This window comes from Vigna unguiculata, chromosome 1, assembly GCF_037176805.1.
Source record: "Vigna unguiculata cultivar grain cowpea cultivar isolate G323 ecotype 2 chromosome 1, ASM3717680v1, whole genome shotgun sequence".
Taxonomy (NCBI): Eukaryota; Viridiplantae; Streptophyta; class Magnoliopsida; order Fabales; family Fabaceae; genus Vigna; species Vigna unguiculata.
This window is the reverse complement of record NC_140792.1, coordinates 30,918,005-30,988,489: the sequence shown is the minus strand read 5'-3', so window position 1 is coordinate 30,988,489 and position 70,485 is coordinate 30,918,005. Positions and strand designations below refer to the sequence as shown.

At 31.3% G+C, this 70,485-nt stretch overlaps 8 protein-coding genes and 1 non-coding gene across 13 annotated transcripts; 5 read left to right on the top strand and 4 right to left on the bottom strand.

Annotated features, from left to right (window-relative positions):
* Positions 1-3,269: 3,269 nt before the first annotated feature.
* Positions 3,270-6,863, bottom strand: LOC114176113 (14 kDa zinc-binding protein-like). Its single transcript, XM_028061080.2, has 5 exons — positions 6,741-6,863; positions 6,105-6,162; positions 5,132-5,221; positions 4,114-4,231; positions 3,270-3,679 (listed from the first exon to the last, which is right to left on the bottom strand). The coding sequence occupies exons 1-5, from the start codon at positions 6,794-6,796 to the stop codon at positions 3,612-3,614; spliced, it is 390 nt and encodes a 129-aa protein (XP_027916881.1). The 5' UTR covers positions 6,797-6,863; the 3' UTR covers positions 3,270-3,611.
* Positions 6,864-8,342: 1,479 nt separating this feature from the next.
* On the bottom strand, positions 8,343-10,460 carry LOC114190432 (uncharacterized). Its single transcript, XM_085670067.1, has 7 exons — positions 10,310-10,460; positions 9,987-10,225; positions 9,516-9,728; positions 9,348-9,440; positions 9,176-9,271; positions 8,512-8,883; positions 8,343-8,417 (listed from the first exon to the last, which is right to left on the bottom strand). The coding sequence occupies exons 3-7, from the start codon at positions 9,669-9,671 to the stop codon at positions 8,343-8,345; spliced, it is 792 nt and encodes a 263-aa protein (XP_085526193.1). The 5' UTR covers positions 9,672-9,728; positions 9,987-10,225; positions 10,310-10,460.
* Positions 10,461-14,787: 4,327 nt separating this feature from the next.
* Positions 14,788-20,553, top strand: UBA2A (UBP1-associated protein 2A). 2 transcript variants are annotated; one of them, XM_028084894.2, is made up of 2 exons: positions 14,788-16,348; positions 20,171-20,553. In XM_028084894.2, the coding sequence occupies exon 1, from the start codon at positions 14,951-14,953 to the stop codon at positions 16,346-16,348; it is 1,398 nt and encodes a 465-aa protein (XP_027940695.1). In that variant the 5' UTR covers positions 14,788-14,950; the 3' UTR covers positions 20,171-20,553. The 2 variants fall into 2 exon arrangements, with proteins under 2 accessions (XP_027940695.1, XP_027940686.1); XM_028084885.2 differs by lacking the exon at positions 20,171-20,553 and adding an exon at positions 19,544-19,836 and having other exon boundaries at positions 14,798-16,348.
* A 15,744-nt stretch (positions 20,554-36,297) lies between these two features.
* Positions 36,298-40,744, top strand: LOC114193672 (ABSCISIC ACID-INSENSITIVE 5-like protein 2). Its single transcript, XM_028083560.2, has 3 exons — positions 36,298-37,878; positions 37,973-38,044; positions 40,228-40,744. Exons 1-3 carry the CDS (start codon positions 37,069-37,071, stop codon positions 40,306-40,308), a joined length of 963 nt encoding a protein of 320 aa, XP_027939361.2. The 5' UTR covers positions 36,298-37,068; the 3' UTR covers positions 40,309-40,744.
* A 1,994-nt stretch (positions 40,745-42,738) lies between these two features.
* On the bottom strand, positions 42,739-46,645 carry LOC114195979 (myb family transcription factor PHL7-like). 3 transcript variants are annotated; one of them, XM_028086443.2, is made up of 7 exons: positions 46,318-46,645; positions 45,628-45,852; positions 44,783-44,859; positions 44,627-44,675; positions 44,481-44,538; positions 44,320-44,389; positions 42,739-43,482 (listed from the first exon to the last, which is right to left on the bottom strand). In XM_028086443.2, exons 2-7 carry the CDS (start codon positions 45,836-45,838, stop codon positions 43,120-43,122), a joined length of 828 nt encoding a protein of 275 aa, XP_027942244.2. In that variant the 5' UTR covers positions 45,839-45,852; positions 46,318-46,645; the 3' UTR covers positions 42,739-43,119. The 3 variants fall into 3 exon arrangements, with proteins under 3 accessions (XP_027942244.2, XP_027942252.2, XP_027942259.1); XM_028086451.2 differs by having other exon boundaries at positions 44,633-44,675; XM_028086458.2 differs by having other exon boundaries at positions 45,624-45,852; positions 46,318-46,600.
* Positions 46,646-47,630: 985 nt separating this feature from the next.
* TOC34 (translocon at the outer envelope membrane of chloroplasts 34) lies at positions 47,631-53,506 on the bottom strand. 2 transcript variants are annotated; one of them, XM_028073022.2, is made up of 8 exons: positions 53,379-53,506; positions 52,888-52,996; positions 52,656-52,763; positions 52,438-52,562; positions 52,041-52,305; positions 48,390-48,458; positions 48,120-48,281; positions 47,631-48,028 (listed from the first exon to the last, which is right to left on the bottom strand). In XM_028073022.2, exons 2-8 carry the CDS (start codon positions 52,984-52,986, stop codon positions 47,915-47,917), a joined length of 942 nt encoding a protein of 313 aa, XP_027928823.1. In that variant the 5' UTR covers positions 52,987-52,996; positions 53,379-53,506; the 3' UTR covers positions 47,631-47,914. The 2 variants fall into 2 exon arrangements, with proteins under 2 accessions (XP_027928823.1, XP_027928831.1); XM_028073030.2 differs by lacking the exon at positions 53,379-53,506 and adding an exon at positions 53,218-53,352.
* Positions 53,507-53,922: 416 nt separating this feature from the next.
* Positions 53,923-55,717, top strand: LOC114178172 (RmlC-type cupin). Its single transcript, XM_028063928.2, has 3 exons — positions 53,923-54,346; positions 54,480-54,604; positions 55,434-55,717. The coding sequence occupies exons 1-3, from the start codon at positions 54,046-54,048 to the stop codon at positions 55,635-55,637; spliced, it is 630 nt and encodes a 209-aa protein (XP_027919729.1). The 5' UTR covers positions 53,923-54,045; the 3' UTR covers positions 55,638-55,717.
* Positions 55,718-57,669: 1,952 nt separating this feature from the next.
* Positions 57,670-58,965, top strand: MC9 (metacaspase 9). Its single transcript, XM_028061471.2, has 2 exons — positions 57,670-58,111; positions 58,265-58,965. Exons 1-2 carry the CDS (start codon positions 57,757-57,759, stop codon positions 58,858-58,860), a joined length of 951 nt encoding a protein of 316 aa, XP_027917272.2. The 5' UTR covers positions 57,670-57,756; the 3' UTR covers positions 58,861-58,965.
* Positions 58,966-64,395: 5,430 nt separating this feature from the next.
* TRNAS-GCU (transfer RNA serine (anticodon GCU)) lies at positions 64,396-64,477 on the top strand. The gene has a single exon. It is a non-coding gene; the product is annotated as a tRNA-Ser (tRNA).
* Positions 64,478-70,485: the final 6,008 nt, after the last annotated feature.

The following is a 70,485-nucleotide window of genomic DNA, read 5'->3' as shown; positions in this document are numbered from 1 at the left end:
TACCAACACTGTTACTGCTTCCGCCACACCGCTGCTTGCAGAGGAAGAAGAACAGAGGGAGAATACTCCTCAAGAAGAAAGAGAAAGAAAATGTAGAAAAAAACTTGTTTCAGTTTTCTGGAACATATTTCATGTATTTCTGAAAATTCTTTTTGGAACACATTTCGTATGTGGATGCTCTCAAAAACTCATTCTCAAAGGTATTTTACGAGTTTCTTATAATTTTTTTCAAAAATCTCGTTATGAAAAAATTATTCTTATTCTGAAAACATTTCATACATTTCAAAAGTTCTATTTCGAAAATCACTTTCTGTAAAATTTATTCCAAAAATTCTATTCCAAAAAGATTTTGTTTTGGAAATATTGTTCTAGAAACTTAAAAAAGTTTGTCTCCCAAAATATGTAATCCAGAAGTTACTTTTCCGGAAAGCAAAATTTCCATTTGGAAAGTTTATGGAGTGCATAAAATATTTGTGGGAGTACAGTAAGTAAAAAACTAACAAGAAAATGTGATATTGCAGTTGCAAATTCCAATCAGTAACGAGAAGAGAACCCTAGTGTATGTATTAACAAAGAATGACACGTTGAAGTGAAAAAAGTATAATACATTCCAAAAATTTAATACCAATAAATCATAATTGTTTTATACAAAAATTGTGATATTATTTTCGATCAAAATATTAAAACAATATATTTATAAGTTTTCTTGAGATGTTGTTTAATTTTTATTTTTATTTTTATTTAACATGGCGGAAATTGGAATCATATAAAGATCAACTTGAAAAATTAGTGAAATTTTTTTAAGATTTTACTTAAATTGAAGTAAATTTTGAAAATATTATTTATAAAAGGATATTTTCGATATAAAAGTAAAACAAAACAAAAACGTTAAGGAGGATAAACTTCACAACTATCTACCTGTAACATGTTTTGAAAATATTTACGGATTATTTTATACTCATAGATATTTATCATAAACGTGTAATTTGATTAATAGTATCATAAACGTGTAATTTGATATTAACAGGTAATTCAATAGCACGTGGAATAATTAATAACAAATTTTATTGAGATAGGGTTCGATTCATGATTTTAATATTTTATTAAGAAATGAACTTTAAGATTGATTCAATCTTATAATAAAATAAAATTATAAGATAAATTTTATATCCAATTATTTATAACAATATATAAAAAAAATATTTTTTTATGTTCATATTTCGTTATTCTAATTTTATCTTTTATTATTATTTTAAAAATTAATTATTTTATAAATAATTTATCTGTAATCATTATTCTAAAAACTTTTTTTTCTTGAACATTTTGTTTTAAAAATTTATTTTGTATACATATTTTATTTTTCTTACATTTAATAATTATTTTAAAAATTAATTATATATTTTTTATTGATTTTAACTTAAATAAATTTATAAGAAAATTAAAAAGAACAGTAAACAAACGCATGACAACGTCTGTATTTTTGCAAATATACAATAAATTGATTTTTTATTTCTTATCGATGAGACTTCCGACCATTACAACTAGAAAGAGTAGACAATAAAAAAAAAAAAAACATAATTTATTTGTATAGGATGGTAATTGGTGAATCTCCGCCTAAATCAAATGGATACTAACTTTCGGCTCTTGCAGAATCTCCTCCAACCCAATTTCTACATCATTTTCTGTTTGTTTTTTCCTTCCAACTTCCCAACCTGATTTATCTGGGTTATTATCTGAAGAGGAAGCAGCAAGAGTGGAAACTTGGCTTCTGTTCTTGGTACGCACAAACAAAGAGAGAAGAAGTACAATAGAAGCCATGGCATGGAGAATGAAACCCTAGTTTATGTTTCATTTAACATACCAACTAACATCTGTGAAACCATGTGTTTATAAGTAGAGAGATGTTTCTGATGACTCACCAAGAATTGATGCAAAGTTTGATTTTTTATCACAACAAAATTGCATTTGGAAATGGAGCTACACAAATTGGTTGGGAGTTGTTGTTTTGTGGGTGCTCTTTTCAACACCTGTTTTTTTGTACTAATTATGGGTCTCATGAAATCACCACCACCCTTTCAACCACATGGTTTTTGTAATTGTTTTTCAATTTTTTTATTTAGTCACAGTATTTATTAAAAGAAAATAATATTACTTTTTCGTTAAATCAATATTAATATCGTTAAAAAAAATTCAATTTCATTCCTCTAAATTGAGGCCAAATTTAATTTTTATATGATGTTTATAATGATATTTTTATTTTAAGAAATGATACAAAAAAATTTAGATAAAGCCTTTGGGATAAAAAGAAAAAGAAAAAGTTTCTATTTGCATTCAACCATCTTATTGGAGTCTCTTCGGCACCAAAGATAACAAGGAAAAAATTTAATTGTATATTCACATAGAGAATTTCACAATTTAGAAAAAAAAATGTAAATACTTTCCATAGATAAATAATTAAAATTTATATAATTTTATTTTTCTTATTCAAATAGAGCATTTCAGTTATAATCAAACACAAAATTTACATTCATATTACACTATATTTAAAAATTTAAAAATATAGCTGTTGATATTTTTCGAACAATTTAGTAAAAAATATTTTTCAACCAAAATTTATCAAATTATTCTAATGAATAAAAGTTGTGTATCTTGATGCCAATAGTTGAAGTATTTATTTTTTCTAACTTTCTTTTCAATTAATTAAAAAAAATTGACTGGTATCATTGGAAAATAATCTAGGTTATCATTTAAAAAACATTAACAAATAAATATAGAAAAAAGAAACAACTTCAACAATAGCGCCCAAAATTAACCACAATACGATTACACAGTATCAAACCAGCAGTCTTTCAATCAAGTCAAAATAAGGAGGAAAAACATACTCGTAAAACTAGAAAAAATATAAAAATTTTAAATTCTTACTCTTTCATTTTATATGAAATTTGAAATTCTATATTTTTTAGACAATCAAATTACTCTCATAGATATGAAGAATTTTAATTTCTTTTAAAATACTCTATTCAAGTATGTTTTTATGGTAAAACACTTTAAATTTTCTGTTAAAATGAATTATCTTCTGGAAATTCATCTAATAACACTATAAGGCCTCTTTAATCTCATGAATTTTATTGAGATCAAATTGTGTCTATTGAGGAAACAAAAAGGATTACGTGTTTTAGTGTCTCTATTTTTTCGAATAAAACTGCGAAACTAAATTGAGATTTATAATTAATAATTTCAAGTTTGTATCATATTGAACACCTTCCATATACTCAAATTCCCTACCACGCTTCTTCATTCAATTAAAAGACAGAACAGAACCACATGACAACAGTATCTGACCATTGACAAACAAGATGTTGCTGATGTTGGTGCATAAATTGTAATAAAGCATAAATCATCAACAACCATAAACTATAAACATCTTTGCCATATAATTTTAGAATAAACATAACTAATATAGTTCATCTAACTCATAAGTTTCTTGGTGCAACAAGACTCTTAGTCATTTAAAACCACTATTTGTAGATTGCAGATGCAGTGTAGAACTGCAGGTTTGAGCAGAGGCATAATATGATATACATGGCTCATACTACAAATCTTTTCATATTCTAGAATGGGGGCCAGCCCATCTGTCGTCCCCCAATGAGGTGCACATGAATGTGAAAAACTGTTTGACCTGCCAAAATCCAGTCTTCACATTAATAAATTGACGAAACACTCCCAAGCTATATATCACGGAGCACGGATACTGACACGGACACAAGTTATGAACACAAGTTATGTAGCACGGATACTCACACAGACACCGGACATGACATGGACACTTCAATACGTTTAGTCTCTAAAATGAAGGATAATATTGTGTTTGAGTCACGTCAAAGAAAAGAAAATGTCTTTTGAATTGTACACTTCACGGATATGTCAAAACTATGTCAAAGAAAATGTCTTTTGAATTGGACACTTCACAAAAATACATGTCATACGAGTGTCATACGTGTATCAATGTATATTACGTGTCGGATACTTGGACACTGAGACACCATTTGAAAGGCGTGTCCGAGTTTCATATGATTAATCATGTTCCTGCAATGACATGAAAAGAACACTTACCCCCATCTTGCCCGTCATTAATTACGATTCTAAAGCCATCATCAAGACCCTCTTGCTTTGCAACCAGCTTAGCGGTGTGCAGAAGGCGACCAAGAATCTCACAGTGCCTCTCCTCAGCCTAGGAACAATACCATAGATAGTTGTAGATGGTCATCTAAGGCATAGAAAGGTTCTACATTCAATTTGATTTGCCAATTTAAATAAATAAACAAAAGTTTCTTAAAAATAATTTTGACTAATGACTATCATCACCGTTGAGTTACGATATATTATAAATTATTGTAATTACTACATTAAAGATGAACCTACATGTTCTTCTCTACTGCCTACACATTTGGAATGCTCTTGGAAATACTTGCCATATGAGACAAGATGTATCTCTCTGTATGGAATGAAAAGTTATATAGACTTCGAAAACCATACATATGTATGTATCATAGAATCCTTGTAAAAGCCTAACTTCAAATACAAGTCAAACCATATTTTATAGCAAACTAAATCACAGTACCTTAGTAAGGCACTAGACTATGTCCTAATGAGGATCTGTTAGACAATAGCACAATCAAAGATTTAGTATTAACATAAATAATTTAACAAAATAATACTAAAACAATAGTTTGGATAAAAAAATCATACATCCCATTTTATCAAATAGTAAATGATATCAGTGTTAAGTGGGCACGTTAGGATAAACTTTGAAGGATTCAACGAAAGGAAATGTTGCCAAGTCAGAGTCCTCAAAAGCAACTTCAAAGCAATATTACTAGATACGTATACAAGTTGCACAGCTTTTTACACCAAAAAGTGTAAACATTCCATGCTATTAGTATGTTGATGCTGAAGAAGAACTATCTAAAATATGAATTTTATAATATCATTTTCATAAATATAAAAATATTTGTTAATATATACAAAAATAATGTATTGAGCATACTTAGTACACGTATATATGTAGATGATTTAAAAATGAACATCTGAGATAACATAATTAGGACAAGAAAAAGTTAGTAACAAATACCTTTGATAGACCAGTTAACCCATCCCTAACTTTAGGAATGATTAGAATGTGGGTAGGAGCTTGTGGAGCTATATCCCTAAAGGCCAGAACCTGTCAAAAAGACAATAAAAGTTGACAGAATTATAATTGCTATATTGTGATTCTAAATCAAATAAAATAACTTGACTACAATATCGGCTAATGTTGAAAACTATGCTAGCCAAAACATACTTCTAAGTCGGTTCAAGTTCCTGTTAACAAAAACTAACATATTAACAACTAACATCTGTCCATCCAAAAACAAGAGTTCTAAGAAATTTGTTAACATTTTAACAGGAGATGCGATTAGAAAAACTGCCTCAGGTTTATTTTTGCAACTTATAGCAATACTTGTTTTACCTTAAACCATCTCAAACTAGATCATAATATACTCAAAGATTCCAAAGAAAAGTACGGCCATACTCCTTTGTCTACTATTGATAAGCAGAAAACTAAGTGCGCATACGAATTGATTCGTCACCTTTTTCAACTTTAAACATGAACCCTATGCAAGAATCCAAAGTCCAGGAAGAAAACTAAACTAGTTTCCTTTTAAGTCCTTCAATTCAAATAAAGCATCCCAATTTTCGGTTTCTCTTAATATGGAAAACTCGTTAAACCATTGTTTATCTGGTCAACAAGAAGTATAAACTCAAGACAATAGTGAACATTAACAAAATTCAAAAACAATGAGGGTAGGAAGTTTCACTGACACTTCGTAAGACAACATATGAAATTCAACACGAGTATAAGTGTACTTTTGTATAGCAAACTACTTTTTTCTTTAGATATCAAACTTCTCTATGTTATCATACTTGTAGGAGTGGCATTTGAAACATTATTTTGTATATAATATACCCTCAACCTAGATCAGTTGCATCCCTAAACATTGGGAAAAGAGAAAAGGACAATAACAAAAAGGTAGTGAAGGTTTTCATCAAGCATCAGAAAACACCTTATCATCCTCATATACCACAGTAGAAGGAATTTCCTTATTAATGATCTGGTCAAATCTGTTCATCACATAATACAAGAGAAAGGATATGAATACTTAGAACTGTAAACAAATAAATATAAAATCACATAAGAAAAACACTGTATCATGTCCTGCTCCTGCCTCAATAATTAAAAAGATAAAGTGTCTAATTATTAAAAAGACGATTAAGGATGCAGGAAAAGCCAGCTAAAACCCCACAGAATCCATGAAATTTTATCATATGCTCAAACACAGAGTTATTAAGAGATTATATAAAAGTAGCTAACTTTAACGTTCAAACGAGCATATGTCTTCATACAATCATCTGTAAATGAAGCTTACGAACAACGTTGTGTAATTTTTTATGGTGGTATGATTTCATATTTCATTACGCTAAAAACAAGCTAACATATATTTACAACCTTTAAAACCTAATTAGATGAAAAATATATATGAGCTTTTCAGGGTTTTAGCATAATTTCTGAGAAAAATCAGAACATATAATAAGCAAATCACAAGGGGGTTTTGCAATTGCAGAAAAAGAAGATTGGAGGATAAAAATGTGCAAAGGAAAAAGAGGGAAGAGGAGAAAGAAAGGTGAAAGGGAGAACTCACACGGTGGGAGCCTCAGAGGGAGTGCTTATAAGAGTAGCTTCTATCTCTGCAGCCATGGAAATGGAAAGCCACTAAACCAGGATACCAAAAGAAATTTAATATACAATGATAACTCTCTTCCCTAACTAAAAAAATAAATAATATATATATATATATATACATATATAAAAAATTCATTGTATTTATCTTTATATATTATTATAATTATTTCATAAAAATCAATTAACTATGTAATATAAACTTTATTTATTATATTTAAAATTAAATTTACAATTTCATTACATTAACAATAATATTTATAATAATATAACATAATTTTTATGATATTTATTATTATTATTATTATTATTATTATTATTATTATCTCCAACTATAATTATTTCTTATTATTAATTATAATGGTTGTTATCGACAATTATTATGGTCAGTATCATTATCAATATAATTATTATTATTAACTACCATTATTTATATTATTAACTATCATTATTTATATTATTATATTATTATTATTATTATTAATTAGAACTATAATTATTATTATAATAGTTATTATTATTATTATTGCTTTTATTATTATGTTCAATTTTGAAGGATTTGTCTATTATTATTGAATTATGTCAATCTTTCACAAAAACAAACAAATTAAAAATATTTTACTTTATTGATTCACTGCAAAAAAAGTGAACATTTGTGACGGTTAAAATTACAAGTTTTAGCGATTAAAAATCGCCACAAATGAAATTTTTGACGATTTAAAAAATCATCAGAATTACGCATGTCAAAAACAGTTTTTGACAAAAAAAAAGTAACCGCTAGTATTGATGTCAAAAAAGAAAAAAGAAATTTCTAGTAGTTAAAGACCGCTACAAAATTTACTTTTAATTTATGATATTTTATTATATTTTGACAGTTAAAAATCACCACAAAATATATCATATTTTGACGGTCAAACCCCGCTATAAAATGTATCATATCTTGACGGTTAAAACCGCCACAAAATATAACATATTTTGACAGTTAAAAACTATCACAAAATATATTGTATTTTGACGGCTAAAAATCGTTACAAAATATATCATATTTTGACAATTAAAAACCATAATTTTTTTTTAAAATATTTTTAAAATTTTTAATATTCTAAAAGTATTTAGTAATTGTTTTTCATTCATATGTTAACCAATATTTCATTTATCTATTTTATTTTTAAAAAATTATTTACTCATTTATTACAGAAAATACTATTCTCTATTTACTTATTTATTAAATTATTAAATATATGTGAAAGAATTTCAACATGGGTAGGGTCAATGAAAGAAGCTTGGACAACATGCTCTTTACAAAGATTTACCTGCCTAATCAAAATTATGTTCTCTTTTCTCCATAAAAAAGTGATCAAGATTTTTCATTAACTTTACCATTAATTACACCAAACAACACTACAAAATCCCATATACCTATGGCCAGTAAGCAAGGAAATAGTATGTTGCAAAGCAAATTACAAATTATAAAGTGCAGAGTGAAGGATTGAAAAAATCCTAACACATGTAAGAGATATGTCAGATTAATCTAACTAAGTCTTGGAATATCATAACATATAGTTCAAACTCCATGAAAGTTACTATCAAGTGATGATCCTCTGCGCGATGTTGGCACTTCTTGGTCACTCTCTTCATCCTGTGAAATTAAAATTTAAAATCATATCATGTTAGCATATTTAAAAAGAATACACATGATATTAAATTATACACACAAACTATAAAGCACTTACAATTACATTAGTCTCATTATCAAACATGACTCCCAACTCATGAGGAGTATGCCCTTCCTTCATTTGGATGTATGCAAGCATGACACTTTTTAATGTCTTTAAATTTTCTTCAGAAGTTGCTAACTTTTCCCTCAGACTAATAACTTCCTCTTTCAATTGAGAACTTTCAGTTGAACCAAAATTTGAGAAATTGTGCCCTGCATTACTAAATCTAGTCGTGGATTGAAATGCAACACTATGAAGACCTCCTAGTCCTAAGCAACGTACACGTCCAGAATGATCCTTTCCCAACACTTTACTAACACAATCATCAACTGAGATTTCATTAGAATTAACACTTTGACTCATTTCTTGTGTCATTTTCTCCAGTAAGTATAAAAGTACACATGAATATTGATTTCTTCTACATTTCATTCACAAACTATAATAAAAGACAACTGCCATTATAATCCAACACATAAATATTTTATATAAACCAGCTTGTGATCTAACCATTGAATATTTTATCAAAAAAAGAGGTTTGTTGCACTTAAATTTATCTAATTCCATACCATAAAATACAATTGAAAAAATTAGAATATTATAGTAGTATGTAAAAATTAGAGTGAAAACATATTGCAAAATTATACGAATTTATAAATACTTTAACTAAACTTACTGCAATAGACTTTGCCTCTTCATTGACATAAGATCCATTTTTTTTCTTATGAGTCTCAATATACAACTTTCTTCTACCCACAACATGTCCAAGGTTTACTTCCTATAAATATGAGCATATAAGAACAATAAAACACTCCATGAATTTTAATTAAACTCAACAATGAACAAATAATTACCATCTCATGTTGTTTTGTAGACAAAAGCTTTGCACCACCAGTATGAGGAATTTTTTGCACTTTTCTAACTTCAATATTTCTCTTGCTTAATTTCTGAGACAAAAAAGTTATTAATTAAAATAAAAGACAAAAAAATAGTTATTCATAACAATCATTTGTGAAAACTACCTTATACTCTTCACTCATATGATAATCAACAAATGAAGACCACTGATCTTTTTGAATACCATTAGGGACATTAACAATTAATTGTTCTCTTGATAATGAACTATCATAAACACGGTTCCACAAATTCATCTTTTCATTTCTATACTTATTTGACATGCAAAGGGAACAATAACGTTCAATAGACCTTTCTGATGCCTGGAAATGAAATAAATTCTAAAAAAGAAAAAAGAAGTTAGTATATAAAATTGTAGAAAAAAAGAAGAAATGATGAATCTACAAACATGATAAGCAATAACAACCGAAATGAAAAAAGAACAAATGTCAATTTACATTCTAATCCGTGCAAATTGTTTCAAGGAAAATTGTAATTGGTAAAAAGCATAGAAGAACTAAAATCAATCATAGAAATGCATTAAAGCTAAAAACACATTCAAGAATAGCAAAGTTAACTACATTATACTCAACATCTACCTTTAAAATGTTAAAACAATCATCGTTGTATGACTTTGGAACCTTTGGCCAACTATCAAAGTTAATAGGAACATTGTTTGAATATGTAGCAATACAACCACATGTTGAAGAAAGAAGTGAAGCTGCTTCTCCATAGGCTCATAACTGTCTATCAAATGGCACAATTATACGTTCACCACGAGGCATCTCAAATACACCTGCATTCGTCAACTGATTTTTTTTTATATTTCCTTGTTGATCTATCAAATGGTGACATAATTAGCAAGAAATTTAAAAAAAAAATATAAATTCTTATTTATAAGTAGAATAAAACTTAAAATTACCTATAATATGTACAGTCCATACTCTACTCGACTCACATCCTGCATGTGGTTGTCGAGTAGTATCCACTAGAGGTGGAACATGTGGATGTGAGGTAGGAGCCATAGGAGGAGGAATATATGGATGTGGAGTAGGAGCCATAAGAGGAGGAACATGTGGATGGGTCGACATAGAAGGAATATGTGGTTGTTGAGTAGGAGGTATAGGTTGTGGAGGTATAGGACACACAAGAGGAGGAACATGTGGTTCTTGAGTAGATGCAGTTTTTTTAAGACGTTTGGTTTTAGGAGCCATGATTATTTAAACTAGAGTACAATTATAAAGTACTGCAAATGAAGATGAACAAGAGAAATTATAATAAAGTAGCAAAGGATTTCTGTCATTTTGTTCAAACAGAGTCAATCAGTATAGCTTGTTTGTAGTTTGGTTAGTTTAACATGATCAGATTAAGCAACAATACACGATTCTATGAAAGAAAAATCTATTTTTCAACATATGCCATGTCATAATATTCAATCACAACCACCAATAAAAGAAAAAAAGGCTTTCTATAAAGTGCCCAACCAACTTAGAAATTCATCAAATATTCATGACAAGTTAAATAAACCATCTTTCAAATTTCAGTAGCATCAATAAAAAACAAAAGTAATATATTTCATAGTCACTACTGTATAACAAATATCCTAGACCCTTTCAAATTCCCAAAATTATAGTTGATTAAAATATATAATAAAAAGAAAAAAGAAAGAAAGAAAAGGTACCAATCTAAGAACCTAAACAACAAAAGAAGAGAAATATCTTACCATGATACTTTTACTAATTATTCAAACATACTTGTATCTCCTTGAAGGAAGGTTTCAACATGATTTGTAATAACAAATTCATTATCTATATCATCCCTTGCCAATGTTATTGCCTCAGTTTCACTTGTAAATAAATTGTTCAAATCTTGCTCATGGTATGACTCACTTTCAAATATAATATCTTCACCAACTTCTCCCATATCATACAAATCCCTTGGCATCATGTGGACTACAACACTCCATCCCTTATTTACCTCATCATCAACATAATACACCATTTGTGCTTGTGAAGCTTCAATATATGGGTCATGCTCTTCAAGTTCACATGTATGAATAGATTGAGAAAAGTTTACCAAAGTGAATTTCCAAGCATCCTTTCTAAATCCTCTAAAACGTGTAGTATCAGCCCACTTGCATTTAAAAAGGACAACTCTAAGAGAACCATAATAGTTAAGCTCAATTATGTCTTCTAACTTCCCATAGTATGGCAAATTCGCTAGCCTCAATTTTTCATCATTATTGCTTGTAACACATGATGTGTTTGAAGTTAGAAAAACTCTTCTATTTTGTGTTTGTAAACCTTCATCCTCCCTTACTGTTCTAAACTCGTACCCATTGATATTATATGCAGAATATCTTTTTGCAATTGGCATTGGGCCTCTTGCTAGATACTTTAATTCATCTAGAATTACATCTGTATTGTCTGGATTTGTGACCTATATCATAAATCATATTAGTCATAAAAATAAATCATAAATTACACTAGTATATTTTTAAACTTACCCTTTGATGAAACCAATTTGCAAATTCTTTACTAACTATCTTTTATAACTCTGCATTTGAAAGTCTTCGATTTCTTGTCTTTCTCTTAGTGAATATTTTGAATTCACTGCCATAAGAGAATATCATGTTAAATTGAATTCATGGAAACTAATCACCACATACAAGATATCTAAATACTTACTCAACATAGGGTTGACTTTTTGAACAATTTAGTAACAAATATAGATGTGCTTGTATTTTCTCTAATGGTGTAAGAGTGAAAGTCGATGAACTTCCCATTGATCTGCCTATTTGAGGATAAATAATTTGAAGATGTTCACTTTCATTAGGACGATCATCAACACGTCGACTTCTATTCAACCTTGATTCAACTTCTTCATACAATGAGTAAAAAGTGAGAGTCTCTTCAGCTAAATAACTTTCACTTATAGATGCTTCAGGTTATGCTCTATTTCGTACAAATGGCTTCAAATGTCCTAACATTCTATAAAAAAAAACAATAATTTAACCAATATTTTAATCAAAATAAATATGTTAAACATAACTACATGTATTTATCTTTCAATTGGATACATCCAACAGTAATAGACTGGTCTTCCTAATTTCACTTCTTCTACAAGATGACAAGTTAAATGGACCATCACAGTGAAGAATGATGGAGGTAAAAGAATTTCCAAATGGCAAAGAGTAAGCATAATTCGATGTTGTAACTTGTCAAGATCTGAGATATTCAATCTTTTACAACATAACTCCTTGAAAAATGAGGAAAACTCTACCAACACTGTAGTCACATGGTGAGGCAAAACATTTTGAATAACTATTGGAAGTAAATGTTGCATGAGGATGTGAGAATTGTGACTCTTAAGGCCAAATATCCTATAGTTTTCATCATCAACACAACGAGATATGTTACTTGAATAATCACCTGACATCTTCACATTCTTTAATGTATTGAGAAATATCTTTCTTTGTTCTCTTGTCATTGTAAATAACAAAGGAATGTATTTTCCATTTTCATCCGGCCAAAGTTCTTCTTTTATCCTCATATCTTTTAGATCTTGACGGGCTTGAAGATGATCTTTTGATTTTTCATCTTTGAGCATTGTATACAACACATTATCACACACATTCTTCTCAATATACATAACATCAAGGTAATTCATTCTATTTTAACTTTTCATGTTTCATTTTTTACAACCAAAATTATAAAAAAAAATGGAATAAGATGAATTATGAATTTCTTGAACACAATATGGTTATTTACATTCAAAAAGGAATAACTGGAAATTTTTATTCCGAATAAATTATTGATGAGTTCAAAATTTTTTACTATAAATTATTTTGACTCCTCTAAAATTATTGGTCAAGATCCGTCACGGGTTATTATTATCAACTATAATTAATAATCATTGTTACTATCAACTATAAATATTATTATCATTATTATTAATTATAATTATTTCTATTATTATATTACTAATATTATTATATTACTATTATTATTATTATTATTAAAAAATATAATTATTATAATAGTTATTATTATTATTATTATTGTTAGATACAAAATTTACTTTTACTTACTAGGAATCATATTTCAATTACTTGTCATTTTTATTTGTTTTGTTGTTTACCTGTCTTTACATTTCAACAATTATTTCAATTTAAAAAAATAGTTACTAAAATTAGTAAAATAATAAATCTAAAAATTAATTTTTTTATTATAAATAATTGTTTAAATTTAAAATATAATAATTAAGAGGATAAAATTGAAAAAATAAAAAGGACACCAAAGATGTTTACACAATATTTGAATATGAAGGTATTCAAATTATTTAAATTATTTTATTTTTTACAAGTGTAAAAAAATATGAAGGTAAAAATGTAAAAAATAAAATAATTTGAATATTTAGGTGAAATGATTTGATGTATATATTAACAAAATTATTGTAACATGTATAAATGAACAAATTCTTTTTTATGTTCACAATTATTTATTTCTAATTTACCCATTGTAGTATATTTATTTATTTTTGTTTTAAAATTAGTAATTATTTTTAATTATTTTTATTAAATTATTTTAACCGTAATTTCCTTTTTATTTATTTATTAACAACTATTTTTTCTTAATTTTATTCTAATTAATATAACTTTATTTTATATAATAATTTAATGATATTATAATATTACTATGTATTAATATACTATTATATATATATATATATATATATATATATATATTTAAAAAATGCATTCGAATATAAATAAATAAGTTGGTGAAGAAAAGAGTATGAACTAGACGATTATTTTTTAGTGAGGAGTTATACCATTCTTTCCTTTTTTTGGTTTTTTGTTTTGCGTGATATAATTAAAAAGCTATCAAATAATTTTGATAGTTAATCGAGTTCAAAATATATTTATAAAAAAATAAAAATAAAAACAATAAAATAAAATACGTTAATAAAAAATAAAAATAGTTAAAAATCATATATAAAGTTATGCGGTTATAACTGTAAATTAAAAAGATATTTATAAAAACTTAAAAGATAAAATAATAAAACGAAATACATTACTAAAGAATAAAATTATCTAAAAGTTGTCTGAATTAAATCAGCAGTTACGAAAGAAAATCTACTAGGAACTGCACTATTATTATCTATGATCGTTATTTAAGTACAATATAGGTAAAATTATCTCTCTCTATATATATTATTGATACTTGTGGAAAATGTAATTCAAAATTCTTTTGTTATATATATCGTATAAAAAAAGTATAAAAACATTATTTTCTCTGTGGAGGAAAGAATTATGGAAATAGAAAACCAAAGTTTTTGAAAATAGGAGGAAACCTGAGTCCATACCATCCCTTCAAAATTTCTTATCCTGGAGAGCAAAATAGGAAAAGAATTGTGGCGGCTAAAAAAGAGGATATAGAAAAAAATAAAATAAAATAAATATATACAAGAGTATCATGTCAGAGTGAATGCGATTGATTCCTAAATCCTAATCAGAAAAAACCCTAGTGCCACCCTCTGCACTGCACTTGAGAAATCGCCGATGGGGAAGAAGCGAAAGGTAGCACCCAAATCTTCTCAATCCGTTGAACCTCCGCTCAAGCATCACCAACCTGAACCCCAAATTGCGCCACCCGAGTACGAGGAAGTCGAGGAGGAAGAAGAGGAGGAAGAAGAAGTAGAAGAGGAAGTAGAGGAGGAGGAGGAGGAGGAAGAAGAAGAAGAAGAGGACGATGAAGAGCAACAACAGCAACAAGACGAGGACGACGACCCGATCGAGAAGCTTCTGGAACCTCTAAGCAAGGATCAGATCTTAAATCTTCTGTGCGAGGCGGCGGCGAATCACCGCGACGTGGCGGACCGGATCCGCAAGGCGGCTGACGAGGATCCCGTGCACCGGAAGATCTTTGTGCACGGGTTGGGGTGGGACACTACCGCGGGAACCCTAATCAGCGCGTTCCGGCAGTACGGAGAGATCGAGGACTGCAAGGCCGTCACCGACAAGGTTTCCGGCAAGTCCAAAGGTTACGGCTTCATCCTCTTCAAGACGCGGCGCGGCGCGCGCAACGCGCTAAAGCAGCCCCAGAAGAAGATCGGCAATCGCATGACAGCGTGCCAGCTGGCGTCCATCGGCCCCGTCAGTAGCAGCCAGAGCCTGCCGCAGGCATTGCCTTCCTCGGTGCCGACGCTGTCATCATCGGCTTCGGAGTACACGCAGAGGAAGATCTACGTGAGCAACGTCGGTGCGGAACTCGATCCGCAGAAGCTTCTGGCGTTCTTTTCACGGTTCGGGGAAATTGAGGAGGGGCCTTTGGGACTGGATAAGCTAACCGGTAAACCGAAAGGGTTTTGTTTGTTTGTTTACAGGAGTCCGGAGAGTGCAAAGAGAGCCTTGGAAGAGCCTCATAAGGACTTTGAGGGGCATATTTTGCATTGCCAGAAGGCGATTGATGGGCCCAAGCCTGGGAAGTTGCAACAACAGCAACACGGGAACGTGAATGCTCAGGTCCAGCGGACCCAGTTCCAGAGGAATGATACTGCCAATGCAGGTGGTGCGTATGTTGGTAGTGCTGCAGCAGCGCAGCCGGGACACTTGATGGCTCCAGCTGGGCCAGGGATTGGGTTTAACCAAGCGGCGTTGAATCCGGCGTTGGGGCAGGCGTTGACGGCCCTCCTGGCGTCGCAAGGGACGTTGGGGCTGACGAATTTGCTGGGGAGCATTGGAACGAGTGCTGCGGTGAACCCTGGTGTGCCTGCTGCAGGGGCTGGAGTACAGAGTGGTTACAGTGCTCAGTCAAATATTAGTCCGGGTGTTATCGGAGGATATGGGACCCAGGTGGGATTGCAGGCTGCATATCCGAATCCGAATCAGCAGATAGGGCAGGGTGGTTCTGGAAGAGGGCAATATGGTGGTGGTGGTGCGCCTTACATGGGGCATTAGGTATGGTTTTGGTGTTTGTGCTTGATTTGTATCTTTGATGTTTGATTTGTTTTCCTGCTTGGCATTAGTTTTATCAGTTAGGTAGTGTATTACCATAATGGAATTGTCACAGGGAATGTGGGGTAGATTTTGGAGAAATTGAAAGCATTGTAGTGGTTTTTCAATTTTTTGGTATCTTATACGGTGTTTGGCAGAGAGGAAGAAAGTAGGCTGGTGAAAAAGATAAGAAGAGAAATATATGAGGAATAGAGTAGAAATATAGGTTGTTTGATTTAGGAAGAGGGTAGAAATATTTACACTTGCGATTTTTTTCTTTTTTATTTCACCTTGTTTAATATACATTCCTTATAATTGATTATGATATATGTCATAATCGATTATATGGGATCCAAGGAGTCTAAAGCATCAACAGAGCATTAACGCTTACATTGTCAAATTTTCCAGTGTGCCAAATATGATTTATATTGGTTGCATAGCATGAACTCAAATTGCTTATTCTTTCAGATGAAAATAGTAGCCTCTTGTGGTCTAGATTTATATGCTGGAGCACGATCTTATAGTGTTCATTCTCATTTGTTGATTGGATTATGGCTGTTTATATCTATGTCACTGGACATGGAGGATGAAACAATTAATTTAGACAATGTAGATGGAGATCTTCGGAGTTTGAATGAGGAGTGTAGTTATTGAAATCTTTTTAGAAAGCAAAAGTAGATAAAAAAGGTGCATGAGGAATTGAAAGTAACTAACTGAGAATAAAGAACGATGGTGAACTAGGGATAGGCCAGATGTTCGTAGTTGGACATATAGATGATTTCTATAATTTTTCATTCATGGTCATTGTTGTTTATTCCTTGCTTTTTCTTTTGGATTCTCTTTTTCTTGTTCACAATTCCTTTGTTCTTGACCTTTTCACATCTTCTGTTGAGTGTACTCCTTTGTGGAGCTGTTATAGTCATGTTAATATTTTGTATGCTGAAGTTCCAATATTTGATAGGGAGATTACATCTTTTCTCTTTCACCTCTAGTCCTCAAATATAGCTTATGTGTAAGTGTTTTCTATTCTTTTTTAAAGTTGGATTAAGAATGACCACTTAATGGTTGGGCAGCTCTTACACGGTGTGTTCTACAGCATATTGTATAATACTTTATCTCCTGGTCTATTTGTAGGAGAGCTTAAAATGTAATTTTTGTGTGTTTAGTAATATAATATAATTTTTGTCAGTGTTTTGATTAAAGTATATATCTTTATTACCTTGGATCAACTATGGAATGGACATATAATAATATATAGATAATGAAAGAAATGTGACTTCCTTATAATTTGATTAAGAATTTTTAATTATAAGCAATAAAAAGCAGCAGGTAAATTTTTTGGTATGTTATGAATATTTCCAAGGAAAATAGAATTGTTGATTTTATGTATATAATTGTCATAAACTGATTCATGCTGTTGCCCCTTGGATGTGGAATAGTAGGGCCCTACATGAGAGGCTTGTGTCTAACACTCTTTGAGTTGTGTTCGACAATTTCTTGAGAACAGATGGTATTTGGGTCTCTAATTTATTACCTGAAAAGTTCTGGTTGGAAGTGAAACAACAAATTTTCAAGGCTATTGCATGTGTCCTATTTGTTTAAGCAAGCTAATAGAAGTTAATTCTGTGATACATCTTTTGTTTATATTTTTTTTCCAGATGTGATGTGATACATCACTGAAGCAACTTTTTGAGTCCACCACGAAAAACTTACATATGTATTGTAATTTTCTGATACATCTTTTGTTTATATCTTCCATAAACTATTTATTTTCTCTTCTTGATAAAAACTCTGAAGCAACTTTTGAGCCCGGAATAGCATACAAAGTACTATAATTTTTTTAACGTATCTTTCAGTCTTAAAAACATCTTTCCTTGTAAAAGCAAATGGAGCCTTAAAGATATGCTTTTGGGAGTCTAATATATAATCTGTTAAAACTTTAAATGTTCCTCGGAGTTTCTGTTGGATTCTGTAGAACAGCATAAGATTTACTGTTCATACTCTTTTTTTTTTCTGCTTTTCTCTCTTTGCATTTGCATCAGTGATGTCTATTATATTCATACATGCATGCGGATTGAGGATAGGGTCATATTTTACTAATTTGTTGAATGCGTTCTATTTAAAATTGAGATTTTCCCTAGGAGTGGGGCACAATTGTCAATACAATGTGAACCAGGCATCCTGCCTAAATAAAATAAAAAATTGTTTTTAAACTTGAACGATTTGTGTTTTAGATTATAGCATAGATAATAAAAATTATCAATAAGTTACTGTTAATATTCAGTGAAGCTTTAAAAAAAAAAGGCCCTACGCCAAAAGTGTCAACTTAAGTTAAAGTTACAAGTTAACGACCTGTAATATAATAGATTAATTTCTCCGCACCATGTGAAATAATACATTGAAAGAAAACAGCCTAACTATTAGACTTATATGTACAATTGGAGAGCTAAAAGAGGAACAAAGAAATTGAAGTAGTGTGTAGAATAGGAACAGCAAAGCTGCGGTTGAATTGTGCATGTGAAGTCTGCTATACATGAATGTGAAGTCACAACGAGGAACAAAGGCATGTAGTTGAGAGTGCCAGTGTGAGAGACGACAATGAAGATAAGATGATGGATTAAGAGAAGATTTAGTTGAGAGTGGGCGATGAGCTCATTCATGTTAGGTGCTTCCATCTAGGCCTTGGGTTGGAGTAGGGAGCCACCCAGGTTTAATGTTAGTGTCATGCATTGGTGTCCAATATGTGGACTTTTACTGATTCCAGTTTCATGTATCCCCAGACATTCCATGCTGTCTGACCAGATAGATAACAATGTCTGGATGAGGTCTGACGGCAGCAAGAGATCCCTAGTCTTTTTGAATGCGTTTTCCATGTCTACGTAAAAGAAAATAGTCTTGGTTTTTCCTCACCGTTTCGTACTTTTTTTTCTGTCCTATATTTCCTTGGTAAGTGATTTTCTCTATATTTGCAACACAGTTTTTTGTTTTTTTAAAACTTTTACAAATATGATATTCTCATCACCTTGAGATGTCGAAATTTAGATCTTGGAGTTTGATTTTCAATAGTTCTCAGCCAATTTAGCTAAAAGCGTGGTTTTTGGACCCTTCCATTTTTTTTCCACTTAAATTGTTTTTCATGGTTTTTATTCATTTTTGCAGATTCCTCATAAGTGCATCAGTATTTTATTACTGGCCTGGTGATTCTTCTGAAGTTTAAGGAGCTGATGCAATTGGCGTGTTTATAATGAAATGTTACTTACCACAATTATCAGAACATTTAAAATATCAAATGGAGTTATGTTTTCGCCACCTACGTTTTCTTGTTTTCTTCCGTTTCAAAATATTGTAGTATTTTGACTTAGTTTAACTTTAAAAAAACCCTATGGAACTGTTTTTGTATTGCGAGTTAACGTTTTATCTCAATTATGGAGGAGCTTGGTTTGCTGAACAAACTATATTTTGAAATTTATGTTTGTGTTGACTGTTGCGCTTCAACTTGGTATTCACAAGTAGCTTCAAGTGTTTTATATGATGAAATGATACGGTTTCCCTTTGTTTTTTATTATTTTATTTATTTCTTACCTTACCTTTTCATTCTTCTTTAACCTGTGATCACAAAAAATAAAATGTCATTATATATCAAGTGCTTTAGGATATCAATATCATCATCCCCGTGAGAAGATAGGTTAAAGCCAACATGTCAAGTTCTTTTTTTTTTTTTTCATTTTGTTTTTATTTTACTTCTGTTAACAGTGTGTGCACCTAATCTTTGCAGTTATTTTGCAGGTTTGATGGCCATGCTTTAAGTATTCACCAATAATGTAATTTGATTAGCTAAAAAAAAAACAAAATAAACATGATTTTAATTTTTTAGAAATGTTTGTATTTTTTTGGTTTTCTTTTCTACCTCTTTACAACCGAAAAATATACAGGGTCCCTCTGTTTACTCATTCAACTTGGAAATGCCAATCTTGCTTTGTCATTGCCAACCTTGTTTAGAATTGTCCTTTGAAGTTGTCAATGCTGTGGATTTTGTTGTTGATCACTTTGGGGTTTTTCTCTTCTCCCAGTGATATGTCTGGGAAATTATTTTGTAGTTTATTTCTCAGCCATATATGAATGTTTTTTCCCGTCACTATCAGAAATGTGAACTGATTTTATGAGGCTGACGATTATATATGGTACTTCCCCTAAGCAGTTTTCAAATTTTTCTGCCAATATGGGCTTTATATACTCGTGATACTCTTCAATTCTAGCAAAATGCTTTTAAACATGTCTTTATATAGGGAAAACCAAAATTTCCCAATGTTTCTTTAGGCTTAACTCTGCTTTCTGAAGTAGGAGATGAAGTCAACTTTGTTATAATGATTGATTGATTTGATTGATGTCCTGCTTACAGTCATGGAATAGGTGGCTTTCATGGACTGGAAGGTATGATACAGTGTTTTATGTCTAATTCCTTTTATTTTAGTTGAATGTCAACTTTGTTGGCATTCTTTAAGTTTGTTTGGATAAACTTATAAGTATATCTAGAAGGATCATATAAAGAAAGGAAATTGAAATATTTTTTATTATAAGTAAAAATAGTTTAGGTATAAAATCTGATGTTGAAACTTTGTTATTGGTTGTCGAAATGTGATTTTTTTGTTTGTTTTATATAGATATTTTTTTTTTTCTAAAATTGTTGGTGAAAAAGTTTATGTAGACATATTTGTTGCTCTACTTACTGGATATTTGCAATCATTGTGTATTTAAATGGGAATTTAAAGAGGGCTGTTGTTCAGTTTCCCAATCTTTGCTTCTTTTGTCTGAGTGTCCTTGTATTGGACAACTTTGGTCGGAGAAAAATAAATTCTCGTGATCCTATAACTGTTCTTCTTTTTTGAATGAAAAATAAGAAAAAAATGAAACTAATTTCTTGAGTTAAAATTAATTTTATGTGCAGGTTAAAATAAAATTCTTAGCAAAAGTATTGGAAAATGTGTAGATTATTTTTAGCTTATAGAGAAGTTAATATTATTTTATTTTTCTTTTATCTTTAGAGTTTATTTTAGAAACTTTTTCAAATAGAATTTACATCACCACTGAAGTTTGTAGGACATGCCCATTTCATTCTTTGTAAATTTGTGATGCTATTGCATTCTTGCTTTTTTAATCTGATGTGGACTTGGGTAGCTGTTTCAAATTGGACTATGAGTCTATTTTGATTTTTAACCATAATCTTAGTAAAAGATTACTACAATCTATTTTTATAATAATCTATAAAATCTGGCAAGAACGATAATGTAAGCTGTTGATCATACCCACGGTATATCAAATCATCTTTCACATTTTTTTTTAATCCCTTTAAAAAACTCAGAATGGATCGTAATTTAGTCATTTGTGCTTTTGTCTTAAGTGAAATTCTAGTGAATTGTCATTTATGTTGGATTGAGGTGTGAATTTGAGTTGATTTGTATGTAAAGATGGAGTTATTTAGATTAAGAAAAAAATATATAATTTGAGTGGATATGAGTATAACATTTATGAAAATTTGTATATGATGTAGTTGATAAAATTTAATAAATTATAACTTTTAATAGAGTAAATCGTACCATTATCATTATTATCATTTTATCCTTGATACAAATAGGAGAATAGAGAACTGATGTTAAAATAAAATTAAAAAATATTATTTATTGATATTATTTATTATTATTTTAGAATAAATTATTATTATTCTAAATAATAATAGTAAAATAATTTATAATATAGATTATTTAATTTATAGCTTTACATTTATTTAAATTTATTTTATTTTATATAACTAATTCATTACAAAAGAGAACAATAATAATATTATTATATGATACGAACTATTATATATATATATATATATTATATATATATATATATTACATAATATTAATTATTATAATATTTATAATTATAGTATTCATTGATATATAGTATATTTATTATAAATATAAAAGAAAGTAATAAATACAAATAAAATAAATTATTAAACATAGAGATAATGAATTATTTTAACGTGATTAGTTCGTTTTTCTGTATTTTTAAAATCTATAATTTATATGTAAATTCGTTCTCTCAATACAAATAAGTGAAAGCAAATACATATGTAATTTATTTTTATTTGTATAAACAATACTCATATAGATTTATTTATGATTAGTGTGGATCCAAAGATAACATTAGTGTATAATTGATCTCTTCAAATAATTGAATGAATTGGTAGTAAGATTCAGTTGACTATTGACACTGTGAGAAACTTTAGGCAGTACTGTGTTACCTCATCATGGGTGGTTGAAGAGTCTATCTTTTTTTTTTTGGATTTTATTCTAGTATATTATTTTTATGGTGCTATTTGTTCGCTATCTTATATAAATTAATTTTTTATTCTTATATTTCAATGGGATCTACTCGCAATGAAAGCGTTCTGAGTCGACATTTTTTTTAGATTTTAAGTCATAAAAGTTTGAACTAATTTCTAGGTTGTTTAGTTAATTTAGATCATTTTAATTATTTGTTAAATTGTACATTTCATACAGTTTTCTTTTGTCGGATAAATGCATAAAATTTAAATCTACTGAATTCTATTTTCTTAATTTATAGAGTATTTTTATTTAATACCTTGATATATTATATATATATATATATATATATATATATATATATATATATATATATATATATATATATAATATGCTCTAAAGAAAAAATGGGTGACCAGTCATGTAATTGAAAGCCTACATTTCACCCACAAATTCAATAGATTAATCTTCTTTATCGATAGATTAGTAGTATGCTTGCATTAGTGATACAGTAACGAAATAGAGAATCATCCTATCGCCACCTTACTAATGGTTAAGAAAGACGAACACCGTTCTCACATTATTAAATAAATATCGTTTAAAAGATTTCAACTTAAAAGTTTTTGTCAAGCTTAACCTTGATAGGGTGTTATGGGCATTTCTTTCTGTACCCCAATAATTTGATGTGCACTTGATAGGGTGGTTAAATGACGAACACCATTAATGTATAATATAATGGGTGTATTTGTAAAAGGAGTTGGAGTTGATATGTTGTTAAATCTCTTATGGTAAGCTATGTTGATAAATCATTAACTCTAATTATTGTCACTGTACAACATCAATTGTAAGAAAGACAATGAAAAATGGGTTGTTCTCGGCCTTCGTGGATAGGTGGCACTGCGATGCCAGTAGTATATAAAATGAATGAATTAAAACAATAAAATTTGGTTTTAGGTGTTAAGAAACTAAACTTGATAGTAGACTTATAGTATCTTAAAGTATCAAGGCTCTTTCTCTTTCTTAAGTCTCAACTTTATCATAAACCTGTAGAGTTTATTTTAAGATTAACTATTAATAAAAATAATTAAAAATATATATTATTCTTCTCAACTCGATACTAAGTGGACAAGATATATGAAAAAATAAACTCTTGAAACTTGTAAATCGAAAAATACCGAAAAAGAAAATTGGACATAATAAATGCATTTATAATTCTAATACAAATCCAAAACAAAATAAAAATAACAACACAAATAGAAAGAAAAAATATACTAACTAGAAATGATGATGAAAAAATTGATATACATGAACCACATGAGATTCAAGGAATATAATATGGTAAAACCCCAAAAAAAGTGACTCTTAGAACGGAAGAAAGTAAGGAGAGGTAAGAGAAGTCACAAAAAAATAAAAGAAGAAAATAAAATACAGAATGATTATAAGAGAATAAAGATATCTAATCATTCTCTTTTTCATAAACAAAATTATAATTTACTAAAAAAAGTTTTAACTCATTATAACTCATTTTAATACCAATAAAAATTATTAGACAATAATAATTTAATTAAATTTAATTTCAAACATAAACTTATAATTAATTTAATAGAGTTATATTAGTAATAAAATATTTTTTTGGGACTATTTTTTTAAACATAATTTTATAATTAATTTAATAGAGATATATTAGTAATAAAAATAAAATTTTTTGAGGCCTTTTTTCTTAAACATAATTTTATAATTAATTTAATAGAGAAACATTAGTAGTAAAAGATATTTTTTTGAGACCTTCTTTTGCTGGAGGCCTAAAACAAATGTTTTACTCGCTTTATCCTTGAGCCGGCCCTGTGTTAAATACATTCAACAATTTCACTAAATCAGGGTGTGTCCAAAACTTGTGAGGAATCATAAAACCTACTCCAATAAATTACATGTGACTCTTTAGCAATATCATTAATTATTGCATTTCAATTCTCAATCTTCTTTATGATCTCTTATATGCATAGGTGACATTATACACTTGCTTTATTATGGTCATATTCTCCTAATTGTTCTCCTTAAAAGTAAATAAAGTATTTGTCGGTTTTACTAAATTTTAGTTAAATCAACATCCAAGAAATGTTCATTAAGGTTGAATATATTAGCACATGGGTTACCTATAAATGTATAACCAATACTTGATTATGAATCACACATATTACCTTCAAAATTTACCAACCTCAATTGTGAACTGATTTATCCCATAATTTAATCATATTTCCTTGTTATAGTTACAATAACTTGTAAATCCCTTTTACATCTCTTATATTTATCTCCTCTTCTACATTTTGAGAACACCTAGATCTCTCTCTATCTCTCTCTCATGTTGTTCATTTGCTATACTAGACCTCAATATAACAATTACAAAATCAAGTTAAAATTTACCCTCCTCACCCATTCAACTCGTTACAAAATATCTACACAAAATACATTACAACATAAGCATATGTCTTGTGTCACACTTTATACACAAATAATAACAATTTTGACTTATTTCATATGTTGTAAATGTTTGAATGTAATCCTTCGATTAATTCATCTTATGTTATCTCAAATCACACAACATTAGGCTATTCACCCTTAACTTATCAATTTAATATGATAGTTTGCTACAAAATTCAAATTTCATTTCTATATTCTACAATCATTATTTATGTACTTGCAAGAGTGATCACAAAGGATATAACTTGTAACATTGTGATACGATTAAATTAGGAGTGTCAAAGCGGGTCTGGCCAGCCAACTCCCCAGCCAACTCCCCAAGAAAAGGGCAGGTCGGGTTGTAATTTTCAATCCGCCAACCTATTTTGGCTCGATCTGCTTAGTCCGTCAAACTAGCGAACCAAAGGTGGGCCAACCCGCTCCAAACCTCCTGACTTGTTTTTATTTTTATTTTTAATTTTTTTAATTTAAAAATAAAAAATAATTAAATAAATTAAATTTTCTATATTATATTTTTGTATAAATATAAATAGGCAATACTATTACATTTTAAATCATTGAAATTTACAAATTAAATTTCAATTATTATTTGTATTAGAGTAATTTAACATGTAAATATAATAATTATTTTAGTTTATTCAATTAAAAATATTAATTAATCAATTAAAAGCATAGAAAATATTTATGCGACTAAATATGCTCTAAATAAAAAAAAAAAAAGCTGTGAGCCAGCAGTCTGCCCTATGGCAAGGGGAGGGGATTATAACTTCTAACCCATTTTTCACTGACGACCGACATATCCCGACCTAAAATCGGGATAAATCAAAATAGGTCGAATTTGTCCGTTTTGTCATCCTAAATTAAATGACTTAGGTAAAGTCTAAAAAATAGCACAAGTTTAACTTATGGATTACATATCTGAAAGTCCAAATTATCGTGGATTTGCAATTCAAAATACATTCAAACTTTTAGATTGTATTCTCTCGACTGTGAAATTCAAGCTGTCTCCAAATTGCACAATCTAGAAGTAAAATTCAAAATAGTGACAAGAGAAAATCTTCAAAACGAAATGAGCAACTCACATATCCAAGTTTCCCTTCCTTCATTATTTTCTCTTCACCATAATTCTCTACTAATATCCTTTTTACAATTCAATCATCACCACCCTATGAAGGTTGTAAAATCATTCAAAGAACCCACAACAACACAACAACAAAACCCACAATCTCTACCATCCAGTGCCATTTAATACTTTAAAGCCATTTTAAAAAGTATGGGAATACATATGAAAATGACGGGGATAAAGAAATACCCCGAGTTTTTGCACATAACAATGCATACATATCTGTACCTTAGAAAATATGTAGAGGTAGCTGTTAAGTGTATCAGTTAAATTTGTTCCCGACTATTTTGATGACTTATTTAATAGACTTATGTTGGTTGGACTAATATTATAAATAGAAAACATTCTTTTTTATATATAAAATAAAAATAAAAATAAAATATTTTTAAAATTTAAATCATATTAACAAAATCATTTAAATTTTAAATATAATAATATAATACATAAATTATAATACATGAATATTATGAAGTAAATTATAACACTTTTATTTTTAAATATAATAGATGTTTTATAAATTGAACTAATCCATACATTTACAGGCTTGTTAAACTTAAGTTCATTTCAGGCAATGGTTTAAATGGATTTTTTAGTTTAACCTGATCCGTTTTATTATAAACCTCTTAGTTTAACTTGATATGTTTTGCAGGTTTTTTGGACCAGTCCACTGGACTAAGCTCATTTTCAAATCTCTATGACATGGTTTACTAATAAATACAAATTTATTTATATAATTGTTTTGTGTAAGACTTTTGTAGTGGATCTCATTCCAATATATGCTCGTGAATTTGATTGATTCTTCCCATGCATGTGTTGGAAGGTAATTTAGAATTTAAATATTCTTCTAAAGTTTAAAATTTTGCAGCGAGGTCTTCCTATTGCAATGACTTCTTCTGACCACTTACTTATCACTATCAGTTTCTACACTCTGCATTGAGTTAGGAATTTAGAATGCCATTGAATCAATTCAGAATCATATTAAAAAAAATACTTCAGAGTTCTTCACATGCTTAATTCTAATCACTATTGCCTCCACTATCTGGTGCATATATATGGAAGAGAAGAAAACAGAACTATTTATATATTTTATGTTTATCAAGAGAGAATGTTTTTATGTTATGTCGTTTTAGGGGAGATCATCTAGCCTTAACAAGGATTCACCGAAGAAACTCAACAACAATAAAAACGTGAATTCAACTTATACAAAAGATTGATATATATCACCTCTTATCTAAAATTTTAACACAATTGTTTCTAAGTATTCTTTCTTATTATATCTTCAATTCCCAACCTAATAATCTTTTGAGTTGTTGCATTTGATAATGGTAGCAGTTGATGCGTAGTTTGAAAGTAAATGAAAATATGGATGGCACATAGAAGAATATGATAGTGTGACATTTCAAGGTTGATTGAAATGGTGAGATCAGAATCTGGTTCTGAATTCTGACACAGGAGTGGCCTCCAACTTCCTCGAGAAGCTGAAGGAAGTGGACACATAGACAATATCTTCTGAAATATATTATATATATTTATAGGCTTCAAACACAAACTTAGTAATAATTATATTATTTGTGTGACTGTGATCGAAGCAATGCTATGTCTGTCTCTTTATGCAGAAAATAGCAGACATTGTTTGGCACATCCATGGGAAGAGAAAGAGGTTAATTTAATGATGCAGTTGATAGAGAATTAAGAATGTTATAGAATATTGAAAGGGTTTGAAATGGGTAATTATCTAAGAATGGAAAAAAGGTAAACTAAAGTGCAGAACTAGGTTAGTTGTTGATATGTGGAAAGAAAACATGTGCACGTGGAATTGGTCCTCGGTGGAATGCGCACGCGCATTCTTATGCATACATTACATGTGCCTTTGAATCACTTTGTCCTTTCTTTAACATCATCTTTTCAAAACTGCTAACTCTATGCTTTTTTATATCTCTTCTGTAAAAACAATACTTGCAAATGCTGCCTTCTATGTCTCAAATACACAAAATATATTATAAACATACTTGCAATTCAATGTCTTAAAATACTTTTTTGTTTTTCTTAAATACTCTATCGTTTGGATTTTGTCATCAATGGCATGACACAATTATTATTTTTGTTTTCCATCTCTTACTCATTTATTTACTTTTGGTTAAATGTACTTTTAGTTTATAAATTTTGATATATTTTGATCTCAAACTTTAAAAATAAATGAATATAATCTTTTTTAAGTTAAAGACCTTTAATTTTGTGGGCTTGTTAAACAATGTTTTAGGCTGATATTTGAGCTTAAACTTGTCAAAACGATGTACACAACTCAAATATTATCCTGAAACGTGTTTAACACGTAAAACAATTTAGCGCAGTTGGGATGAAATGACTGTATTTATTCATTTTTAAACTTTAGGGATCCAATTATATCAAAGTTTGGAACATAGATGAATTTCAATTTCGAGTCAAAATATAAGGACTAACAACATTTTAACCCAATTTTTTTCTTTTTAAATATCTCTCAACTCACTTGTCAACCTGTTTCTTCTTTTTTTACGAATAGTTGATTAGCTAGTTAGAAGAGAGGAAAAAAATTATAAGTTCATCCATAAGTTAGAAACAAAAAAATGAAAACAACTATTATAGTATTTTATATATTATGACAAAATCAAATCGTAAACTACTTAGCCAGACAACTTATCCTACATTATTTTTCTTTTGCATCCTTCTTTGAGCCTTAATCTTTGACTTTTGAGGAGCTTTGGAAACTGTTTGGGAAATTATTGAGAAGTTCAAGTGTGGGGAGGTGTTGTGTTCATCTAAAACGTGAAAAGTTCGGAGAAGTAGTGTGAAAAATTGAAAGATCACAAACAAAGAAAAATCTGAAAAACAAAATTGAATGCATATGGATGAGAAGAGAAAAGAAATAAAAAGGGTGAGAATTGAGAAATGAAAAGAAAGATAGGAGTTTGTTGTTAAGTAGCAACCTTCATGAGGATGGATTGCTTGTGTTTATTATATTTTCAATTCTTTCCCATTGTTCCTCATTTTTGAATGATTGTTAACCATAAACCATTTCTTATCCTACCTTCACCTTAACCGCATTACAAGTCGTATGAAAGCCCTTTTAATCTAGAGTGCATTCTATTTTAAGTAGTGAATATAAGAGGCTTTTCAAGCCTATGGTAGTACTTGTCTGTATGATGTGTTGAATGTAAATACAAATCAGAAACACATGAGAATTTGAGTGAAACATTGGCCTTGAGAGGATTTCCAGTTTTGATCTTAATCTAATTTGAGTGAGATCTCCATTTCCTTAATGCCTTATACATGTTCTTGATCGGTTTAAATGTTTCTAACTTTTGTGGATAAAAATTTTCTTCATCACATCTATGCTTAAAATTTTGAACAAGTGCCAACAATGTGTAGAGTTTTCTTGGATTAAGCTTAACTAGCATAATTTTCTCTTGTTCTTATTATTTCTTTCATCTGATGTCCTTCTTCTAGTCTCTTGTTTTTGCTAAGGAGTGCAAAATTTTAAGTGTGAGAATATTTGTTGACTCAATTTTTAGGCCTCTATCTTATAACTTATTGTACTTCCTTAGGATTCTCACTTTCTTTATTCCTCAAGCTTAGTTCAATTTTGTAATAATTATTTGGAATTTTAGGAATTGTTGTAATAATAGGTTAAGACACAAGTTTTATAGCTGATAATGTGAACTAAAAATGCTCTAACTCTTGTTGAATGTTTTGCTCATAACTTTTTCTACAAAAAGTCTAATTGATTTATAATTTTTCGCGTTGGAGCTTTAATTCAAATACAAGATTATAATTTTTGAAGCTCTGAGATAAATGCAGTTCAAGTTGAAAGATCGCAACAATTTGTAAGAAGCAGAACATGATGTAGTCAAAAAATGTCTTTGTGGATTTCAATGCAAATAGCAATTTCCCTTATGAGTAGAATTTTTTGTTCTACTTGTAATTGGGCTTAGATTGGAGTGAACCGGAAGAGGCAAGGAGTGAGTGATAACGTCCATTTTTACCTCTTTTTTGTGTTTACTGTTATGAATAAATCAACTTTTTCCTAACTTTTACCTTGTTATATTCTCAAGTTTAGTGTGTTTTGTGTTTTAGTTATTTTATGCTTGTTTTACGTCTAATCTCTAGTTTTAATGTGTTAAATAAGTCAATAGAAAGCATTTGTGGTGGAGGAAAACAAACAAAAATTCAAGGGAGCATGATTGGACAAGAAAAGATTAATTTTGAGGCAAATACTTGCACCGGGCCCCACTGGAATTGTGTCCAGCACCACAAAGACTGAAAGTAACTAGCGTTGTTGGAAAGTATGGGGTCTAGCGCTAGTACACAAGGTCGAGCTCTAAAGAGTCCAAGAGGCTAAGGTTGGGCGCCGGTACACAAGACCGAGCACCAAAGAATCCAGAAAGCCTGGGTTGGATGCTAGTAAATAGGGTCGGGCGCCATCTACAAAAGAAGTTGTTGTTTCACACTTTTACTAATAACCTGGGGTCAGGCGATAGCGACACTGATGTGTAAAAAATGGGTATTTAAACATGTTTCTCGCGAGGGTTAGGGATGGCAACGGGACGGGACGGGGACGAGTTTCGCTATCCCATACCCATCCTCGTAGAAAAAATTCATCCTCATCCCCATACCCAAATCCAACGAGTTTCAAACTTTTGTCCCATCCCCATCCCCATCGGGTAACAGGTATAATCTCGTACCCATACCCGTACCCGTTATTTTACTACTTCAATATTAATTTTAATTAATTTTTATAAAAAAAAAATTACGGTAAACGAAACATAACATTATCAAATATTCAACATTAGGAGGATGATTGTTTTTTCAATATCAAATATTTTGAAATAAATTTTGCTTGTTTACATTTTAGATTAGAATACCAAATAAAATTTCATGAGAACCAAAACATTTATTAAATTTGCAAACATTAATGAAACCTAGTTGATAAAATTTAAAACTATTTTCAAAAAAATATGAAAGGAAAACAAATATTCAAATTAAAATATATTTTAGATGTTTGTTTACTTCAATTTTTTAAATTCTAATGAATCTCTTTTTTATACACTAATCAAAATTCTAATACATCACTTGAATGACGCAAAGAAAAAATAATAAACATAATAATAAAATTTTGACATCAATCTTGTATCTTTTGAACTCCAATATACGTTGGATAGTGATAAAAAATATTCATGACAATTACATTAAATTTTTATATTATAGTAAATAAAAGTTATTTATACAATTATAGAAAAAAATATTACAATATGATTGATAATGAGTTAGAAAATAAAAAATAATTAGATAAAATATATCAAAATAGTATTTTATATGATGAAAATAAACAAAAATAAAAATATTAACAAATTAACTAATGTGTGTCTTAAAAACAATTTGAGAGACTATTGAAAGAAATTGCACAAAGAAAAAATAAATGTATAATTAAGGGTATGATAAGATGAAAAATACCTTAGAGGTCTAAGAAAACTTTTCAAATATCAACATATATACTCAATGGTTGAGAAATAACGAAAATTGTTTTAGCGAAACAAAATAGTTCTCCAAATGAAACAAAAGTGAATAATAATAAGTAAAGAATATTTTTTTATATTACCTAGTAAATGAAAATTTTATACTATTAAACACTTAAATTGAAAGTATTAAACATTCTCATGTGAAAGGAAAATATACAATAAATAAAAATATTAAAAAATAATAGAAATATTCAAATGTGAGACATAAAAATGGCGGGGACAGGTATTATGGCAGGGATATTTACATCCCTATAGCCAATTGAAAAAGTCGGGGATTCTCCATACCCATACCCATACCTAGTCAATTCGCGGATTCCCCGTCAAAAGGAGGACGGGTTCGGGCAATACCCACGGAGGTGGGTTTATTTGCCATCTCTAGTGAGGGTGAAAGGGGATTCCTCATTTTTCATGATAGAGAAACACTTTTGGGTGCTTGGAGAGCCTCTTGGAGGTTACTAGGGGTGTTGGGAAGCTCTTCCACTCCTCTTTGGGTTTTCTCCTTCATTCATGATGTTTTTCCCACTTTTGGGGTTGGAGAGGAAGATGGGTTGCGATTTGGAGATGGAGACTCGAATGGGAGACTCGAATGGAGATGTTAATCAATATGTTTTTCCATTTCTATGTTAATATTTGATTTCCATGCTTAATGCTTGCTTTGGTTTAGCTATCCATGCATGATTTGTGGTTCTTGAGGTGTTGAAAAATGTCTTTTGAACCTAGAAGAAATTGAATGCCTAATGAAGCTTGTATCTAGGGATAGAACATGATTCATTAGTAATCTTAAGTCTGTTGAACTTAATGCATGATTTCACTTGTTGAGGATTCAACGAATTGGAACTTGATAAGTTATCATAGACTTAAAGTCGCTAGGAATATGATTTCAATATTCTTGTGAGTTTATTTTTACATGAAATTGGAATTGAGAAGTTTGTGAATGCATGAGAATAAAGGGAATGAAATCTAGTCTTGACAATTGTATATAATCTATGTTAAATTTCTGTTACACACTAATTATTTAATAAACTACCAAAAAGAGTTTCTTTGTGTTTTTGTGAGCTTTGTTGTCTATTTGAGTTATTAATTGTGAGATTTGTCATATGTTGCATGATGAAGAGGAGGATGAAGGAAATCAAAAGCCTATGGGGTGAATGGGTTTTTTTATGGGAGATTGATTGGAGAGCTGAAGATGGAAGAGATCATGGAGATGGAGGTCAAATGATGATGGAGTGGGTTGGTCTTTTAAAAAGGATGAAAGTGAAAGATGAAAGAGGTGGTGGTTGATCCTACATGAAACAACGATCCTCGAGGAAAAGGAAAAAATGGTAAGGTTGGAGAAAAATGGAAAAGATGATTTTTTTAGAAATGAAATCAGAGCTCAAGACACAAGAACAACGATCCTCGAGGAAAAGGAAAAAATGGTAAGGTTGGAGAAAAATGGAAAAGATGATTTTTTTAGAAATGAAATCAGAGCTTAAGACACAGGAACAAAATGGCTTGATTGGAGAAAAGTGGGAAAGATTTTGAGAAAAAGAAATAAGAGAGCTCACGTCAAAAGGGATGACAAGTTTCGAGAAAACGAGAAAAGATGATTTATGAAAGAGAGGAAAATATTTCCCGTAGAGATATTCAAAGCAGGAAGCAATATGTGCGAAATGTGAAATAAGTACATTCATCATTTCATTTTTTAATTCATAAATACAACTCATTAAGTATGGGTTAGACTAATGCTACCACTTTTGTATCCTAAAAAGGTTTAATTATGTCTTTGGTCCCTCTATTGAGTTGTCCACTTTTCGTTAGTGGTACAATAACAACGTTAAAGGGGTGCCACATGTCAGTTTTTTTATTTTTTGAATTTTTTTGAATTTCTTTTTGATTTTTTTAAGAAAATATAAATTTGCCACGTGTCATGCTGACGTCATGCCATATGGCAATGACAGAGTGATATGGTAGTGACAATGCCACATGTCACTATTATGCTAGGTGTCATTTCCTCGTTCTCAATTTGGTCCCTGTATTTTAATTTTTATCTCAATTTAGTCACAATTTTTGTAAAAATTGTCTAATTTCGTCCTTCTCCAAATTAAAACAAAAATTAGTTTTTATATAAATGTTATACAAATATTTTTATTAAGTTTGATATTTTTATTATATTCTTAACATAACTAAATTTATTTAAATTTGTGTTTCACATTCAACTTTACTTCAAATTATTTTCAAATATTAAATTTATTTGTTTTCGATTGTTACATAAATTAGTTAAAATTAGTTTTAAAATTTTTATAATTGCTATTTTTACACCAACTCAAACAATTCGATAAAAATTATTGAACTTTACACATTTTCAAAATATACAATTATTTGAAATATAAATTAAAATAAAAAAAATAATATTAAAGTATGATATAATAAAATATCAATTATGATTTTTTTTCTATTAGCATTATTTTCTATAAACAACTTTAAAACAATGTAAAATATAAATTTAAATAAACTTTATTTTGTTAAATATATTTACTTGAAATATCAATTTTGGATAGAAATATTTGTGTACATTTAAAAAGAAATTAAATTTGGTTGGAGGGAAACAAAATTGTTCTATTTTTATAAAAATTAGGACTAAATTGCGAAAAAAAATACAGGGACCAAATTAAGAATTAGGAAATGACACATGGTATAATAGTGACATGTGACATTGTCACTGTCACCTGACACGACGTTATCATGACACGTGACAAACTTTTTAAATTTTTTAAAATATAAAAAAAACAAATAAAAAATAGATAAAAAATTCAAAAATTCAAAAACTGACAAATAATATCTCTTTTAACATTGTTATTATACCGTATAGGACTTGATTGCATCAAAATTTTTAAAATAAAAATTAAATTAAGATAAAAAAAATAAAGAAACTAAATCTATATTTTCTCTCTATATTTTTAGACCAAACTTTGGAACTTTTTGGACAAAACTTTGGAACCGATCACCAATCCCGAATCCCCTCTCGCCATTCAAATCAAACATTGAAATTTCAGACCGGGACTGTTAGTTAGTTATACTTCCATTCACATAAATAGTGTCATGTTCCTTCAAATTGACATTTTCTACACCCAACAATTTCTCAGATACTGTACACTGCAATCCAACAATAAAAATTGTTATTTATACGTTACCCTCAGTTCAGTCAATTCTTCAAAGATACATATCAGTTTTTATAATTTCATTTATGTCAATTTTGTTTACATGAAGCTTCTCTATTTATTCATAACAATAGCATGACATCTTTGTAATTAAATAACTAAAAGATAATTAATCTTGCTTTTAAATAACCTTTTATAAGATTATTTAAGTTTTAAGGTTATGAAAAATTTGGGTATCATTAATTATGTTTCTAATAATTTTTGTTATTATTGAATGCAAACTTTATATTTTCTAATTGAGTAAATAACCAACTTCTGTTACATGAATGTTATCTTGTCCTATTTATTTCAACAAGATGAAAAATTTATAGTAATTAAAATGAAGAATATTTTTATTGTTCACATTTATAACATGTTGTAATACTCTTTCATAGTTTTCACTTTATCACCAACAACAATTAAAATATCATCTTTGTTATTTTTATTTTATATTAACCACTTGTACTCATGTGAACAAGCAGGTAAAATAATAAAATAATCATGAAAAAGTTAAATATAAAACTATTTAAAAAGTATAAAAAATTAAATATTTAATAGAACAATTTTTTTTATAAAAATTTAATTAAATATATTAAAAATTATTAAAAATTAAAAATTGAATTTTTATTGTAAATTCAAATGTATAACAATATTCATCATTTTCATTTCACAACGGACAAATGAAAATGAATGGAGGTAAGATTAATGCAGAAAAAACAAAATAAAATAAAAACGTGACCTTTGTTAAGATTTATCTGTTGGGAAGATATCCTGCAGTGTCGGATTGAAGAATCAGAGTGCATATATATTAAAGCTTAAAGTTTATATGCAACAATTTAAACATTTTTTGTTGTCTTTAAACGAGACTGAGAATTAGTAAAATGAGATTCCAATCTTAACAAGAGAAAAAGAAAAATAAATCTTCGATTTTTGCATTAATATTTTAGCCTATTTATAGGCGCAGAGCAAGAGGTGAAGAAAGGGTTAAAAACTAAAACTGTTAATTTATTAAAGTTAGAGAGATTAGAAAGTGGAAAGAGAAAAAATGATTAAACTTTTAGTAGTGAGAGAGTGAGAGGGGAAAGAGAGGAAAAGTAGAGAATGTAGGTTGTTTTCCATTGGTGTGTGATGTTAGAGTATTATATTAGAAGTTAATGTTATATGATTATACAGTAATTATTGTGATTATAGTGCATTAATTATAACACATTTATCTTTTCCAAATAAAAAGTGATTGATCCTCGCTGGGCGTGGTTGTTGTCCCCAGTGGCAATGGAAAATTGAAAGGCCCACTTTGTTGTAAGATTCAGATTGGATCCTGCAGCAGCAAGTAGGTGAAGGACTGAAAGTGTAGTACCCTCAGATTTTGTTTTAACTTAGCAAGTCAGAATAGTCTATTCCTTCACCACTTTCCAAAATTTCTTTATTCATTTCTAAATTCTTCTTTTTCCCTTTGAAGGGAAACCTTAATCATTCTTTTGCTTCTGATAAGCAATGTTCCCTCAGAATATTCAACACTCCCATTTTTCACACAAAAAACACTTCTTTCTACGCTCAGGGTCCTGCAGGATCAATTTTGGCCTTTTCTTCTAGGACACACGACATAGTAGTGGTGGTGATGTAACAAAAATCATGACATGCATATTTACTTCTAGCTTTTTCTCTGCTGTGGGTCTCTTCCGCATCATCATTTTCTTTGATTCCTAGTTCTATTTCATATCTGATCTGGGTCACCTTTTTCCTATTCTGGGTCCGGGTTTCTCCCACCCCATTTCACACTGCCTGCTTTCTGTTTGTTTTTTGTTTTCACCAAATCTCAGAATTCAAGACAGTATCCTCGTCTTTTGTTTCTCCGGATTCTAATTCGGTGCCAAGTTCGTCCATTTAGATGTCCCAAGCAATCGCTGGATAGACTCTTTACTTTTGGTTTTCAGGTGTCTCTTTTGCAATTGAGTTGTGGGGGGATTGTGAATTTGGGTTTTATTTATATTTGGAAACGATACATGTAGACTTGTAGGGTGGTTTTGGGGTTAAGATAATGGGATCTCAAGGTGGGGCAATCCAGGAGCCAAAGAATGGGTCTTTGGCAAGGCAAGGGTCTTTGTATAATCTCACCCTTGATGAGGTGCACAACCAGCTTGGAAATTTGGGGAAACCCTTAGGAAGCATGAATCTTGATGAGCTGCTCAAGGGTGTGTGGACTGCAGAATCTGGAACTGATGCATACATGCAGCAAGGTCAGGTAGCTTCTGCTGGATCATCTTTGAATCCTCAAGGGAGTTTAACATTGTGTGGGGATCTTAGTAAGAAAACAATTGATGAGGTTTGGAGAGATATGCAACAGAAGAAGAGTGTTAGTCAGGAAAGAGAAAGACAACCTACACTGGGTGAGATGACCCTGGAGGATTTCTTGGTGAAGGCTGGTGTGACTACTGAGCTTTTCTCTAATGAGGATAGTGCCATGGCCATGCCAGGGGTTGATTCCCAACACAACACATCACAACATGCTCATTGGCTGCAATACCAGCTCACTTCAGTGCAGCAGCAGCAGCAGCAGCAGCCACAACAACAACATCATCAACATCAAAATCAGCAGAATAGTTTGATGCCGGGTTTTTCGGGTTTTATGGCTGTTCAACAGCCTATGCCTGTTGTGGTGAATCCGGTTCTGGATGCAGGATACCCTGAAGCAATGCCGTCTTCTTTGATGGGTGCCTTATCTGATTCACAATCTGCAGGTAGAAAAAGGGCTGCCTCAGGTAATGTGGTTGAGAAAACTGTGGAGAGGAGGCAGAAGAGGATGATTAAAAATAGGGAATCAGCAGCTCGGTCCCGGGCTAGAAAGCAGGTTATTTTTGTTTTTCTTTTTGCATGTTGTTGTTATCAAGTTTTGTTTTTTCCTTTCCTTTATTATACAAAGCTGCATATATTTGAATGGGCAGGCTTACACACAAGAGCTGGAGATTAAAGTTTCGCGTTTGGAAGAAGAGAATGAAAGGCTTAGAAGACAGAATGTATGTTTAGATTCTTTTGTCAGTTTGTGTCTTCACTTTTATTCTTGTCTGCTGGATTGATAAATGCCATATGGTTGGGAAATGGATGGTTGAAATGTTTGCGCTTTAGTTTACCTTGCCAATGGTTTTCTATTAAGTGGATTGTTTAAACCAATCGAACTTCATCTGCAATTTAATAAATTGCATTTGGTTTATCTTTGTGTATATTTAGGATTACAATCACAATTTTTTTAGACATTTTGATGCTGCATGGATATGATCTTCCTCTCTTTTTAATCCCACTATTGAAGTGAAGCAGGCCATGACATTAGGCTAGTGATCTGCTTTTGGTCTTGTCATATTCTGTGTTTTCCTTTGTTCTCTCCTTACTTTCCTTATGCATGCATTATTCTGAATCTTCTTTGTGTCTGTGCCTTCTTGGCATTAGCCCCGGAAGACACGCTATTTCAGGACATGTTCATTTTGATGGTGATAATTTCTTTCATGGAAAATTTAATAATGAATTTCTGAATTTGTTAGGTCTAAAATATTTTCTCCTTTCTTTATCAATGAATTGTTTTATTTTTTCCGGATTAATGTTTTTGAGGGTGTATAATATTAAATCTCTGTCTGCAATGGGTCCAATGAACTTGTTTAAAATTTTTGGGTAAAAGAATTGCAGAAAGTGTCTGAGGTCTCTATGTTGATGGACTTCATCAGAGAGTTTGTGGTGAGAGATAAGGGAAATATTTAGTGCTAGCACGTATTGTGTACATCTATACAAAGAACAGATCAGGGTTCTTTAAAGTTGGACATAGGATAGAGGCTCTAAGATTTTGTGACCATATCGTGTGAAGAAAAAAGTGCTGAGAATGATCATAAGGAGGTGGCTCAGCAGACTTCTCTAGAGCTCATTGTTGCACGACAAAATAAGAAAGAAAAAAAAATTGTGTGCGAGTAAATACTTCTGAAATTTTTCTAACCCTTGATTACAAATAATTCCACAACAAACAGTTCATAAAACATTTGTGTTACAATCTAAGTTCCAACGTTTAAATTGTTTCCAAACTTGAGATTAGGTGTTTGACTTCTCTCCCTTCCTTATCCGGAGATGTATTCTCTGTAGTGTGGAGAGGTACAAAAATTTCAATGTTAAAAAATAGATTCACTTTAGCTAAAGTTTGGAGTACTTTATGGTTTCAAGATATGGCCAACCGTTTTGCTTGCAGTTAGTCTGGCTGACACATTTCAAGTCAAGGTTGAATCAATAATAATGCACAAAACTAAACCTGATTCTGTTGAAATTGGGGGAAATAAGTTGTGAGTGGTAATGATCTCGATCATGAATCTCTGCTTTCTGTTGGTGTTTTGAATTGTACAATTGTAGAATGATTGGATTGTTGAAGCATTTAATTATGTATCAGTTCAGAACTATGTCTGCAGTTTTAAGTATTTCCATTTGGAATCACCCAACCTTGTACTGATCACAAAAGGGCGAATTCATAATGTGAGCCTGCATATGATTGTATATTGATGTGATGTTATTTTCATATCTCTGTTGGCATAAATCATTTTTGTTTGTTTTCAGTTTTAATGTAACATTTGGTCTTGGATCCATCTCTTCATTGTAACTTTACCACTGACAAAACTAAAGAGAACCTGCCAGTTATAAAATTCTTACAGTGAATGTTATGCTATGTGAATTTCAGCTGAAGAGGATGAAAATGGCTAATGTTTAGATCGTAAAAATGACCCTTCTTTTAAAATATATAAAAAAACAAAGATAACACTTCTATCATGTGTTCATGATTAAGCCAATTGTCTATGGTTGTCTTTTAGTGGAATCAAATGGAAATATCTGTGGTTAGATTTTAATAATAGATGAGCATGCATAATTTATATATCTTAGAACTTTCTTGGACAAGCTTTCGATCGTAAAACTTGAAGGACATAGCTGTGTCTGTAAGATGGCTTTACCCTTCCATAATGGTCTCTGAACCAACAATATGGTATACTGTAAACTCATATTTTGATGTTGCAATTAACCAACCATAACTGTGTGTTTCTTTTCCTTCATTTTCTGAACTATTTACATCGTTGAATAAAAAATAACACACAAAATAGTTTTATGTAACAGCTTTGGAGATGGTTCTGGATGGTATATCTCTGCTCATGGTAACTGTTTTTTATGATCTTTCTTTCAGGAGATAGAGAAGGTACTGCCAAGTGCACCGCCACCAGACCCTAAGCATCAGCTTCGCAGAACTAGTTCAGCTCCCCTTTGATGGCTTCACTGCAAACCAGTTTCTACCAAACTTCCATGCACTTCCATAGATCTCACTTGCGACATATATGTTTGGCACTCAAGTTTCCAACATTTGGAAATCTATTTTTCTCTGGGAAGTGCTGCTATTTATTCTCCTCAGCATGTCCCCTTGTAAGAGTGTTTTCCTATATGTACATTTTCCTACTTACTCTGCACTATAAGCATGCTTTAGTCTAATTTTGAACACAATATAGCTTTAATACCATTTCTAAGGACAAAACATAGATGTTGTAGTATAGATGATTTGATGTTGTTCTTCACTTAAATTAGAAGTTTTTATGTAACTTGTGCTTTAGAAGGTCATATAAAGGTTGATGCATGTTACTGAGATGAAATTTCAGTTTTAATTGAAGAACATAAACAGGAACATCTATAATATTGCACTTTTGTTTTGACCTTTTTCTTATGTTCTATTCTGTGTTGAGGGTGCAGTGCAATTTATGAGCATTACCTGGTTGCATTTGCTGTAACCAGTTAACCATTTTGGTTTTATATACTAATTTCTTGAAGATAAATTCTAGTAACTTAGTGCATTCCCACCTGTACAAGGCAAATGTCAACCTTGGCACAGAAAATTGGTTTTTGATTTGAGGTTACTAACTATAACATGATTGGAAAATTGACGTGAGATTCCAATCAATACTGAGGTGACTACACCAAATAAGAAGTTTGAGGAGAGAGAACGTGATACCAAAGAAATGATTGTTTTAAACCAAAATTGCTTTGGTACCTGAAAGTATTTTGACTGAAAGCAAAACAAAAATGTGCAGTAAAACAACATTTTAGTCCCTTAAAATAAGAAAATTCCTGTCTCCAAAAGTGCAATTTTTTAATATTATAGTCCAAGAATAAAAGCACAGGTATTCACCAAAAAATAAATTAGTCTGAGATTAATAAGTTGGGTGGTTTAAGTGATATTCTTTAATTTATGTTTAAGAATTCAAGTGGCATAAAATAGTTGAGTTTAGGTATTCATCTGATAAATTAGAGACTTATTTTGACTTTTCTTTTTTAATTTAGTGCATGTTTCAATAGTTTGTTTAGCTTAATTTGTGTGTCTTCTAACTGTGTAATGAAATTCACTCAAATGGTGAAGTTGCCAAAATACATGTTTAATCTAATTTTTTGAATCCTAAAATTGATTATATATATATATATATATATATATATATATATATATATATATATATATATATATATGCATAGTTTAATTTCTCTCGATTCCATTGATCCGATCATATATCTCGTATGCTCGTAGGTAGTCTTTTCGTCCAAATTTTTTTAAGCAATTGTGTTTAAGCAAATCAGTTTATGCTCCAAAGCAAAGTCAGTTTTAGCATTTATGAACCCTGTTGAACAAAGTCGGGGAAGATGATTTTTGAAATTAATGTGATAACGGTTTACTTCAAAATTATTTGTTACTAAATTCAATTTTGTAAAAGCAAAGATCTTTCAAAATTTAGTTTACAAATACAAGTCGATACTTAGAGGGGTCTTCGGAATTCATAGGACCGGAGTAATGTTGATAAGTTGCCAAATCACTGTTCCGTTGCAATGTGAATCTCAAATGTTTGATGTTTGGCTATTACTTGTTGCATCATATCCCTACATCCTATCATTCCGGAATTCATTTTTCCGGAACATATTAAAACAAATCTGATTTTTTTTTTCCGGTACACATTCCCCCACTTCTATTACGGAAATAATTTTCGCAGACTTTTGTTAGAATGCATCAAGAAATTTGATAGGGTGCAGAAGTCCTTGCCTTGATGTTTTATAGATTTGTGAACCATTACTAATCTCAATTGTGTATAATGAACTCAATTCTAACTAATTTGCCATTTGAAAAACAATTCTGATCTAACTATATTTTTATCGTTCTCAATGGATTTGCCTTCAATGTGAAGCCATTGATTCCCAATAACGACTTTCCATGTTTAAAATATATGGTCATATCTTGTAATACTAGCTTGTAAGTCATTTGAAGAGTGAAGATCATTCTTCTTCTGTTATTACTAAACTTAGAACCAGAAACAAAACCTTGCGTGATATAAAGCTATAATGGTTAAACTTGGTGACAAACTTTCAATAAGAAATTTTGAAACCAAATTATTAGTTAATTAGTCATGCAAACTTCCAAATTATATACTTCAATTGCTATAATACATAAATAAAAGAAAATAAGATCCTTTTATATTTGTTCTTCTATGGTTTTTAGTACAAATATAGTGAGGACAAGTTCTGCAACAAACAAGGGTATTTAGTTTACAGATGAAAGCTTCTCTAGCCATGTTACTTTTCTCTTCAACAAATTCATCATTATTATATAGGTTTGATAGCATCTCATTCACGAGTCTAACTATGCCAAGAACATTAACCTGGAAGAAAATTATATAAAGGGAAGCTTGTCATTACTATTTCCATCAATAAGAACCAAGTGCTATCTCCCATAATTAGGTCGGCTAAAAGGATCAAACAATGTCATCTCCAGCTATTTGATCATGACTTGGACCATAGCAACCTGAACATTGACAAGTATCCTGCACCCAACATTCATCATCCATGATCACACAGCATTTCTGTTGGGTGGAGAGTGCATTCTTTATGACTCTCACAACAGGAGAAGAATGCATCTATATCTACATTAATATGTACAAATGGATTGCATGGAAATATATATATACACAAAGCATGATTTGTATTTTCTACCAGAAAAATACACTACACATTACAATGAAGACACACATAACCTACAAAAGGAACCTAGTTCTTACTGTCCACTCTCCTTATGTTTGTTTGTCTCCAAATCAAATCCAAACCCAGCATCATCATACAAATTTGGATCCAACTGACCAACATTGCACTCATTCTTTTGTTCAGTCTTTCTTACATGGGAAGCAGTGAAGCCATCCTTGGAACCATCATCGATTCTCTGTTTTTTACGAGGAGACAAAGTGCTTGCAAGGGCATCACTAGATCCAGAAGCCTCCGAGTGTGGATGAGTTTGCTTATCATGCGATGAAGGAAGTGTTTCGGAGGTTGTTAAAGTATTACCTAATTTCTGCTGTTCCTCTATGATCTTTTGTAAGTATTTACCCTGTGCTTCAATTCTCATTTGTAATTGCTTTTGAACCTGAAATATAATTGGAAAAATATAAAAGGCGGTATCATTATCCAGAAATGCTTACTCGTAGAAGCACAGTACTATGAAAATTAACAAGCAGCATTGATCTTAAAATCGGTGTGTGCAAGTCCTGAGGCTACATAATTCTTCTTCATTCGAAGACTAAGTTATAGATAATTGTGACGAGTCCACTCAGCTAGCATAAGATGCACGATTCACATATACAAACATAATTGCATTTTTCAAAGAATTATGTAAAATATAAGGGTCAAACAATTTTGCAATGTCTTTTATTTATCCCTAATGTACTTAGGGACCGTACCAAAAGTTTTGGTGAATAAAGAAAATATAGTTCGAAATTAAATCTCAACCATTGAGGTAAAATGATAAGCAACATCTGAAGTTTTCCATAATAGGTCAAATTTCGGCCAATCACTCATCAATCGCATATGAATGTTTATTCAGTTATTTCTTTTCAAGATACACGTCACATGTTCCAATTTCATTCATCAACAAAAAATCAAAGGAAATGACACATAAGGATGGCTGAAGTAGTGTATCCAAATTTAACCATACAACAGGCGAAATTAGATACTTGTGAAAACATTTTGGTATGTGGTATGCACTCTAAACATAAGAGAAATTATCTGTATGTATGCTATCATTAGGGACATACAAGAAGTAAATTATTGCATGCTATTCTTAAGCCATTACTTTTGCAGTATTTACAGTTCACAGATTAGTATGTACTATCACTGTTTCTGTTTGCTCTTTTAGCACAAAGTGTTGTAGGCTAAATAGGGTTCTCTTTCAACAATTAGTAAAAATTTAAGATAGGTAACAAACCTCAAGCTGCTCATGCAGACGTTTCTGAACCTCCATCTGCATTCTTAAGGCATCATTGATTGGCATTCCCCTGGAGGCAGTAAAGGTTTTAATAAAAGATTAAAAGAGGAAGCACAAGAAAGAGTTATAAATTATATTAGGAAAACAATTGGGATACCCACGGGGAAGAATCTGCGCCAGAAAAGCTGTCTCCAGAATTCCTCTTCTCATCTTTAGAGTCTAAAAAGTTCAAAACGATTTTTTTAAAACCCAACAGATTCCAACTATTTTGTTTTAGGGAAGCAAGGACAAAAAAAAAACAAGGCACCTTTACCATCAGCTGGTGATTCAGGTAAATACTTTGCAAGACGATATTTCTACATAAAATGATATCATCAAAGATGAAATAGGATCAGTGTTAAATTAAGTATAAATGTTGACATTTATGTGCACAAGCCTAAATTATTAAACCAGATCATAATACCTGTAAATGGCTTTTAACATGATAAATGGTCAGTCCAGGAACACCCATCACTCTAAGGACACCTTTTGGGGTTGCTCCTGCCGTGAATAATTAAATCAATTTAAAAAGTTTACAGGAATATAGCTAAATTTTTGCAGATTATCAAGTTAAAGAAATGAAAGACAACTCAAAAAGGAGATGAAAAAGGGTACATTTTCCGTGAACGGGTCCACATCAAATAAAAATAATCAGCCACTGAAATATGAAAATTCAAGTTCTGGAAAATGTGAGTCTGCCAGCCTGCGTTGCATGCACACAACGTGGAAGCCGGCAGTTTCAAATAACAAGACTTGTTGTCAAACAATTGATTCCAGAGTGAAGAAACACTAGGAATTAATCCAACATGACTAACAATTGCTAGTTTTTTATTTTTTTCTTTTCACAAGAGAATGTGTACAGATCTGACTACTTTTTCCTTAAAAAGAATATTGGCTCTTCCAAGTTTCGAAAACATTAAAAAGGTCAATTGAGTTTGAAGCAAAATAAAACTAGTCATATATTGGCACTTCCTAGTCATTTATAACAAAAAGAACTCAATTCCTGCATTCCAAGCACAGTATTATCAACTAGCATGAAACTCGATGCAACCTTGGACTGCAAGTAACCAAATGAGGATTTATCTCAACAGTTACTGGGATAAATTGATCACAGCATTCGATAGGTTACATTACATATATGACAATCAGACAAGCAATTCCCATATTGCATTCTCTTTCCTACACGCTTTTGCAAGACAAAAATAAATTACCAAGGAAAAAAACCCTACATAAGGGGCATTAATCTCAATATTGAAAAGAAATACCCACTATCTGGTCCACCAAGTTGTGTAATGGCATCCACAAAACGGTCATGAAGATCGGATGTCCACCTTAAACGCTGCTTCCCACTTCCTCCAGCAGGTGTGGCATTTTTTGCAGCAGATCCACCCAAAACCTCAACATTTGCAAGTTGTTCAGCACCAGCTTGAGATTTATAGGGCACCATGCCAGGCGATGAAAACTTCTTTGCGTGGTACATAGTTATATTACGAACTACAATTTACAAGAAAAAAAAAATCAGAAAAAAAATGAGCTGCTGAGTTTTGCAGAACCAACAAAACAGAATCATCAAATTTGGCCCACTCTATTGGTATAATCTGATGAACTTTACAAGAGAAACATAATCAAATCACCAAACTTTATCCATCCTATTGGTACTTCCACAAAGCACTAGAACTAAGATTTTAAATTGCTATCCAGTCTAAAACACCCTAAAACCTCGATGTTGCGGTCAAAATCACGGTCTTGGATCGTTATTTAGAACCTTGACTAGAACTTACACATAATCCATGGACTTCACATTGATAAAAACACAAGTAAAGCACTTTAAACTAATTTGAAAAAGAAAAAAAAAAATTAAACACACTTAGGTGAATTAATTTTCACCAAAACTTTGTGAGACTTCACAACAAAACTATAAATCTAATAACAAAGGGAATTTAATTTGATTTGATTTACCTAAGCGAGACTTAAAATTGGACAAGAGATGTCGCACGCGGAGATTGTGGAGGGTTTTAAGAGAGATCTAAGGAAACTGATAATGAGGTAAGAGTTGGGACAACTCATTCTCCAGCCCGAAATCGACGCATTGGAATTGGAGAAAACGACGAGAAATTGAATTGGCGGAGGCAAAAGAGGCGTTGTAAAATTTTGCGGGAATCTGAGGGAGAAAATGGAAATTTTCTCGGGAAGAGTTAGAGATTGGGGATTGGTGGTGGTGTTTGTGTTGTGAGTGTGATTTTTTTTGTTTTGTCTTTGAGGAAATGATTGGATTTGAGAGAAAGAGAGAGACCCGTTATGAATCCCAGCGTTGAATTGAACAGACGGCGGCGTTTTAAATGGACGGTGTCGTTAACCAAGGTGGCGGGTCCCACGCGCCTGTCACGTGTCACTGCTTTTTGGGTGTATTTGTTTGTCGTCGTTTCTCTTTGACATCAACGCCGTTTAGCCCTCCTGAATACTTAAGATTCCTTACATTGGTGCAGGAAAATGTGGCCTGGCCGACTAATAATATTAATATATTTCTTTTGTTTTCTATAACTATAATTGTATTCCTTTTATATCCTTTTATTCCATTCATCTCTTCGTAACAAAGTTGTTAATTTGTTAACAATCTCCTTCAACCATTGCTCAGAAACCAATTTCTATAAATTTCTAAACGTTCAATAGTAAAAGAAAATGAAAATAGTTGTATACATTGGATATCTTTTAATTTAATACTAAGTTAAGTAAAGATATTAAGTTTTCAATGTTAGATTGTTATTAGTTTTAATTTAAAAATAAAATATATCTGACTTTCTATAATATTCTAATGTCACTCAGGATATCTTTGGTTTTGGCAGGTGAAAACTAAAAATTTAGTCAAAATTGAGAGCTGGTAGGTAAGATTACATTCTAAATAATAAAAAAATAACAACTAATTACCTAGGTCGAACTTAAAACTTGGTGACAAAACATTTTAAAACAATTATAACTAAGTAACCGAATCCCTGATGTATCATGCAGTAGTTATCAACATTTTGCATAGGGCACTCACTTTATGCACCCACAAATTTCTTCTACCAATTCCTATTCATTCATGAATGAGTTTTCCAATATGTAAGAAAACACATTCCAGATAATAAGAAGAAACACTTGATTTCCAGTTTATACTTAAACTGTATAAGTTGGCCTCTACTGACCAGGAGTTAGTACTACGCATTAAGTTCAAGGTTTTTCCAGCTTCAATGCGAACCATTGTACACAAAAAATAGTTGATACTTCAGGCTAGATTTTTAGGATATCACAAGCTATCAATGATGGTAATTAAATCTAGAGTTATGCTTACAAGACATTAACTACTAACAAACTGAATCATGCAAAAAGCAAAATAAATTCCCAGCATACAGGAAATCCTCTCAATCTTGATTAAATTCCTATGCCGCAGACTACTAGCAATTACAGGATACCGAAACCATCCATGTTCTCACTCATAAAACAAGGACAATAAACAAATTTGTAAGCAAAGGAAGCTAAACATAAATGGAACTTCATGGGCACAGACAGAAGTGCACAGCTAAAGAAAATCTCTCTTCCTAAATGCGGGATCGCGTCTCTCCCATGCTGGCTTTCTCTCATTTTCAATGTCCCTCTCGATCAGTCCTTTTATTGGCTTCATGACAAGGAAATACTGCAGAGAGGAATAATAAAATAAACAGATGAGAAAGAAATCAATGCTCCCGTCAAAAACAAATGAGCCTCAAAGTTCACATCGTGCTTACTTGGAGAGCAAACACAAGAGGAATCCATAATTTTCCTCTCTGATTCGGATTTGGCCCTTCAATCAAATTCTTGTCAACATGAATAGACACACTTTTGTTCAATGCGATTTCTGTGATTGTTTGGACTAGATGGGGAATCCAAGCAGTCCCATTTGGAAGAACCTAAAACCAAGAAGTATACGTTCTCTCAATCAGACTAAGCAAGATAAATGAATGAAAAAGATATAAATAATGCAATGAATCAAATATCCAATGAATCAAATATCCAACCTTTTCATCGCTGTCATTTTTGTTGCATCTCCCACTGTTCTCAACTAAAACAACAGGCATAGAAACAGCCTAGAATTTACCCAAAAAGAAAGTAAGATATAATAAACATGGAAATGATCAGTTATAATACATAGGTGCACGAGAAGAGGCATGTTCAAAATGCATCAGATAACAATTTTTGAATTTCAAATTATTAAAAAATGAACGAAAACAAAAAGAAAAGCCGGACTTTTTTCTATGCAAGAAAGAAACATATATACAAGTCTATACCCAACAAGAAAGTTAATTTATACATCAGAATGATGCTCTCGCAATCCTCAGAACATCTATCAAATAAATCCAGGTTGACACCGTGTTAAGTTTTGAAAATGGGCACTGTTACCAAAATAAGGATAAGCTAAGAATCCTGGTTGGTTGCTTTATACAGGGGCATTATTAATTTTTTTTCCTTTAAAATTAATTAATTGGTATCCTTGGGTCATTGCTTCAGTTCTGTCTCATAATACCCTTAATAATTAAGCATCATCTTCACCCACCAGAGAAACAAATCATGCACCACTATAATTTATTTCTACAATTATTTTTCTTTGATGTATTTTTTTTTCTATAACAATTTTAAGTGTTGGCATATATAGGTTGTGTTGTCTTAATTATCTTGGCTTTATTAAGGATAATGTATCCTTGAAATCCCATAGATTTTAACTTCAATCAGATATATCAGTTGACAGGATAAACTAAGCAGACTGTCAAATTTAACTCTCCTTACACTCAACAAAAATCCAAAGGGGCACCTATACTATGCAGAGGTCAACCGGTAATGTCATAGAACAGAATACTAGCAGGGATTAATAAAATTATGAATTAACACAAAGGGAAAGCTTGCCAACAAATATTTATGCTCATAGTATCAAACCAGCAGTCAGTAAAATAACCACTACAGCGGTATGGCACATAATGGGACAACACCATTTGAATATTAGAAATACGAATTAATAATGTATAATGCACATAGATAAATGCCAAAAATACCTAAAATAATTTATCAATAATAACAAAAGTTCATAATCTTAAGCCAATCACTCGAGTTGATGACCCAAGTCAAGGGATAAAGAAACTGCATGGCAACCCCTGCATTGCACAATTTTTTTGAAAAACCAAAGTGGGAAAGAGGGTAAAAGAGAGTAAACGACACAAGTCAAGGAATAAAAACTAGAGCGCACCCCCAAGCATAGCAGTCTTTTGAAAAACAGAGGCATAGGGAATAAAAGATAGAGTGAAGTGGAATAAAAAGTGAGCCCCGCAGCTCTGTCCAGAGGACAGGTGATAATGGCTGGACAGTTTTAGAATACTATTCATAAAGAACAATATTGAGGTCAAAACTCATGAGAACTTGGAAGACAAGGGGAACAACCAAGAAACAACACAACAGTAAAATGAAATACCCGTGCTTGTCCGTTGGACAGAGAAAAGAGATCTCGGTAGGAGAGAACAGAAAAGAAGGCACAAAAAGAGTAACAGTTAGAAGCAACTAAAAAACTGAAATCATAGCCATAGGTTTGCGGGAAATGAAGGTGCTCTTGGCCGGTGATGCTGTTTGGTTTCATGTTCACTGTCACCTTTTCACAATAAAAACAGAGTAGGTCTCTCACTTTCTCTGAAATAAAGATTAGAATGTATATATAAAGAAAAAACTGATCACTTGTCCCACAAATTATGCGTAATGAAGGGATTTTCCTGTCAACAGTAGTGGCAGCAACGACCACAAATTTTGGGAGTGACCAATATCCATGATTGAGACACCAGCCACACAAGCACTTTCACTATGGAGCCTAGAATAGCGGTCTGGCATCTCCATTGCTGTGCCACTATAGAACACTATTTACAACTACTTTTATGTTGTGCCTCAATATTTTAAAACCAGACAAACCTATGAACCAGTTAAAAAAGAGGTTAAAGGTTTTGAGGCAGAGCTGTAGTTGAGCCAGGGTTAAGCTGGAACCATAAATTCGTTCAAGTCCCACAAATAAATGATACAAGTAAAAATTGTATACAGAATACTATATTACATTATAAACACAATTGATAATAAACATAATAAATTTAGTTAACATTAAAAATTCATCACACCATTTACCATATATACACATATTATATAGCCAATATGCTAATTATATAATATGGACAATATACGAAAAATCTATATTGCGAAATAGATACTCTCATATGCCCCAGGTAGGAGTCCATCACCTTTCACGGGTCCTGGTTCAATTCATAGAATCGTCACTTTCTTGGTCAATTCTTAAACCTTAAAAAGGCATATCAAATTTAAAATAGTATGAGACGTAATTTAGAGAGAAACAGTGTTGTGGTTGAACACCACCCTACCAGTGTACCTTTCCTAGATTAAAATCTAGGTTTATTCTTTGGTGAAAAATCTTAAAAAAAAAATGAACTAGTTCAATCTATCAATGCATGTTTGATTCACAAATTTCAAATACAGTTTTCAGCTAACCAGGTTTGGGGTCAAGTGGTCAGCCAGTGAACCAACAGATGGTTAACCCACACAGCCCATCCAGACAGTTCAAATCGGGGTTTCAAAACATTGTTCAGTACCATTATGGCCATACACATAAATTGGTCAAGGTAAAAAATGTAGTGAAGCTATATATACAAATCAATATGCACCAAAGTAAATAAAAACCTAAATAAGGTAACGCTTTTGGAAAACATGATCAACTGAATGGACAATCTTTTTCTTCCAATTTATGGTTATCAATAGCAGCTCTATCACATCAAAGTGCTGCATTGTGACTGGTCCCAGCTACAGAAACTACAACACCAGAGGGTTAATGTGTTGTGTTGTCATACCCACAACACATGAATGCCCAAAATCATTGCAATTTACAGCTGTGGCAGCCACTGTGCTGAAAATAAGGGGGTAAAACTTCTCTTTACCACTAGTCCAACAACCTTATGGGGTTATTTCTATGATTTCATCCCTTTTTTTCATAATAAGAAAAAGCTCTCAAAACCTGTTTTTAGCTTTATTCACATAACGTACACTTTTCTCTTATCTGTTTCAATATGAATCCCCCGAACTAAGTATTTTCTGTCACATAAATCCACTTTTTAGTTTTTCACAAACTGTAATAAGTTGATAGTTTGCACATCCTCAACTTCCTTCAATTCTCACAAAAAGTCTTGAGAAGGTATGACATTTTCAGAATCTTTTACTTCAATGGTTACCCGGGATGCAGTTAAGCCAAAATCCAGTTGGAGGCTTAATTTGATTTATAGACTTTTAAGGTTATTGACTTCTGTTTTTAGCTGTATACCAAGAGTTTTCATTATTAATTATGGATATATCTTTCACTTCATCTAATTTTTATATTTGAGCCTTTGCGTAGGAGTAACTTCAATTATTTAGCTCGTAACTACCATCTTGAAAATTGCAGCGATCCTGCAGTCTGAGATCCCACTATACCAGTTTTCGGGTTGGCTGCACTGTCCCCCACCATTTGGGATTTATGACTACATGCCGATTCAAAGGAACAGAGCACTTAAACGAAAATGCTTTGACTTCTGATGCTTACAATTTTGACAAACTTAGAAGCATTTGAAGTATAAGATTCAATTTACAGATATAAATACCTGAAAGGCTTCTTTCTTTATCTTGGCACCTGACCTAAGAACCTTCAAGAGAGCCTCAGATCTTTGTGAGAAGAAGTCATCATAAGGCAATCCATCTGGTGGAGAGAACTGCGCATGCGTGAGTGCTACTATAGCTTTGTTCCATATTCCTTTGCCAAAACTATCTGTTATAGCTTTGGCAACTAATTTATCCAAGTTGTCCACTCGATACACATCCAAGCGATCCACATAAAGCAACACATCTATGGTCTTGTTCAGAAGAAAACTACTTACACAAACACAGATTGCCACAAAACAAGAAGAAAAAGAGCAGACACAGTTAAAAAACATTTCTAAGACCATATACATGCTTGCAGGTAAAGCGTCACACGATAAACACAAGCAATTAAGCACATACCGCTTTATTATATCAAGTGCCATATCATTGATGTATCCCCCTTCAATGAGACCAGGAGTGTCGATAATGTTCAATGTAAAACCAGCCCTTGATCGTGACACCATCACAGGTCGTGGCCCTTCCGACTTTGCGAAAATACAACAACATCACATAAACAAATAATCGGACAACAGCACAATAACCACCCTTAGACCTTCATTGAAAGTATCATCTCATACCTGGAAAGGACTGATCGAAACCACTCTTTCCCCAATGATGGAGTTAACAGTTGAAGATTTTCCAACACCCCCTTTTCCCATCACAAGTATAGTCAAGGAGTTCACATTCTACACCATAACAAACATGAAATTCTCAGGAAGAAAACAGACAAGCAAACGAGTATACAACAGAAAACAAAAACAATAAACACGAAACATAGGTATAATTTGAGAGGGTAAATAAAAACAAAACCTCTTGTTTAAGTTTTCCCAAGAGTTCAAGCAACTTGGTCTGAGTAGCAGGGGCGAATGTATTGATTCCAGACCACTCACGGATAATTTGGGACGCCATCGAAGATATTCTACGAAGACACGGAAAACAGAAAAATAAAATCAAAAGACAAAAACAATTGCGTTTTGGTCCATATTCCACAACACACCAGGAAAACCTAACCGGCTAAAACAACAGATATCGTTAACCAAAGATTCAGCTCAATTACGAAATGTAACTCGAAATCACAACAACAGTCTCTAAAATACTGGCACGAAAAGGAAAAATAATAATTCGTGGGAGATAATAAACCTTGCGGCGAACACTGTGGAAATGTAATGTTGCGGTGAAGAAATAGAGAACAAAGAGAGTGATGAAATGAGAGAGTAAAGAGAAGATAATAGGTTATTCTTAAATAAAGAGAAAACGAGAGAGGTTAGAATAGTGTAATAGAAGTACTGCACCGCCCTTACCCTCTTATCCGACTATTCCAGGTTCCGCTTTGTGATAGCAGCAGCGCCCCCACTTCCCCAACTCTCTTCTCCTTTAAATATCATGTATTTCTTTACTTTAAAAATTAATTATTTTATTTTAAATTATAATTCTTTAAGAGTGAAGATTTTACATTACCCAAAAAAAAAAACTCCTGTGAAAAATCTAATAAGTTTATTTATAATTTTACAAATATATATATATATATATATATATATATATATATATATATATATATCAAATATTATAATTATTTTATAATAAAATTTGTAAATGATGTCTAAGAAATTTCAGAAATTAAATAAAATGTAATTTCATGATATGCTAGTTTTAAAATAGACATCGTCTTTTGTTATTGTGTTTTAAATCCTATAAAGAAATAATTTTGTTTTCTTACAATATAGTGTAGCAGTTCAGATTTTCTTTGTTATTGTGTTTTAAATCCTATAAAGAAATAATTTTGTTTTCTTACAATATAGTGTAGCAGTTCAGATTTTCCACGGATACCTTATGCAACTTTATGCTTTAAATCCTATAAAGAAATAATTTTGTTTTCTTACACTATGGTGTAGCAGTTAAGATTTTCCACGGGCATAAAATTTGATCCACAAGAAAAGCGAGAAGATAACGAAACAGAACAGCATCAGAATGTCGAGCCAGAGAAGAACGAGTTTCATAAACTCCCAAACGACGACGTCGCAACAGATCCGTCCCTCCGTCATCACGTGGTTCCTCCAGCGACCGCACTCCATCCCCTTCCTTCTCGCCATCTTCCTCTTACTCGCGTGGATCTCACTCCGCGTCCAGCGCGACTACCACACTCCCCCTTACTCCTCCCACCGCGACGCGCTCGTCAACCTCGTCAGGTTCCACTCTCTCCACGTCGCCACGGACAACCGCGGCTGGCTCTTCGATCCTATCGCTCTCGCACTCGATTCCGGCCTCTCAGGTTTCAATCCTGTCTTTCTTCGTGCAATTTCAATGCGTCGTCGTTTCGAGGTGTTGTCGTTGTTCTTGGTTCGTTCGGCATGGAGAGAGAGATTTTGAGAGTTATTTATTTCGTGTTGTGTTGTGCTGTGCAGGTGGAGCTGTGACGTGTTCGTCGATTCATGTGGGAGAAATTCGGCCTGGGAAGCGAAGAGGAAATCACAGACACCACTATTGTAACGAGACTTTCCTCATCTGGGGCGCTACAACCAGGTTTAGGGTAACAACCTGCTCTTACTCATCTTCTTCGTCACTCTATGTCTTCTCACTATACATTCTCACTTGTAATTAAAAAAATATATACTTAGTATTTTTGTTTTAATTCTTGTAATTAAAAATTCATTTCCACCATTTTAATTTCTCTTATATGTAACATGTTTTAACTTTTACTTTCTAAATTCAGACTAACTATATTTATTGAACTTAAAGTGAATGTTTATGAAATAAGTGATTTTTAAAAGAATTACTTATTTAGGAAGCAGATAGACTTTACTTTTTTGTAAAAAAAAAAAAATACACAGAAAATTACTTATTTTTAACATAAATATAGAAAGAAAGTTGAAATCTATTTATCTCATTAAATTAGGGAAAAAAAAATACAATCATATTTATCCATAATTTGGTTATTAAAATAATTTCTTAAAAGTGCTTATTTTATTAAAAAAATCTTATTTTCAAAAGAAAACTACGTACAAACACCATTAAATCAGCATGTATAAAGGCTAAAAATATTAAAATCTATATGTGAGTATAGGAACTAAATAAGTAATTAAATATGAAAAATAAATTTTTAAATAACCCATGTTTAATATTTTTATTTAATTGAAATAAGATGATATAATTTTTATATTATTATCTAACTTAAAAAAGTTAAAAGGGATTGGCACATGGTAAATTTCTTCAATTGCCAGTACACCGAAATTAAACTTTGTTTTAAAGGAAAATGACTAAATTATTAAAACGATAAGAAAACAAGATTTTTGTTATGAAATATTGTTAATCATGACTTTGTGAATCATGAGTTGCAAAATGGTTGAATATGTATGCAGTTGGAGAACAGTGAGCAAGATGATGGTTATGCTGAAGTGATCATTGACAGGGATGAAATTGCTGTAGCTACAAGTCCAGTTGACAAAGCTCATGCTTTAGTGAACATTGATTCCACTCGGAGTATCTTCTTTATAGGTTGTCAAGACAGTGTTATAAACACTAATGCCTCAAATACTGACTTTAATGTTTGGAAAGATCTTTGAACATTTTTTCATTTTTTTATTCTGAATCTGAAATGTATCTGAGCCAGCATGATGAAATTTTAACCTATCACTTGTCTATATGTATATGGAGCTTAGCTGCAAATTCGGTTGATGATGAATGTGAGGATTTTACAAGGAAAGAAAGATAGATCCAAGGGAAATAGTGTTATGTTTTGACCTTAGGCACAGTAAACAGGGGCTTGTTCCAAACATTCTAACCTTGGACTTGTTTTTAAGAAAAGAATTCAAAATACTAACTCTTTCGTAATGAATTTTAAACATAGGATTTGTTTTTTCCAAATCAAACTAATTTTGTAATATAAATTATTGGGTTAAGTATTATTTTAGTCCCCGAACTTTGACACAAAATTGGAATTCGTCTCTGTCTGAAATTTCGATACATTTTGGTCCCTAAACTTTAGAAATGAATGAATATAGTTCTTTTAACCCTAAATTTTGACTCAAAATTGGAATTCGTTCCTGTTTGAAATTTCAATACATTTTGGTCCCTAAATTTTAGAAATGAATGAATATAGTCATTTTATCCCAATTATGTTTACTTTTGTTTGACGTATTGAATGCTTTTTATATTAATATTGGAGTTTTTTACATTGTTTGACACATTCGTGGGTTCAATATCTATTGAGAAATATGTTCGACATTTCAAAAAAAGTTAACGTAATTGAGTTAAAAGGATTATATTCATTCATTTTTAATGTTTAGAGATCAAAATATATTGAAGTTTCGGACAAAGACAAATTCCAATTTTGGATCAAAGTTTAAGGACTAAAAACATACTTAACCCTAAATTATTTGGGCACAAAGAATGATACTTAAGGTTTACAAGTTAGGATGTTTAATTTGAATGGGAAACTCCTATGGTGTTCCATAACTTCCTTGTCCTTCTACCTCACATTTGTGTGGCCGGTGGGAGAAATGCACAAACTATACGAGGTTTACTTGCACGCAAGGGCTGTATGATGAACACAACAATGATAAGATTAATTAATTAACTTATTTTAAACAAAAATATGTTTATAAACCTTAGCTTATCTTGCAAGTAATCTGAGAATGGCCATGTGATAGCTTAGCTTTACTTTTTAGTTCAGAGATTTAACTAAAAAAAATCGAAAGTTCGTCTATTAGATCTTTTATTTAAAAAAAAAAATCAGTTGTTTGAAATTCTTGAAAGTCATGAATCCATTCAAAAGAATGTAGTATATATTTAAGAGACCAAAATAAACAAATGATCTGTGCAAATTAATAAAATTTGAAAGTTCTCAATAATTAGAGATTCTATGTAGAGAATCTGCTTACACTTATCAACCTACTGTAAAATGATCAAATAGATTATAGGCAAACGAACCTAGCCTTAGCTGATTGATTGTATACGTGTCTTTGGATAACCAATCACACGAGATATCATTTTCAAGTGTTTGAGTCGATTCATATACGTGAAGGGACTAACTATTATTGCTGTTGCTTAGACTTGGATCAAACTTTCAAGATTCCAGAGACAGTCAAAAGTCCAAGTTAAATATTCTTCTTTTCTTAACAAAAGTTACTTCAAAGTTAAATAGGAAACGCGTTCTTTCTTTCTTGTTACTTATACCAGAAAGGAAACAAAAAAAGGTAGATTTGACGAAATTCATCATGTCACCATTCATTCACCCTTTTCATAATTTTCAAGAAAAATCCCTTTCTTCATCCAAATTTTCAACGAGGTAACAACGTGAGATTCACCAATTAGAATCTTTAAATTGAACTTGTGATCGAAATTAGTGATTCCCGCGGCTAACGATTTTGCAGGCTGCAACATAAATTACTGTAATTATTGTTTCCCAAATAACATTCCAAAGTTGCAATTGTTAGTTGAGCAAAGTTCTTCACACATGCCATGCTTTTGTCGAAAACCGAAGTTCCCTGGCTTGTAAGCCAACACAAACGTCTCACAATGTTGCTTGTGGCAAATCCAAAAAGAGGTAGCCAAATGCAATGCTCCCCCGAGAACTATATAAATGGAGGAAACTGAGCGAGCAATAATCACACAGAGAAACCAATCTTTCGGACAAACTTTGTTTCATTCACTGTCTTCACATCATCGAAGTGAAACCAAACAATGGAGGCGCTGAAGAACAGGGTGGCTGTTTTGGTGGGGTGCAATTACCCAAACACCGGAAATGAACTGCATGGTTGCATAAACGATGTGTTAACCATGAAGGAGACTCTGGTGAAGCGATTTGGATTTGATGAAAGAAACATTGAGGTGCTCACCGATGCACCAAACTCTTCCAAAATGCCCACTGGTGCTAACATCAAGCAGGCACTGGCTAAGATGGTTGATGGAGCAAAAACAGGGGATGTGCTATATTTTCACTACAGTGGACATGGAACCAGAATCCCTTCCAAGAAACATGGCCACCCCTTCCACCATGAGGAGGCTATTGTGCCTTGTGACTTCAATCTCATCACTGGTTTGTGTTATTGTATAGTTACTTCATTCATTCATCTTTAACCCTATTTTGCACGATAACTCCAAATCATTAAGCATGCTGAGGAAAAGTAGTTGATCAAAAATAAGTTTTGAAAATGTCATTACTCATTTTCTGGTGTGATGTAACTTACAGATTTGGATTTCCGGCAACTAGTAAACAGGCTAGCAAAAGGTGCAAGCTTGACAATCCTCTCAGACTCGTGCCACAGTGGAGGCCTCATCGACAAAGAGAAAGAGCAAATAGGTCCATCTTCATCTCAAAAAGGTCTCACATCGAAAACCGGTTACACCCTTACCAAGAAGGCAATCCCTTATGACTCCATACTGGAACACCTCTCTTCCCTATCAAAAGCGACCGCCACGGACATCGGCACTTACATGCAAGAACTCTTTGGCTCCGACGCGAGTTTGAGGTTTCAAACGGCGTCGCATGCTCTGTTGGGGGCGATAGGACCCGACGAGGGGATCCTGCTGAGCGGGTGCCAGGCGGACGAGACGTCGGCGGACATGAACCCTGGCGTCGCCGGAAAAGCCTACGGGGCGTTCAGCAACGCGGTGGAGACGGTGGTGAGGGAGGAGGGTGGGTTGAGCAACAGAGAGGTGGTGGTGAGGGCGAGGAAGGTGCTGCAAGGTCAGGGATTTGATCAGCATCCTTGCCTCTATTGCAGTGATGAGAAAGCTTATGCTACCTTCCTTGGACATCCTCAGAAAACAGAACACTATATGTGAGATGTGAGATGTGTGCAGAGTTTGATGTGTGATATGGTTGATTACATAATGTTATGTTGCTGTATGAATGTTGTCATTTACATTTTCTCTTTGTTGGTTTGATAACCCTTCTGTATTGTTTTTTTCTCTCCTATTTTACTCTTCAAAAATATTACAATTTAATTTAAAAATATTACAGTTCGATTTAAAATCAGTGAAATTTGATTAAAAAATAATATAATTTGATTAAAACTAATATAGTTTAGTTTAAAATTAGTATAATTCGAATTAAAATTAATGCAATTAAGTTAAAAAATATGTTAGAAGTGGACTTTAAATCTTACTCAACCTCCACAAAATCAGTTTATAAGGCAAGGTTTGAACCTCACTATATATATATATATATATATATATATATATATATATATATATATATATATATATATATATATATTATGAAATTGTCTTATCTTTAGTTAATGTGGGACTTCCAACATTGTGTTAGTCAATTTCAACTTCGTCTAGACCAATTACTTATCTTTTATATTCTGTTACATTTTGTGATATATAAAGAGTGTATATGAATAAAATAAAATAATAAATTCCTCTTCTAACATATCTCATATATATATATATATATATATATATATCATAGATATCATATCTTTCATATTTTCACAATCTTTAAAAATTCTCAACACTCATAATATTTCATACTATAATAATATAACTCATAATATTTTATATTGTAATATGATTCATAAAATTTTATAAGTTCGCTTCCAATTAAGTTTGCATCAAACTTTTAATATCAAAATACGGATTTAAGTAAATGTTTAATATATATATATATATATATATATATATGAATCTTTATTCCAAAACAAAATATAAAAAAATTACTTTTGAACCTACATTCTCATTTTTATTTAATGAATTTTTTTTGTATTTATTTTCTTAACAAATGGAATGTAAACTTAAGATTTCAGCAGATATTTTTAATCTCAGAGTAATGGGTTTCATTCAGATATGTTTAATAATTTTTTAAAACACATAAATGAGAATAATACGATTTGTCTTTTAAAAATTAGTCCAAAAGAGTTAAAATACTTTTAAATTTCTAAAAACCCAACTTCACATTAAATAGTCAAAATGTCTCTTAAGGATTTAATCATATTTTTTAGCCCAAATCAATTATTTCATGAAATTCATGGAATAAAACAAATTTTATGGTATAAAATAATTTTCAGAGTATTATAAAATATATATCAGTGCTCCCTTATAAACAAATGGGTTGGCGCTATATTTAAAATTACAAGTTTTTTTTAAAAATATACATTTTTTTAGTGAATAAATAATAAGGCTAAAAAAATACAGGAAAAATAGAATCCATTAGTTTTATACTTAGAGTAAATGGGAGCTAATTACTTCTTCTTTTCATTGATACATGTAATTTTTGTTAACACTTTTTTGTAAGATTTGAGAAAGAAAGAAATTTGAGAGTTCTTGCAAGCATTTGAAATGGGAAGCAAAGCGTGAAAAAGTGAAGAAGGGGCTTCTCAGTGCAATCTCAACCTTTCTCCTGTACTCCCAATAATTACCCTTTTAATCCTAATTAATTTTTACCTGTATGGGTGGTTGAAAGCAATGAAAAGTGAATTTACTACACTACTAGTGCTTTTCTTTTTATCTCTGCAAAGTCTACACCCCTAAAATATTTCATCTTTTCGTTTTGTTAATTTTTTTTGTATTGCGGATGTTGACATCCGCTTCAGAAAAATATGAAATGGATGTCAACATCCGTTTCAGAAAAATGTCAAATGGATGTCGACATCCGTTTCGTTAATTTTTTGGTTTTTTTTGTATTGCGGGTGTCGACATCCGTTTCATAAAAATGTAAAACGGATATCGACATTCGTTTCGATAATTTCTATGTCGGGGTTGGACTGCTCGAACTTGGAGATGGCATATTCGTTCTCGTTGAGGAAGACAGTGCGCCCCTGGTGGTTGAGTGCAACCCAAAAGAGGGACTCGTGAGTGAGACCGAAGACGAGGAAGTTGGGGCGCGACGTGAGGAGAAAGGGCTTTGGAGAGGGCGGCGAGCTCTGCGGAGGACATGGGCTTGGCAGAGACGTTGGAGGCGGGGGCGTAATGGAGGAGCGCTTTGGAGACGGAGGGCGGGAGAGTGGAGAGGGAGGCGGCAGAGGTTGAGGCGGCGGTGGAGGAGATAGTTGTGGTGATGAGGGTACAGGTGAAGAGTAGTGTAGAGAAGAGGATGAAGAAGAAAAAATGAGAGGCGGTGGGAAGAGAAGAGTGTTATGGCGTTGGTTGGTAGAAGGGTTTGTACTTCAAGCAACATAATGATTTAGTTAATGATACATGATCTTTTGACATACAACACACTTTCACTAGCTAAAGTGGAAGATAAACTGTTAGGTTGGCCTGAGCAAAAAATCCTAACCCATCCGAAACCATTTTACCCGAACAAAAAAACATGTGTGCGGATCGGTTTGTATGGATCGGGTTAAACTGAATAAAATTTTTCCTGTCCAGATGGATTTACATGGTCAGGCTCAATATTTAACTCTAAAAACCATATATACCCGACCCATATATTTAATTATAAAATCAAAATTTTCATTCCAGACCTTAATATTTTGCCGCCTACTTCTCTTCCTCATACAAAAATCTTAATTCATTGTCACGATACTTCCATCTCCAAAGCAGTGGCCCTTCCTTTGGCTTCCCTCGCCTCCACGCAGTTTATCTCTTCCCTCTCTCTAAGCATCAAATATCTTCTTCATTCATTCAATCTCTTCTTCATCCATTCGATCAAAACCCTTATGTTTGGGGAAGACGACGTTCAGATCTGTCCCAAACCACAAACGCGACTTCACTGGCGTAGATCTACAATGCGAGCCACCGCGAGTCATTGCGAGCCACCGCATTCATTAAAAGCAATCACCTTTATCTTTTTCAAATGTACTTGTTCATTACGTTTTTTTAGTGATTCATCTAAATATATGATATTCATAAAAAGTTCTCAACTTTAGTGAGAATCAACTTTAGGGTTCATAAAAATGGTTGCTATTTTGAAGGAAGATGTAAATTTGATATAGAAGGAGGGAACAACTCGTACCTCTGTTTCTTTGTTGTCTGTTTTGTTGTAGGTTTGTTCTGGGAGTCTCAAGTTTCATTATTGTTTTTTTTTTTGGAGTTTCAAGCTTCATATTTGTTCTTTTTGTGGTAGTTTTCAATTTTGTTCTAGCTGTTCTTTGAAATTTTTAACGTGTTTTTCTCAAATTTCTGTTGTAGATTCAGTCATAATTTTTTTTTATTAATTTGATTTAACCCGATCAATCCACCCGAATGAATTCGTCTGAATAAATCTATATTCGTATTAACCCGACGTATTAACCTGTCGGAATGGATATTAAAATTTAAAATATTGCTTAGGTTGGATGGGATAGTCCAACCCGACCCTAGCTCACTCCTGCTGTTAGGTACCAAGAATAGAAACGAGAAGAGAAGAAATAGAACAAAAGAGGAATAGAATCTACAAATCTACAAGATGGAATAGAACAACTCCCTTTTACCTCCTCCTCCTATCTATTTACCTCTAAAATCCCATCTAACTGTCTAGCCCTTCTACTCACAAATTACAGTAACTTTCCTAACTCCTAATATAAATTGATTTGTAGAAATAGAAACATATGACGCATTCTCTCTCTCTTTCAAAGCCTCTAAAATCATGTAATTTATTCCTTGAAGTTTAAACCACGTGATAACAATCTCATCTGTTTTCTCCCTGTTTTGTATCACATACAATTCCCCCTATTTTAATTAGAAACGACACAATCAAAGCACACAGACATAATTCTTTTGTTTGATAACAGTGAAATTTAAACCATTGAATGAAAGAAATTTCCCAAGCAACAAAGAATCCTACAATTCCCTTCTCTACTTTATCCTATGAGTTATAGCAGTTTTTTGACATTTAAAGATTGAACCAACTTGAAATATAAAATTCAATACTTTTATGATAAGAAAGCATAATAGTTAAGGAAGCAATGATGACAATTAAAAAAGAATGCAATCTGACCATGTAAATGATCCTCCAAAGACCCCCAATGGCATAAATTCATAAACAAGCAGCCGCTGATCAGCATCTGCACAATAACCAATTAAATTCACAAGATTGGGATGATGTAAGAGACTAAGCATGAGAACTTCCACCAAAAATTCTCGATTTCCTCGGAGAAAGAGGACGACAAATTTTAACATAACGGATGTCGACATCCCTTTTGTATTTTTCTGAAGTAAATATCAACACCCGTAATGTATTTAGAAAACGAAAATTTTTAACAGTGTCGACATTGTTTCGTATTTTTTTTAAGCGGATGTCCACATATGCGATGCTTAAAAGGAATAAGAAACGAATGTTGATATTCGCAGTTCAATCGCTTGAAATAGATGACATCTGTAATTGAAAATTTCAGTAAAAAAATTGTTTAAAGATTTGTGGATTAAATTGTTTAAAAGATGAATATACTCATCTATTGCACACATTATTGCACACACCATTTCAGCATTCGTAAAATCAAATCAAATATAGATAAATGGCACAGGAAAACTTAACTGAATGCTTCGCAATGGAGTGTGGAACGAATGGAGAGGCAAATTGAAAATTTATTCTTTCAGTTACTTTTTACCGTTTCGTTTTTACCATGGACAAAGATGAAAATACAAAAGTTTTTGGGTAGTGAAGAAAGGATTGGAGATGCAGGAGAAACCCCCAGTGAAGAATTGATTATCTAGCCCAGCCAGAATATAGACATAAACGGAGATTTCTTTCTGTACTTCCAAATTTTCTTCCCGCACCCTTATACATACACTTTTTACTATTATTTGAAAGTTTTTTATTTTAAAATTGTATAATCTGAAAGAAAAAAGTTATTGTTAAATTATACAATAAAGTACTTTTTGAATGAAAAAAAATCATTTTAATTGAACAATCTGAAAGTTATTTTTTAATTTTAGATTATGCAATCTAAAAAATTTATTTTATTTTTAGATTATACAATTTAAAGATCTTTTTTAAAATATTTTTTTTAAATTACATAATCTAAAATTTATTTTTTGACTTTCAAATTATTATATAAAGAAACACTCTCAAATTACTTAATTTGAATGCTTTTCTTATAAAAAAATAATTTCAGATTTTAAAATCTATTTCTTTCTTGAATTCATTCATTGACACAACATACACCGGAGAATAACAATGAGGCCAAGGACGACCATAGCGATGCCAAAGGGTGATGGAGTGCAGGTGGAAAGTATGAGGGTGCAGAAAGAAATAGCTAACATAAACCAGCTCCATTTTTGTGGCCCAGCCAATAATGTTGTGTAAAAAGAGTTGGACCAACTACGAAAGCATCAAGATAAGCACCCTGTATTAATTCTCTACTTATTTTCTCTGTTAACATCGTAAAGTCTTTGAAGTTAGAACAGATTAACCGTTTCTTATAAGTAGATAATATAGGGTGACACAACGACGTCGCTTTGGCCGAGTGGTTAAGGCGTGTGCCTGCTAAGTACATGGGGTTTCCCCGCGAGAGTTCGAATCTCTCAGGCGACGTATTTCTTAAATTTTATTTTGATTTATTTTTAACTTTATTATGAAGATGCTTAATGATGTTTTAAAATTAATATCTTATATTTTAGCATTTATCTGCTTTTATATTATTTATGTTAAATATACTCAAACAAAATTCTTAACTTAATGATGCTATAGTTTTTTTTTTAATTTATATTCAAATATTTTCAATGTTTGTATTTTTTGAAGGATATACTTCCTTTGGTAGATTAATAAATTTAAGTACATACATTTGTAATGCTCACTAAACGAGTAATATATTATTTTATCTATAAAATTAAAATACATATATTAGGAATTTAAATAACTTACACCCTCGTCACACTAAATATGTGAAATATAAAGTAACAACTTGTATAAAATTTTGTTACTTTTAGGTTCTAACATAGAGACTATTCTTATTGTCTATTCTATTTACAATTACATAAGTTTCATATTCAACATCAAATTTTTAAAAAATTGAAATAGGATTCGATTTTATAATTATAAAATTTAAAATACCGTTAAAATCAAATTCTAACTTATCCATATTTCAAAATACAAAAATTTATTTTTTATCAGGTGGCGATGTAAAATTACGATATAAAACAATTGATTAGTACGTATACTAATATTAACATAAATTAATAAATTTTGTAATGACATATAAAACTAATGAATTGATATATGCAATATTATAGAGATTGGATGATATATTTAGCTTCTTATTTATGATAAGATATATTGTAAATATGTTTTCCTATTAATTCAAAACAAAAGTACTGTATATAATATTTTATACTTACATTTTCTATATATATTTTGTTTCAAAGGAGAGACTTAATGAAATGATTTATATTTTTTTTCTATTTCTTTTCCTATTTTCGAAACAATCATGCAAAATGCTTCATCTTAATTCTTAACATTAATTCAACATATTTTCATATCAATAGTTATATATAAATATATATATATATATATATATATATATAATTTTAATTTGGAATTTTAAATTTTAAATTTGAAACAAAAAACCAACTCAAATCAAAAGAGTATTCTCGATTATTTAATATAAATATATTTGAAAAAAATAATCAAAGAATGCCATGTATTAGCTATATTGGTATATTTCCCCACTTATTTGTAGGGATCATTTTACACATTACAATGCAAATTTAAAACACTGAATGGTATTCATTTAAAAAAAAAAATACTATATTATAGGCTCCAGAAATTTAGACGTTAAGAAATATAGTTTTAAAAAGTCAAAGTCTTGATTAAAAGCAAATTTATATTAATACTACAGAACAGCGCCTTTAGGCCCCCAAAAACTTATACATTAGCTTAAATAAAGTCTTTACCAATATGATATATTAAATTTAAAGAAAACTCATAGTCAAAAATAAATAAAATAAATGTTCAGTTAATTCATAAAAAATGAGATGAAAAATAAATATGAAATGGTTTTGACAGTTTAGCGGTTATTTATTAGAGAATAGAACAGATACATAAGATAAGATGTATATATTAAAATAAAAACATCCTCATTGAGAGAGAAGACCAGTTGCTAGCAGAAGCAACATAAGAAGTAAATGAATTAAATGTGTGTGTTGAACACATGTAACCACAAGTCATAAATTTAGTTACATATATTGATGACTTTGTGGATTAAAGTAAAAATTAAATGTATCTTCTGAACAACCCCAAAAAAGGATCATAGGATTGGACAAATGAGAGTAATAGTGGCCTGTGAAAAAGGCAATTCAACTATTAGCATGAAGATCATATCTCACAAATCAAACTCACCTTAAACAAAAACATGTGGTAAGTGTTACACCTTATATTAAGTATACAATAAAAGAGTATAATTCCAAAATATATAAATATATATAATATTACAAATTTCAATTATTATTATTGTAGAGTTAGTGTGGAAATTATCAACTTAAATTAAGTTTTCTTTAAGGTAAGTTAAAATTATTAACACAAGCAAAATAATATACGTATTTAGAATCATACAACACTCTCAAATCATACCAAATATACCCAATATATATATATATATATATATATATATGGGTAAGACATGATTTAAACAAAACTTATTTAATCCATTTCAAAGCATTGTTGATCTAAAAACTTCCAATGAGTACATGATAGTAAATAGGTGTGATCTCTAAGATTTGTATTAAACATGTCTCACTAAAGATTAACACCTAACACTAGTGCATAATTGCGTTTTTACCTCGCCTTATAAGCCTCAGTTGGCGAGGAACCGAAGCATATAACAGTGCGGTGGCAATTTTGAAATTAAAGGCAACTTATAGGCCTCGGTTCACACAAAAACCGGTGCCAAAAGCAGTTATAGGCCTCGGTTCAAAAAAAACCGGTGGCAAAAGCAGTTATAGGCCTCGATTAAGGAGGCCCGAAGTCAAAAAGGTTGCCAGAAATTTCAAAAATGCCATTGACGTTGGGACCTATAGGCTTCGGTTGGGGAAAAGCCGGTGCCAAAGGGGTAAAAACCTCAATATCAATCTTATGAATATGACATGTTATATAAAAATATCCTAACTTATTGCCTATATCATAGTTCAATTGCTGCACATAACATGTTGTTAGGGAGATCAACGTCTAAGGCAAAAGGTCTTGTATGGTGTTCTCTCCAGGTTTGATATTTCTATCCATATCTTTATAATTGTTTGTTTGATTTTCTTCCTTAATTAATTGTAACGTTGTTGATATAATGTAGTGTAATAGACAAACCAGCTCATATGAGTGCGGTTACTATATAATGCAATGGATGACAACCACTGTGCGTGCTCGTATTACAACAAATTGGGAAACGGTAATATATATTTGAATTAAAACGAATACTTTGCAATATTTCCTTTTTATATACTAACTTAACTTAATCTATTATTTTGTAGACATTCAAGAGTCCTGCAACAATTCCCACAAAGTCCATCAAGTTTGGTAGGATAGCATGTGCCAAATATATAATTGAAATGTACAATACTATTGATTAGGACATCTATCTTGATTGTAAATGATTTGTAATTGTCTTTTAAATGAATTTGAATTGTGGATGCATTATAAAATATCTTGTTCTGCTCTATTCTGGTTTGTGCTGGGTGTTGAATAAAATTTGCAGGTTTAAATGTGGGAATAACACCAAAACAGAAATCGCATTAAAAAAAAACAACATATTAGGCCTCGGTTCATACCAGAACCGAGGCAAAAAGGTGACATATGGCCTCGGTAATACCCCAACCGAGGCCAAAAAAGTGACATATGGCCTCGGGTACTACTCCAACCGAGGCCTAAAAGTGACATATGGCCTCGGGTACTACTCCAACCGAGGCCAAAACGTGAGCGAATTTTTTAAAAATGTAAAAACGTGAGCATATATAGCTTCGGTTAGGCCAGAAAACCGAGGCAGAAGAGGGGCTATATGGCTTTGGTACGTGGAAACCGAGGCAGAATAGGGGCTCTATGGCCTCGGGTTGCAACCGAGGCCAAAGGCCTCTCCTTAACTTTTCATTACACAAATAATTGTGCAACTAATAATACCTAATTGGGATACAATAATTCTCTCCTTAACTTTTCATCATCTAATATATTCATTTATGCCATTTAGATCATTAGTGAAAAAAAAAAAACATACCTTTTCACTAATAAGTTCATGTGCTTAATACTATAATCCACAAACTAGTTCCACGTACAAGTATTTGACTCAAATCATGCAATCTAACATAACATGCTCATTCACACAAATTTTCATATAATGACTTAAATGTAAGCCAAAAAAAAAAAAAAAACTCAAATAGTATATCACTAAACAATTACACATATATGCATTAATGAATTAAACAAATACACATATTAGCTTCACTTTTAAGTTGCTTGAGTGAGTAATTATCATTTAAGCAACATTTATCATCAAAATAGGAGAATGCATACTAAACATTCCTTATTCAAGTTACAATAATGTAGCTTGAGTGATATGTTATATCACCTAAGCATCATAGAAACCCTGAAACGATATGTTTCTTAAAGAGAGACAATAATCATATCCATCCCTGCTTGAATAACAAACAAGGTAATTGAGCGACAAACATTGCTTACGCAAGAAAGATAACATTTAAGTAATATGTTACTCTATTTTTATCGCAAGATTTCTAAATTCTTACCAATTTTTTTAGTGTTCACTTGAGTAATTGAAATTCTAGAGGAAAAAAATTTAATATACATTTCTCTTACTCAATCTCAAACCTCAACAACTTGAATAAGGACCATTGTCGTTTGAGTGTCAAGTTAATCACTAATATACTATGTTTAAATAATAACTTAATGTTCAAACAAAGTATACAAAATCATGTAAAAATTAAGAAATAATTTGTCAACTTACAATTTGTTATGTTATCTATTAAAATAGATTTAAAGGAAAAAAAATAACATTTTGAAAATTTTAAAGAAAAAAGAAACTTACACTAAATTGAATTCTAATCCGTTGAAAATGAAAAGTACTTATTTGGTTAAAATAAAACTCGCATGAGACTCGCCGAGGTTTTTCAGTGCCAAAAACAATGTAAGAAAAGTAAAGAAAAAAAAATAATGCATTCTATATTATTGGACGATATTCTCAAACATAATTGATCAACATAGCTCTAATCAATATAATTATTTTTTCCTTGGCCCAATAAAAATAAAAGAATAAATATATACAAAATAAATTTTAAAAAATATTATAAATGTATAGCTTTTCTTTTTTATTTTAAAAATCAAATAACTTTCATTTCCACTCTATTTCATCTATTTTTTCATTCCTCTGTTTCTTCCCTCTCTCTACTAAATATTATTGAGGCTTAATATTAGTAACACCTGCACATATACATTCTTGACAATTTTATGCATTTTTCCTTTTTTTTTTCTTTGTAAAATAATAGGAAGCTGGTTTGTTTTTAGAAGTGTGGTCGCAGAATGCCTTAAAGTTGCGGTGGCTATTAATTATTTTCTCTCAACTTGTTCGATGTTGATAGGAATTAGGTCAACATATTTACTGCACGTTATTTAAAGTACTCTTTGAACATTTCATTTGAGGAATTACAAACTAATTAACTTCTACAACCTTAAAAAATTATGTTATGAAATTGTTTTACAGAAAGAGATAAATCTCGTTACGTAAAATGTAAAACTAGATTTAAACCAAAAAGTTTATTACCTGAAAAAGCTAAAACATAAATTTGCAATTAGTTCCAATAGGCATCATAATCAATGGAGTGCTTTGATGTTTTCCCACACAAAGGTTAATCCAACCACTCTTTCGTGGATCAAATTAAGATCACCATCATTGAGTAGACTTTGAGAAATAAAATTTGAAAAAAGTGTGATAGCTTCTAAAATCAATTTACACTTTTTGAAAAATATAAGATATAAATGTCTAATTTTTTTTTTATAAATTCCACAGTTTTTTTTTCTTTCTAATTCTAGTGTTGTTTTCTAATTTTTATTGTTCTTTTTAAAACGTTGTCAACTAACTTAACTTTTCCCTTCCTTTTTTTCTTTCAAAATAGGTTTTGAAATAAAAAGTTTTTAAAAAGTAGAACATGATCACAATCAATCAAGTTGACACCTGTTTATTTCTCTCTTGTCTTTTATTCTGAAAACAAAATTTACTGAAATTTTGGCCTTATAGTTGGGTATATATATATATATATATATATATATATATATATATATATATATATATATATATATATATATATATATATATATATATATATATATATATATATATATTCATCAACTTGACATCGATGAGACAATGACTATAATCTTTTATATTCTTTTTCTTCTCTTTTTATTTAAAATCAATGACTTTAGATTTAAGCTATGAATGGTAATCATGGAATAAGCCAAAAGCAATGGGAATCCATTGATTATATTTTTATATGGTTATCTTCCTATGCATGCTATAGTAAAAGACATGCATTGAGGTGACACAATTTGTT

What these genes read in the sequence shown, in the direction of transcription:
- LOC114176113 (XM_028061080.2), bottom strand. Translation starts at nt 6,796, where the DNA reads ATGGCTGCAGAGATAGAAGCTACTCTTATAAGCACTCCCTCTGAGGCT. An exon ending in TGGTATATGAGGATGATAAG is followed by an intron (nt 5,222 to 6,104) that starts GTGTTTTCTGAT and finishes TCTTTTTGACAG; the next exon opens with GTTCTGGCCTTTAGGGATAT. An exon ending in TAATGACGGGCAAGATGGGG is followed by an intron (nt 3,680 to 4,113) that starts GTAAGTGTTCTT and finishes GGATTTTGGCAG; the next exon opens with GTCAAACAGTTTTTCACATT.
- LOC114190432 (XM_085670067.1), bottom strand. Translation starts at nt 9,671, where the DNA reads ATGTCAAATAAGTATAGAAATGAAAAGATGAATTTGTGGAACCGTGTT. An exon ending in ATATGAGTGAAGAGTATAAG is followed by an intron (nt 9,441 to 9,515) that starts GTAGTTTTCACA and finishes TTTTTGTCTCAG; the next exon opens with AAATTAAGCAAGAGAAATAT. An exon ending in TCAATGAAGAGGCAAAGTCT is followed by an intron (nt 8,884 to 9,175) that starts ATTGCAGTAAGT and finishes GTACTTTTATAC; the next exon opens with TTACTGGAGAAAATGACACA.
- UBA2A (XM_028084894.2), top strand. Translation starts at nt 14,951, where the DNA reads ATGGGGAAGAAGCGAAAGGTAGCACCCAAATCTTCTCAATCCGTTGAA.
- LOC114193672 (XM_028083560.2), top strand. Translation starts at nt 37,069, where the DNA reads ATGGGATCTCAAGGTGGGGCAATCCAGGAGCCAAAGAATGGGTCTTTG. An exon ending in GGTCCCGGGCTAGAAAGCAG is followed by an intron (nt 37,879 to 37,972) that starts GTTATTTTTGTT and finishes TTGAATGGGCAG; the next exon opens with GCTTACACACAAGAGCTGGA. An exon ending in AAAGGCTTAGAAGACAGAAT is followed by an intron (nt 38,045 to 40,227) that starts GTATGTTTAGAT and finishes TCTTTCTTTCAG; the next exon opens with GAGATAGAGAAGGTACTGCC.
- LOC114195979 (XM_028086443.2), bottom strand. Translation starts at nt 45,838, where the DNA reads ATGTACCACGCAAAGAAGTTTTCATCGCCTGGCATGGTGCCCTATAAA. An exon ending in ACAACTTGGTGGACCAGATA is followed by an intron (nt 44,860 to 45,627) that starts GTGGGTATTTCT and finishes TATTCACGGCAG; the next exon opens with GAGCAACCCCAAAAGGTGTC. An exon ending in ATGTTAAAAGCCATTTACAG is followed by an intron (nt 44,676 to 44,782) that starts GTATTATGATCT and finishes CATTTTATGTAG; the next exon opens with AAATATCGTCTTGCAAAGTA.
- TOC34 (XM_028073022.2), bottom strand. Translation starts at nt 52,986, where the DNA reads ATGGCGTCCCAAATTATCCGTGAGTGGTCTGGAATCAATACATTCGCC. An exon ending in TGGGAAAACTTAAACAAGAG is followed by an intron (nt 52,764 to 52,887) that starts GTTTTGTTTTTA and finishes GTTATGGTGTAG; the next exon opens with AATGTGAACTCCTTGACTAT. An exon ending in TAAAGAAAGAAGCCTTTCAG is followed by an intron (nt 48,459 to 52,040) that starts GTATTTATATCT and finishes GGTAAATTCTAG; the next exon opens with GCTGTTTCTATGCCTGTTGT.
- LOC114178172 (XM_028063928.2), top strand. Translation starts at nt 54,046, where the DNA reads ATGTCGAGCCAGAGAAGAACGAGTTTCATAAACTCCCAAACGACGACG. An exon ending in ACTCGATTCCGGCCTCTCAG is followed by an intron (nt 54,347 to 54,479) that starts GTTTCAATCCTG and finishes TGTGCTGTGCAG; the next exon opens with GTGGAGCTGTGACGTGTTCG. An exon ending in GCGCTACAACCAGGTTTAGG is followed by an intron (nt 54,605 to 55,433) that starts GTAACAACCTGC and finishes ATATGTATGCAG; the next exon opens with TTGGAGAACAGTGAGCAAGA.
- MC9 (XM_028061471.2), top strand. Translation starts at nt 57,757, where the DNA reads ATGGAGGCGCTGAAGAACAGGGTGGCTGTTTTGGTGGGGTGCAATTAC. An exon ending in TGACTTCAATCTCATCACTG is followed by an intron (nt 58,112 to 58,264) that starts GTTTGTGTTATT and finishes TGTAACTTACAG; the next exon opens with ATTTGGATTTCCGGCAACTA.